At 43.3% G+C, this 72,089-nt stretch overlaps 1 protein-coding gene across 1 annotated transcript; it reads right to left on the reverse strand.

Moving 5' to 3' along the window:
• Positions 1–21,428: 21,428 nt before the first annotated feature.
• Positions 21,429–49,442, reverse strand: LOC142774328 (uncharacterized). Its single transcript, XM_075874721.1, has 6 exons — positions 49,395–49,442; positions 47,585–47,704; positions 33,497–33,589; positions 32,021–32,200; positions 23,944–24,178; positions 21,429–21,686 (listed from the first exon to the last, which is right to left on the reverse strand). The coding sequence occupies exons 1-5, from the start codon at positions 49,440–49,442 to the stop codon at positions 23,972–23,974; spliced, it is 648 nt and encodes a 215-aa protein (XP_075730836.1). The 3' UTR covers positions 21,429–21,686; positions 23,944–23,971.
• Positions 49,443–72,089: the final 22,647 nt, after the last annotated feature.

Raw genomic sequence — 72,089 nt, forward strand, 5'->3', positions numbered from 1 at the left:
TATGAATATTTTCGCAGGTCTTTGTTTTGTTTTTGTTCTAGTAGACACTGTTTTGTTCTAGCAGACTCCTACTGCTTCTACGACAGACGTAGTGCGGTTTCGCGTTCGGTGCGTGTAGCCGACGCAAAGCTCTACAGTAGTGATATCAGAGTTATCAATTCTCAATGAATCATAGGATGGCTACAAAGCAGTAACATTTTGACATAGTGGAGTACGCAATCCTTCAAGGTATGACATTTCTTTGCTCTGAAGCAAGTCGAAGCAAGCCGGTCGGCGCAATCAGCTGATGTCGCCACTACGCGAGGCATGGTCGTGCGTAATAGTGTCGCGCCTCGCGCTCGATTTGTCATCAAGCGATAGAGCTACTAAGTGGAATACAGCTAGACGCAGGAATTAATGGCGTATCACTCTAATTCCCTGTGGTGGCCGACTCAATCGCAAGAGAGCCCCGGGAAACAACCTTCAACTGCTCAAGCTTGTGTGTGGGTGTAAAAATACTCGTTTTCATCCGCGGCGGGGCAGCAATCTATAGTTGAAAGACATGCGAAAAGCATGTGACGTATATACAATCCCAAAACATATGCACACAACAATAGATACGATCGCATATTGTACATAAATACGCCAACACATAGCGTGTAAAAAGCAAATTTATATACATAACTTAAAGACACGTGCTACCTTCAGCGCGAATAGCTTAGCAAGCTAACGCACTCAGTTCACGTACGCGAGCTGAACTGAGTGGCGCAGGTTCGAGTTCCGCCAAGTTTAATTTTTTTTGTTTTTTTTTCAACGTTTTTATTGTACTGCTATCTTTTCTAATGCCTTAGGTTCTAAAACAATATAAAAGCAATATTGCGTTCAAGTACGTATGTGGGACTGTGTTTTTTGCGCAACAGTTGTTAGTATTTTTATTTTCATTATTAATTTTTTTATTTATTTCATATTATAACAAAATTAAGGACTAAGGGGAACATTGGGTCTGCTTGATTGTGAAGGGACTCGAGAAGTGAGAAAACTCAAACCAAAAAGTTTATTTGAGAAAAAACTAAGCATTTCAGAGCCGGACCAGTTTCTTCAAGGGTAGGCCCAAGGTATGCGCGAGACTTGCTATATGACTAATCTCAAGCTGTGGCAGTTGAGGGAAGGCAATATCACCGAGACGCAGCTCCAAAATATATTTTGGTTGATGTTTTTTGATTCCTCCAAAATAAGGGCTGCACAATTGTGATCGAGCCAAACCAAGAATTGCGGGCACGAAGTCATGAGACAGAAAATGAATAATGTGGATTGTTTGAAAAATTGCCCTTAATAAAAGGAAGAGTTATGGAGTGCTACGTAGCTTAACGCGCAGTAGGAATTTTATATATACATATAGATAGTTTAAAATGGACAATGTTGCACACACAGACATTGGTGAAATTTCTTGGCAGCACAGTTGAAGCATCTATGTAGAACTGAAGCATCAAGAGAAGCTCAAGCGTCCTCACTTTATCGCGCTTTACATAGCTTGTATGCCTCCATGCAGCCATGATATGTTATATTTTAAAGCATTTGTTTAACCTCTAATCTTCTTATTCATTAAAGCTGGCCCATAAGTTGTGTCTTATGTAGCACTACAATTGAAGTGTAATCTGCATGGTGGTCTGAAACAATGCTTTTGAAAATCTCAAAACGACCCAGCTTTATACACGACCATCCGTGCATCAATGATAAGCACCATTATGTGTTTGTACATATCACTTGTGCTGTCATCCTTAATTATTTTTCTAACCACTCTCTCTGCCCCTACCCCGTTTCTGTCGTGAAGCTGTGGCAAGTTGTGTATAGCTGTATTTATACTGTAAGAGCACATATTATCAAAAAAAATTATTTTTAGGCTACATGCAATTATTTTTCATAGATTTTCATTTCTTTTGTCGCTGCTCAGGAGAGCTAAGCTTATGGTCGATATCCATAAGCTTAGCTCACCTGTATCACCTGTACATTATCATCATTATTATGTGTTGCTCATGCATCCACATCGTTGTCACTTACCATCATTATCTTGGTTTGTTCATCGTAGCTATCGGCTGCCGGTTCCTCGGGCCTAGTAAACGTCTTCCAAACCAAGACTTTGCACCTGGTGGAGCATGCTGTTAGATTCTCCATCGTCCTCTCGACCCCTCTACCCCCTGAAGCTACGTTCAGGTCGCCGCATGGCCTAGTGTCCGGAAATATGTCACACCGAGGTGAGGTTGGTGCTGCAGCCATTCCCACTCCACCACCGCGTACTGCGCCATCTCACGTCATTAACAGCCTCCAGCGTGAGCCCCATCCCTTCGCTGGTATGCGCGGGGAAGATGTGGAGAAATGGCTGGACAATTTCGAACGTGTCGGCGCTGTAAACCAGTGGGATGACATCTACGAACTCGCTCACATCCCATTCTACCTCACGGGTGTTGCGAAGACGTGGTTCCTGCCCCGCCGGGGTGGTCTAGTGGCTAAGGTACTCGGCTGCTGACCCGCAGGTCGCGGGTTCGATTCCTGGCTTCGGCGGCTGCATTTCCGATGGAGGCGGAATTGTTGTAGGCCCGTGTGCTCAGATTTGGGTGCACGTTAAAGAACCCTAGGTGGTCGAAATTTCCGGAGCCCTCCACTACGGCGTCTCTCATAATCATATGGTGGTTTTATGACGTTAAACCTCAGAAATCAATCAAGACGTGGTTCCTCAACCACTTCATCAACAATCCTGACTGGGCAGCCTTCAAAGATCAGCTTCGCCTTGTTTTTGGCACACCAGCTCTCACAAAGAAAGCTCTTGCGACTCAGAAACAGCACATTGGCGAGTTATATACATCCTACATCGAGGATGTTCTTTCCCTTTGCCACCGCGTTGACACACCAATGACAGAGGTAGTCAAGGTACGCCAGTTTATTAGGGGATTGCACCCGTCGCGTTCAATACCCTTGTAATGCAGAATCCGGCTACCGTTGCTGGCGTTGCGACAACCTGTCAGTGCCTCGAGGAACTTGAGTCTATGCGCTTACAACCTGACAGTGACGCGGCCCGTACTATGGTGGATCCAAACCTACGAGACACAGTAAGGGTGATTATACGCGAAGAATTACAATAAAGGGGATTCACAATACCTTCAATGGGTCCCATTCAGTCTTCTTCAACGTCATTGTGCGATGTCATCAGGAAGGAGCTCACGTCCTTGATCCACATGGCCCACCTGCAGCCCACTGTCGCTCGTACTCCACCAGCGTTCTCGAATGCCGCCGCCGCACCATCAGGCACCATCAGCTCGACGTCGCCGCCACGAACGTATACGTGTCGGTTGCTGCCGCACCTCCTACAAGCTTTCCCACAAGCTTTCCATCACTATCGCCTGAGCCGTCTTTGGTCCCTCTCACTTCTCCCTCTCCCGGTGCAGTTAACGTATGCTACTACCTTCCTTATCGATAGACTCACTCTATGTGCTATTATTGCGGATATTGTGGTCACATTTCACGCTTTTGCCGCAAGGGCCAGCAAGACGAGCGTCGAAGGTACGACATACGCGAACGGGATTATACTGCAGGAGCCTTGTACCAGGGCCGCCGTTATTCGTTACCGCCACGTCGGTCTCCATCTCCGCCAGCATCGGGTGAACTGCGCGGTAGTTATCGATCAACCCGACGCCGTTCACCGTCACCCTACTGTCGCTTCTCTTCTTCTCTTCAGCTTGCTTCCATCGCTTCTGGTCAGCGTCCGGAAAACTAAGCGATGCAGTTTTCGGAGAACAAACTGCATTTCAACACACGATTCTAATTCTTCCAGCGTGGCCTTACAAAATGATTTCAGTCGCAGCTGAGGGAGAGGACGTTGATGCTTTGGTGGACACTGGGGCTGCGTTTTCTATTATTCCCGCTGATTTGTGTACCCGTTTTCCGAATGTCACGACGCTTTATGATGGACCAAAAATGGTTGGAGCCCAGGGAACAATGATTCGCCCTTCTGCTCTCTGTACTGTCGGTGTGCTAATCGAGGACATTCTTCATCATAGAGAATTCGCTGTTGCATTCCCATGCTGCCACGAACTCATTTTAAGCTGGGACTTTCTTTTCTCTGCTTCCGCGGCTATTTATTGTGCACAACATGCCGTCCTTCTTACTGACGCAGACCACTTGCTCAGTGACGAAACCTACAGGCCACTTCGACTCATCGCTGCTGTAGAGATCAAGTTACCACTGCAAGAACATCAGTTTGCCAAAGTTTTATCGAACGACGTCGACTCTGGTGACATTTTGGTTACTTCGCTGGACGCGCTGAAACGCGCATGCGTCAAAGTAACGCAGCGTGGTGCCCACCAGCAAGTATAAGGCAGGACCGGTGCCTGATGTGGAAACACCGGCGTGACACGACGAAATGAACACTGGCGAGCACGCGCACCGCGTCACGTCGAAATTCATTGGCGCCTTGACTGTGGTTTTTAGCCATGTTCTCACATGACACGCATCTCATGATTACCATGGTTGCACCAGTCACATAACTTCGTCATCAATTGTAATCAAGTAATACCACATTTAGTATACGCGAAGCTAGCGAAATGGCCACGAGCGCATCATGAGTGTGGCATGTAGTCTTGTTGTTACACGACACGCATGCTGTGGTTATTATTTTGGGATGTGCCATTTACCTATGTCGTCCATTCGTATTGCGTAATACCGAGGTTTTACATCGAAAGCTGGCGAAACGGCCGCGAGCGCATGATGGTCATGGCATGTGGTCATGTTGTTACATGACACACATCGCACGATTATTATGTTTGCACCAGTCAGATACGTTCGTCAACAATTCACGTACCGTAATACCAAATTTGGTATATGTGACGCCAGTGAAACAGCCGCGCAGTTCACCTGTGCTTTGCGACCACCTGGAAATCGGCCGCTATTGCCGTCGGCCTCCCGTACGCTCGCTCGTCGAGTGCTCGCCTGTCTTCACCGCCGCGATGATCTCCGGGCTGACGATATTGGTCTGAGACCTCGTTGCTGTGTGGGAGTCGTCGAAAACACGTTGCGGCTTCTCGTAAAGAGCTTGGTTGTAGTATGTTGCGTGCTGTAAGTGCACCAGCACGGGCAGGCGGGGCTTTCGCTAGCGTCGGAACTCCCCGAAAATTGGTCGCCATTACAGTTGGCTTTCCCGTCAGTCGGTCGCAAGCTGCTCGGCGCCATCCATCGGCCGCGGCGGCGGACTCGCGTTTCCGCGCTGAACTCGCTCGAGTTTATGGAAAAGGGCCGCATCACCGTCAATTTTTTCGGCGCTAGCTCCAAACCAGCTCGGCGCTGTTTGTGGCGGCAGCCAAGCGTACGCTCGTTCTCCTGTTCGAAGTTCGCTAGCGGCAAACACTCCGCATGCAGTGCCGTGTTTGGTCTCGCGTTCGCTTGCTCGAGCTGAACGACGTCGCTCGCTTAGGAATCGCCGACTTGTTACCGGCAGGATGGTGCGCGGAGTTTTGGCTGCGGCCGCCGCTCCTAAACTCCCTACTGAAAAGTTCCGGATGAAATCTTACGGAAAATGTATGGACTCCGTAACATTTCCTAATGCTACATACGGAAAATATATGGAGTTTTATAGAAATATACGGAAGTTGTATGGCGTATACGGAGAGCTTTTTATGGAGTATACAGAAAGGTAAGGAAAATGTGTGGCATATATGGAAAGCTTTTTACGGAGTATATGGAAGGATAAGGAAGTTTTGTGGCGTGGATGGAGTGAGTTTTATGGAAAATATGGAAAGATAAGGAAACTTATGGAGCATACGCAGAGTTCATTATGGAAGATATGGGAGAATAAGGAAAGTGTATGGAGTGTACAGAAGCTTTCATAAGGAAAATACAGAATGTAAGGTCTTACGGAAATATACAGATTTTGTAAGGTGCTTACGAAAATGTGCAATAGTGTATGAAAGGAATGTGGATTGTTGCAAAAATGTGGAAACTCAACAGTTGTTGTCACATTTTCAGCAGGAAATCCGAGCTCTATAAAGTTATAAATGAATGCACAGTGACATATATAGTACAAAAGAATAACACAGGCTAGTCTGTGTTGTCAGTCACCACTGTTCGCCCTTTTCCAGAATGAATACAACTTCTGCAGATGACCAGGTGCTAAAGTCTGTCACACGGAAAATGTGTCATTCACAAAGAATGACAATAACTGTCATTTTACTTGCATGCTGTCACACGAAAACAAATCAAGCAAGAAAAGCATAACTTCAAGGGCTCGTTTTTTGGTAGAAACAATAATAATGAGAGCTAAATTCAATGTGAATGAACTTGTCAATATTAATGAAACTGTTCTCATTAACATTGGCAAAAAGGACAGTCGTTTTAAAATATCGACCATGAGCTTAGCTCTCCTGAGCACTGACAAAAGAAATGAAAATCTATGAAAACTAATTGCATGTAGCCTAAAAATAATTTTTTATTCATAGTATATGTGCTCCTACAATATAAATACAGCTATACACAACTTGCCACAGCTTCACGACAGAAACGAGGTAGGGGCAGAGGGAGTGGTCAGAAAAATAATTATGAGAGCACAACTGATATGTACGGACACATAATGGTGCTTATCTTTGATGCACGGATGGTCGTGTATAGAGCTGGGTCGTTTTGAGATCTTCAAAAGCATTGTTTCAGACCACCATGCAGATTACGCTTCAATTGTAGTGCTACATACGACACAACTTATGGGCCAGCTTTAATGAATAAGAAGATTATAGGTTAAACAAATGCTTTAAAATATACCATATCATGGCTGCATGGACGCATACAAGCTATGTAAAGCGCAATAAAGTCAGGACGCATGAGCTTTTCTTGATGCTTCAGTTCTACATAGATGCTTCAACTGTGCTGCAAAGAAATTTAACCAATGTCTGTGCGTGCAACAGTGTCCATTTTAAACTATCTATATGTATATATAAAATTCCTACTGCGGGTTAAGCTTCGTAGCACTCCATAACTCTTCCTTTTATTAAGGGCAACTTTTCAAACAATCAACATAATTCATTTTCTGTCTCATGACTTCGTGCCCGCAATTCTTGGTTTGGCTCGATCACAATTGTGCAGCCCTTATTTTGAAGGAATCAAAAAACATCAACCAAAATATATTTTGGAACTGCTTCTCGGTGATATTGCCTTCCCTCAACTGCCACAGCTTGAGATGAGTGATATAGCAAGTCTCGCGCATACCTAGGGCCTATTCTTGAAGAAACTGGTCCGGCTGTGAAATGCTCAGTTTTTTCTCAAGTAAACTTTTTAGTTTGAGTTTTCTCAGTTCTCGAGTCTCTTCACAATCAAGCAGACCCAATGTTCCCCTTAGTCCTTAATTTTGTTATATTATGAAATAAATAAAAAAATTAATAATGAAATTGAAAATACTAATAACTGTTGCGCAAAAAACACAGTCTCACATACGTACTCGAACGCAATATTGCTTTTATTTTGTTTTAGAACCTAAGGCATTAGAAAAGATAGCAGTACAATAAAAACGTTGAAAAAAAACAAAAAAAAAACTTAAATTTGGCGGGACTCGAACCTGCGCCACTTAGTTGTGCTCGCGTGCGCAAACTGAGTGCGTTAGCCTGCTAAGCTATTCGCGCTGAAGAGTGCACGGCCGTTTAAGTTATGTATATAAATTTGCTTTTTACACGCTATGTGCTGGCACTTGAATTGAGTGCGTCATCTTGCTGAGCTATTCGCGCTAAAACGTGCGCTTGAGTTTAAGTTGTGTATATAAATTTGCTTCTCACACGCTATGTGTTGGCATATTTATGTAGGATATGCGATTGTATCTATTGTTATGTGCATATGCTTTGTGATTGTATATACGTCACATGCTTTTCGCATGTCTTTCAACTATTGATTGCTGCCCCGCCGCGGATGAAAACAAGTATTTTTACACCCACACAGAAGCTTGAGCAATGGAAGGTTGTTCCCTCGGGCTCTCTTGCGATTGAGTCGGCCACCACAGGGAATTAGAGTGATACGCCATTAATCCCTGCATCTAGCTGTATTCTACTTAGTAGCTCTATCGCTTGATGACAAATCGAGCGTGGGACGCGACGCTATTGCGCACGACCATGCCTCGCGTAGTGGCGTCATCAGCTGATTGCGCCGGCCGGCTTGCTTCGATTTGCTTCCGAGCAAAGAAATGTCATACCTTGAAAGATTGCGTACTGCGCTATGTCAAATTGTTACTGCTTTGTAGCCATCCTATGATTAATTGAGAATTGATAACTCTGATATCACTACTGTAGAGCTTTGCGTCGGCGACACGCACCGAACGTGAAACCGCACTACGTCTGTCGTAGAAGCAGTAGGAGGCTGTCGTCTGCTAGAACAAAAACAAAACAAAGACCTGCGAAAATATTCATCAGTTGTAACTTGTTTTTTGAATACCCGTTTATCACTTTTAAAGTTATTTTGCCAGATAACATACATTTTTCTTTCAGTTTATAGCAGCAACAGATGTTTTTTTTTATTTTACTCACACAGATATCCAAGCCAAATCCATTCACAGCTAAAGCCACATGTTGTTTCTCTTTGTCTCCGTAGGCATGCTCTCTCATGTGTTCGCGCTGCTACGCACGAGAGCACGAAATGTTAAGTTTACGCAAGGAAGCGCCGTTCCTCGTTCGTGTGATGTGCTAAGATCGCGCCCTTTTCCCGCGGTTGTTCGAGTGCGGATCAAGTGCGAGTCGTCCAAGGAATCGGCGGGTTGGGCGGGCGCTCGAAGGACTCCGAGGTCACGGCTGACGCCTGTGGTTGCTTCCCTCAGGACAGTGTGAAAGAAACTAAAGGTAAGGGGGACACTTTTTTATGTAGACCAAAGTATGCCACTCAGTGCAAGTGTGTGTTGCTGCACTCGAACCAGGCGTCGTGAAACGGCAACATTACGCGCCTTTGCGAGCGCGGTTGCCGATTCGCTTTGACAACGCTAACGCTAGCAGAGCCATGGCGCATCGGCGCGGCCTTACTGGAGCTAATTCGAGACGACTGCGGCAACATGCATGTGTATGGTGATCGATTTTTTCATATGTGCAATGTAGTGAGGAAGACGCACACGGCGCTTGCTACGTTGTTGATTAAACGAAGCCTGCAGTGCCATTTGATCGAAAGCAGCATTTTGTTTACGTTCGCGGGCGATACAATTTGTAACTTGGCTCGATTCACCTAGCCAACCGCCTAAGTGGGTTGATTAGCATACGTTCACGGTAGAGCGTTATTACGCCCCTAAACAGTGGCGTGTGCTTGTTAAAAGATATAATGTGTTTGCCTAGTGTAGAGAGAGAGGTGTTCGTGCAATCTGCATATGTACCTGCAAGACGCTTTTCCTTGTAACTAATAATGTACCGGCCAGCACCTACATTGTACGCCTGACTTTGAAGAAAACTTGCATGCACAATGTGAGATTTTGTAATCTGCCAGAGTTGCTTTTTATAAAATAATACACTGCCAGCATGTTCAAAATGTGTTTCGCTGCTGTGTGGCAGGGGTGCGGTTATCACGCTGTTGTGTAGTTGCTGATGCAAGCACTTATAGTTTTGATGCGTTAATATTTCTCATCTAACTCATCAGGTGTTTGGCTGTTTCAGCACAAACAAGGCAAAGAGAGAAAGAAGACGGGTAATGACAGGACCAGTGCCGACTTTTGTTTGCAGGAGAATACCCATGTTGGTGTATTTATTGTGACAGCCTTTCTGTGTTGCTTTTTTGCCAAATTTATGCAACAACACAGTTGTCAGCAATATGAGAGAGAACACTGAAATTAGCTTTTAAAGATCATGGTGACTAAATGCCTAGTAATTCACAGCACAAAGTAACAACAAAAGACATCAGTATGATCAATGTGGACGAGTACAGTCTTGCATCTAAAAATATATTGTGCAAAATGTTGCCTAAGTAAGAAACCTCTCAATGTTTGCAAATAATGTGATGTCACTTTGAGCGCCGTGCCAGCCTTTCCCTCCCTCTGTGCAAGGGCTGGTTGGCAAGGAAGTTGTTTCTGACGTTCCTGATAGACCACTGAGATGTATGCGATTCTAAACCTGTAGCCTAATATATACATAATCTTTTGCGCAGTTACATCGCTGCATCTGACACCTACAACTTATTTGCATATTTACATTGCTCCCTTAGGACCTAACACACAAACTTGTTGTTTGCATTGTCACTTCATGAATATCGAGAGGTAAAGGTACTGAGTATATGTGAAACAAGAATCTCTGCTTATTACATGAAGACATATGAGGCCTTCGATAAAACGAGTTATACTTTTATTGGGCTTGCGTACTCGTCGGGGCGATTCGTACATACAGCTTCAGCAAATGGTATCTTCCGGCCCGGTAACCGTGCAATTTTTTTCTGCACACAGTGCAAACACCGTGATGTACCCACTCGCAGATGGTCGCGTCAAGTGCACATTTACCTTGACTAAATGTCGAATCAAGTTTTTTCATCGACCGGTCCCTGCCATGAGTGCTAACGTCTTCGCAAACAAGACACATTGTTATTGACACTGCACACACCACACACAATATTCTCAGTACAACCAATATTCTCGATACCTTTCAATGCACACTACATGCCGAAATCAACAGTGCACATTTTTGAAGACTATGCCACTGTTCTTCGCACAGGCGACCACGTGTGTTCACTTCTTCAAGATAAACAGACAGCGTGGCAAATATTTCACCACACAGCTAGATGTTTGCTGACACATACTACAGCTAACGTCGACATTGTAACGTGAAGTGTAAGCTTTGAAAAATTAAAACTTGCCCCAAACACCGCACGACTGTACCGGGCTGAGCCACCTGCGGGAGTGTTTTTCCAGCCACACCTTTTACATGTGCCAGTGACATCATGCTGTGACGTACCTCGGCAGGGGCCTATCGCTGCATACTTTATGTGAATAAGGGTCCTGTTAGTGAAAGCAGGCATTGTTGATTTCGTAACTTGTTCATTTCCAACTGGACCTTCATTTGCACGAGTTGTCTGACTGATATTCAGGCGAACTTTTGTGCAATAAATTATACAGTTGGCAGTCTGTGCTTGCTCCATACTGTTGTTACTGGTGTTTCTTGTTGTTACTTTGCACTGCTCATTACTGCTCACCTACAGAAACTAGCCTATCTTGCTGCTGTTTTGGACAAGATGCAGCTGGCAAGTGCGATAGTGTTCATAACTCTAAATTCTCAAGCAAAAATTATCGTTTCATATTCAGTTATTTGCATTCATATCAGTACATTATAAGAAATCATTGATTAAACATTAATCCGTGTTCCTTCACATAATGCTCACAACTTTTATATCAAATTGAATGGTGTTTATAAAAAACATGGGTTTTAGCTAAACTTCATGCTCTTTTCTTGAACAGCTGACAAAACGCTATTGAATGCTTACTTGCCATGAATTGGACTGTGTTTGAAATACATTGCAATTCTTCACCGGACTGCCAGTACACTTCACATTGGGGGAACATTTATTAACCATAGATTGATTAATTAAGAACGAAAAGAAAGAAGCGGCAGGCCGGGATACTTGATATTGGCATCCGTTTTGCTACCCAGCGCATTATCATGCAAACTTCCTATAGAGTGGTTATGCGTCTTTCATGTGTGTCTGTAAATTAGGAACTTTAGGTAGAACTATATTTATCTTACAAATGGTTGCAGGACTGTGGAGGCTGTAGGGCTGCTTAGAAATGGCGGAATCCTTGGACATGTGTTCAACCTGGCTGCATCAGCTCCTTGGTGTTTTCACGGCATCTTTACAGATGTGTAGGGTGAGTAAAGCAAGCAGGTTTCAACACAAGAAAAAGTATAATATGGCAGCACCTCTTGTGCGTGCCTTACATCCCAAATATATCAAATATTTATCTTGCCTTGTGGCCTGTATTTTTAAAGAGGCACTTTTTTGCTTTATATTTGAGTCTTGATGCTTCGACAGCAATGTATTTGTGTTTGGCAGCAAGTGTTCTTGAACAAATAACTGATCTCAATAATGACAAAACACCCTTCATACTTGGTCCTTAGCATAAGCTAGCACATACCTGTAGCAGATTCAATTATTCATTTTTTGCTGAGATAATAATGGGCAAGTAGCAAAGGCAAGTTCAGATTGGAGTGGTCGGTGACGTCTGTTTAGGCTCTGCCATATTGCTATGCAACCAGAGTTACTTGTGGCCACATATACAATAAAGCCACATGACGTGCATTCTAAATGAGATTACCATATCACATTTTGCTGCATCTCAATGTGTGCCAAACAAATTCAAATATCATTAGCTTGCCACTATAAGGGGATACTAAACCAACACAAGGTTGAAATTTTGCCGTGGTTTTGCAGCTGTGTATGACTCTACAATGGATGCATAGCCGTGGTAATTTGTCTATATGTTGTCGCAATAGTAATGTTACACACATTGTACTATACAAAAGAGGTCCTCGCTTATTTCGCTTTTTTTCGCAATGCTTCTTTCTTGTATCTTCTTGCCATGTGCTCCTCCTCACTGTACAAGGAGCAAGCGTAGTTAGTACACAAACACGTATTTAAAAAAATGTTGTAAGGTGAGCACTGAGAAGCTGAACACTTCCGAAAGGCTCAAAGTGGTGAAGGTATTGTTTCTAGCTACTTTTTGGGCACCCACAGCTAGTTGTGCTGCTGCAGTTAAAAAATGAGTTAAACGTTAAAAATTCATTGGAGGTGGTTTGGCACCCATAATTGCAGTTACATAAAGAACTACGTTTTAATGCGTAAGCAAAATCTGTTCACTCTAAATCAATCCTAATGATATCTGAAATTCAGGAAATATTCACAGAAAAGCTCAAAAAAAGGCTAAGTGGTTGCCCCTTGAATGTGAAGGAGATACCCTTCTTCTAAAAGGTCAATAGACAGTCTGGTAGTCTCGATATTACATGCACTATAAAATATTCTGGTGTGGTGCTTTTCATGCATGTTATAATGAGAGGGGTTTTTAATAGAACTGTTGTCAGTTTGCCCTGCGTTGGTGAAATTGTTCACATAGTTATAATACATGAATCACTTTATGCCTCTTGATTTTTTGCAAATGGTTTGCTCACCCAGTCGGTTTAACTTGATTTGGATAAAAACATAAATGTTCTAAACTTTTTTATATTATACAGCAGGTTCATTTTTAAATTACGCGACCATTGATGTGAACACAGTTGGTGGCGTGCTTGATTAATCCTTCACTATCACCACTCTAACTACACCTGCTAGAGTGCATAGTGTGACAAAAGTAATGGTACTTAACATTACTGGCAGCATACACTTTTATGTCCCAAAATGTGTTAAAAAGCCTGGTAAAAATGTGTGTACGTTTTTTTTCGCTCCAACTAAATATTCTGGTCTACTCAAAGTAGCTTCCGCTCTTTTAAGGTCCTCAAACTATTAGGTGTTCAAAAGAAGTATCAATGCCATATATGCTTTCTTTGTCAGCCTACTCACCACTCTAATAATGAGAATTACCCGACAACATTACCCAGTAAAATATAGGAATGTTATAAAAAGTAATGTCAATTCAATTGTCAAAAAACGTTGCCAAGTTACGTTTTTGTTCACTTTTCTTTTCACAATTTTGTTAAAGTTACTTTCGATAACATCCCCTATAGTTTGTTTGGCATAATTTTCTGCTAGTTCTCATTATAATGTGTTCAACAAAGACAACAAACCCTTAAATTTATAGTTCTTTCCTTTACTCATGAATCTGAAACAGTGAATCTCAGTAATCTTAGCGGTGTGTGACTTGTTTTTTTTTTGATCAGTTGTGCATGTGTTCAAGTACATGCATTTAGGTGGGAGGGTGAACCATTGCCACCTCCTGTGGCTAGCAGATTTTCTGAGAACTGACAGATGCATAATGCTGCCAAAAAAACTATAGGGATATTAGAAGTAATCGTAACGTAATTGCAATCGTAATGTAATTGCCAGTAGGCAAAAAAAAAGCTGTCCCAGACTTGCCATGATGGTAACAAGCAACGCTGACTGACTCTTCTATGTATAAATGCACATATATACCGTACAAAATGGAAGAGGGATAGCCGCCATGGTAGCTCAGTTGATAGAGCATCGGACATGTTATTCAAAGTTCGCAGGCTCGGTCCCTGTACAAAGCAGGTTATGTTTTTTTCCTTCTACTTTTCTTTCTTCACAATTACAACACTTCTATTCTTCTTGAAGACTTTCTGGCGTAAAAAAGGTACCTTATATTCTGAAGAGGCAAACTGAATATGCCAGTGCACGAGTTAGCTCTTGTAGTGGTTACAAGTAAGATATGTTTTGAAGAATAAATCATTCTGCCACTTGCCTAAAGAATGGCTACAGGACATGGCATTGGATGCACTCTGTTATTTTTGAATCAAGCTATCTTGTATTCTATTTTTATAAATTACATGGGATACACATGACGGTATCACACACTTTAATGCCACAAAGATTATGCAGCGAACAATGTTATAAATGCGAAATTGCATAAGGATAAGATGAAAACTGCACCCTCAACGAGAATGTACAGGGAGCACAGGGTGCAGGCGTCATTCTTTCTGCCCGTGCTTTTCAAGTGCGAGCTGTTTTCACCTCGTTCTGACCAACTAACTAAATTGAGATGTGTTGTTATAGTGCAAGAGGATGCTCTACGGGAAACTAGGTTTGTCTCAAACTCTGTGTGTGTCTTTCAACCTATATGGTGCCCGGTTCAAGAGTTCATGCAGACCAGATCATGTAAAACGGGACCGTGTAAAATGGACCGTGTAAATAAAATAAAATGGACCATGTAAATAAACAGAATCGTGTAAAATGTCGTTTTCGTGTGCAACTGTAGTTCTGGTTGTGCTGAATGGCCTTTCTTTATATACACTACATAACAAACTTGTTTCTTTAGAGTCGAGTGCATCTTCGGATCGATTGTAAATGTTTGCATATGCGAGGCCTTAAGTTTTATAAGAAATTCCTCAGTGTGCCACGAGGAAATGTGTGTTCAGCGAAAATTTGCATATCATTATATACAACTCTTAAAGCCTCGTCCACAACTTTGTGCAGGTTGACCTTGAGCAGAAAACGAGGAGCGGCAGAAGCCCCCAGAAAAGAGCAAGCACCCTCCAAGCTCCCGAAGCTCTCTTCGACAGGAACATCATGGTCACTGTGTGGCATTGAAAACCATTGCAAGGAGTGCCTTATCAGTACACTGTGCTGTTCTTTCATCGCAGAAGACGAAGTTGACCACTCCAGAGGAACTTCACGCTGTGTATTGTGAGTGCTTCAGTGGTTTTGTTTTTGTCCAGCCAGCAGTTAAGAAATCATGTGTGAGATTCAGCCGGGATGCCTAGAGGGAGTCGGGCAGGCATGTTTGGACATTTGTCTAGCCAAGTAGTGCCAATTTTTGCACTGGTCCTGTTGGAGTTACTGCCACAATCACAGAAGCTACGTCACCTCTCTAAATGTACAGATGTGTCGGGGAAGATTAGCTCCATTAGGGTTTTCTATAACTGATAGCTGCCAACATTCTTCATTATACAGGAGTTTTGTTCCTCACTTATGGGTGTAAAGCCCTCCACAGAAAAAATGCAACACGTCTACTTCCAGAAGGCTCCAAGGCCCTACTTGTAGGTTTTTTCGGCTTGTATCATAAGCACCTCGTTTGGGTGTACATGAACATTTTATGAACATGTACAGCGAAAAATTTGGGTGGCTGGTATGTTTGTCATTATCATGTTCCTCGCAGTATTCTTAAGCATGTTGTGCATTACGTTGTCAATCTAGTTCATGAGCATAGAAGACATTACGAAGTTTCAGGCTACAGTATAAAAAGCCTGGAAGCAAGCTATCAATAATTTTTCAACAGAGTCGCTTAATCTCATACATGATACATCACTAAACTTTCGTGCGTATTCATCAATGTAAGATCGTTTAGTGTTATCCAAAATGAAGATGTAAGTCGACAGATGGAAACATCTAGTGGGGTAATCAGGGTGAACAGTGGAAGTGCCTCAGACAGGCTGGCCGATGTTGCGATAGGAGGACCTATTTTTTAGAAGTCACCTTGTCATCCTTGGCGTGTTAGTTTAAATGGGGTCAGTAATGACATCATCTTTTGGTGTAGGCGTGTGTGTCTGTTGGAAATGTTTGTCTGAAAAAAAACCTATAACGCAGAAGAGTGCAGCCCTTGGTTCTTTTCAAGTTTGGTTGCGCTGATACAAAGTGTTCTCCTGTCGGAGGTTGGGGGTAAGGGAAGCAAAAAAAAGATAAATGATAGAAAAGAAGAAAAAAGAAGAAAGAAAAGGGAGATGCAAAGTAAAAGTAGTGCTACACTGCTCCTACTTTGCATCCCCCTTTTCTTCTTTTTTCCCTTGTTTTCTTTTTTCACATTTTTTGTTACATTTGCATTGTCCCATCTAGTGCATGAATCAATGACACATGGCTTTGCTATAGCAAAGATGCCTATGTGGTGTTGGATTGAACAGTGCATTGTACTTCATTTAGGTAATTACAGACTGATCAGTCTTGCAATAAGTGCTTCCTGTCTATCACCACACATGTTCAAATGAAAAGTTTGTGCTTGGCTCTTAGTATGGTGGTATATAGCTTGTGTCTTGGACTACTCAAAATAAACGTTATTTTGCTGCTGTTTATGGTAATGAATTTATCCAACATGAAAATAGCTTGCCTTGCGAACTTTGTCGGACCTGCGTTTCTTTTTCTTTCCTATGCAGGCATTGTATGTGAGGGAGGCAGTAACAGAGAGGTGATAGCTTGAGCTTCGGAAGAATAAAAGCTGGCAGTGAAGCAATTACACATCAAACATCCCAGCCATTTTACCAACCGTACTAAATGTGTTTTGAAAAAAAAATATTGAGCTCGGTTACAGTATTGAAAACAGCAAATAGCTAAAATATATTGCAGAGAACAAAATATTAGGCCACGTTGGTGCCTTCTGGACTTCCCAGGATGTCGTCTGGGTGTTGTTTGTAAAAAGTAAAAAGTGTTTCAAAAATACTGCCTGTTCTACACCAAATTCGGTCTAGGTATTAAGTAAAGGTGATTGTGTGTAGTGCATGAAGCTCAGTAATATTAGTGCAATTTTTTTGCCACATCAAAAGCAAGGAAGCAGTTCTCTTTATATGGCAAGTTATATAATTACACTTTGTCTTAAATTAGAAATGAATTTTCGAAGTTTTCTTATGATGGCTGTTTTCTGCATTTGATATACGACAGCTTCCGTTCCGAAGTTCTCCATGGCCCTCAATAGGAGACTTCAAAGATCATTTTCCTCATTTAAACAAAAATTGTAATAACACTTGCCATATAACAAGAACTGTTTATTTGCTTTCAACTTACACATAAAAGTAATTTTCAATTAGACAAACACACAGCTCAAGTTGCATCTCAATGTGGACAAAAACGATTATATAGTGATATTTGTAATCTGGACCTAACATTATTTTTTTTCGTGAAATATAACTTCTGTGCAGTGAGTATTTGTGGCTCAAATATTCATACAAAGTGCAGTATTGCCATACAAGAAATGCAAACGATAAACAGTTTGGCTGAATTCTTCAAAGCCTATGTAGCGGAAAAATTGCACTAATGTTACTCGGCTTCAAATACCTTAAGAAGCACCTTTACTTTTATATGTAGATCAAATTTGATATGGCAAGAAAAAGCGGTCCTTTAAACTTTTTCTCACAAATAACACCCGCACGACATTCTGCGAAATTCTGAAGGTACCCACGTGACCACTACTTTTTTTCTCTTCAAAACCTTTCTGCAAATAGCTATTTTCAGAAGAGTAAATTACCATCATTTTTTAAACTATACATCTGTGATGGTCGCCAGGCAGTATGGTTTGTATGTTTGGTGTAGAATAGCCCAGTGCGAAAAACAACAAATATCTGAGCATCCTTTGACGCTCGGGCAATTTCGAAAGCATTTGTTTGTTAGCAGCAATTCAGTTAAGCCCTTGTCTTTATGCTTAGGCCCAGAAAGAAAACACAAGTAACCAAAGTGGTCCAAAGAGTCATGCAGCCTCACTGTTCCAAGGCTTGTGGAGCCTAATTTAGTGCAAGCTTCACCATTTTTTAAAAATTCAGATTCAACCAACAGGTTTTGGAGGCACAGTGCATTTCCAGCTAACTTGTTTCACACCAGTTACTTTGATAAAAAGCGGGAAGTAGAGGTAAAAATACCATTTTAAAGGCATTGTAGGTAATAACAAAAACAACTGCTTACTTTTTTGTGTGGTGCTTTACCTGAACGCTGTGCTTTTTGTGGTATAGTTCATTGTCTAGTGAACATAGGCCTTAAAAACTAACATTAGCCATGTTGAGGTCGATTTCTTGGTTATAGTCATAGTAGCCATATTAAAAATATATGACTTCAAACTTGATTGTTCTTTTGAAGATGTTTTCTTGCATAATGATATTTCAGAGTCTTAGTCAATTTTGTTATAAGAAAACGTGATGTCATAATAGGGTCACTTTTTGTAGAGTCGTTCAGTTCTACCTTACCTTTTACATTCCTAATAGAGCAGGTATTTTCAATATCGGTATTTAAAATGGAATGAGCATGCTGTATGTAGTAAGGTGTAAGCACTTACAGATAGCACATGCACCCAACTTTTCTGTTGGCAGTTTATTTCTGTTATTTTTGATTTATATGTGGGGTTTCACGTCCGAAAATCACGATATGATTATGAGAGACGCCGTAGTGGAGGGCACTGGAAACTTCGACCACTTGGGGTTCTTTAACGTACACCCAAATCTGAGCACACGTGCCTACAGCATTTCTGCCTCCATCGGAAATGGAGCCGGGATTTGATACCGCGACCTGTGGGTCAGCAGCCGAATTTCTGGTACTTTTGCTCCCCTATATATGTGCAGTTCGGTTATAGTTATCTGGCTTGCACAGATTTTTAATGGCACCTGCCTTGTCCTGCTTGCTTTCATGGTGATTTTAACCTTCATAAGTTGCATAGGTTTAACTCTCAAAATTGTTCAAGATGCCAATTTTGTGCACAAACTGTATAGTATAAAGGCAGCAGATGTACATGCACATACTATTAATTGTACATTGAGAGCTTTCACTTGCAGTTCCTAAAGTTTTACTGTGCTGGAAGCATTTAAATCATAATTTCATAAGGACATATTAATCGATGATCTCTACCATTGAAAATCGTGACAACCTAGTTATTTTCACTGTGATAGGCATGCTGTTTTTTTTGATGTGGCAAAACCAATTTATACACTCATTCCTTCTATTATTCACATATGCATAACATGAAGGATTGTGTGCCTTACATTTTCAGTTTCATTCTGTGTGTTATATTTCTTGTGCTTGTGGACTCATGTGCTAACATGTGTCTCTGACATTATTTGTGCCAATTATTTTCATTTCCAGGTGCCTATGAAGGACACATAAGTTCTATGGCAGTGACCTTCCAACTTTACAGTGGTGCAGGAGCCTCAAGCAGCATTTCGCCGATCTCCACAAGGTGGTCATGAGACAAACACAGCGCCACACTTTCACAGTGCTATGAATATTATTTATGTTTAAACATTTCGTTCTACAATTGCTGTTACATTGTGTTTTGTGCCACCATCCTGTGGCTTAGGTGGAGCTCGTGAAATTACGATGTAGTCACCTCATTTGTGTACCATCAACACTGCAATGTCACCATTCACAGCTGGAGCATACAGACAAATAAAAAAATATATTGATTGTAGCAGGGCTGGTGTGTATAATAATGCTTCTCTATTGATAATAATAACTTTATAAGTTCTTTAGATCTTGCATAGAACACTGCATTATAGTGTTGCAATGTAACCACCATTTATGATCCCTAGCATGTTAATTTAGTAGTTTGTAATGTATTTTCTTTGAAAGGTAATTTCGCTTCTGCATCACGACAATTAGAAAACTGCCGATGATTCAATCCCTCATTAAGTAGCTTCTTAACACATTTGTTTCTTTCAAGCCTTTGTTTACTCAACAAGGCTGTTTCAGATAGCAAACATATTTCACCTTCATGCAACATATTAAGAATGAAATATTGATATGTATTTCTACACAGTACTTGCTTTTGCAAACAACGTGAATGGCCAATTGCTTTTACTCGAGATCTAGGATGTCCATTTGATCTTTGCAAGATGCAGCAGATAGGTGCATGGTTTCTGCATTATGCTGATTTCCGTAAGCTGCTTATCGGGTAATTTAGCATGCTAGGGCGCTTTCCGTAAGCTGCGGATGTTCGCATATTTTCGCATGATATGGCGCTTTCCGTAAGCTGCGGATGTTCGCATCTTTCCGCATGATGCGGCTTTCCGTAGTCCAATAATTGCGTATGTACGGATCCGTATATGCGGAACGTTTCAGTAGGGCTCTTGCGCTACGGGGGTCGAAATGTGTCTTTGACGATGCGTGACATCACGGTAATATTATTAGCATGTAATATCTCACGTATGCTTTCATTTCACCTTGCGCGTATTTCTCTTATGCATTTGTATTCATCCTCTGTCACGTGTGAATCACTAGTTTACATATGCATCCCTACTGAAACGTTCCGCATATACGGATCCGTACATACGCAATTATTGGACTACGGAAAGCCGCATCATGCGGAAAGATGCGAACATCCGCAGCTTACGGAAAGCGCCTTATCATGCGAAAAGATGCGGACATCCGCAGCTTACGGAAAGCGCCATATTATGCAGAAAGATGCGGACATCCGCAGTTTACGGAAAGTGCCATATCATGCTAAATTACCCGATAAGCAGCTTACGGAAATCAGCATAATGCAGAAACCATGCAGCTATCTGCTGCATCTTGCAAAGATCAAATGGACATCCTAGATCTCGAGTAAACGCAAATAGCCATTCACGTTGTTTGCAAAAGCAAGTACTGTGTAGAAATATATATGAATATTTCATTCCTAATAAGTTGCATGAAGGTGAAATATGTTTGCTATCTGAAACAGCCTTGATGAGTAAACAAAGGCTTAAAAGAAACAAATGTGTTAAGAAGCTTCCTAATTAATATGCTGGACATCACAAGCTGCCTTCATACTCCAACAAAATAATGCAGAGTTTTATGTAATAGAAAAAATGCCAGCTAAATCTTCCTATAGCTGCTTAGGACGGCATAATAAATGTAGCTTCTGTTAGAATTAAATGAAATCAGTCCTTGCACAAGAAAAGCGTTTATATGCACTTCACTAACAGCCTTGCTGCAAGGACTAAATCTTTTTATTTTCTGTGTATCCTTGCTGTAATATCAGTTTGCATGCATACCCCAATGTTGACTTCAAATACCATGACCATGCACCACCACTTCACGAGTGATAGCTCACCCACAAAAAGATGGGGCAAAATAATGTGCAACAATAATTTAAAAATGAATAATTTATAAAAAAAACAGTTTTCTTGCTGGTACGGTCGCTGCTTTGATGTGACCCGTAGTGTCAGGTGTTGACCGCTCCGACTGGCTTGCCAGGAAAAGCAGAAGATACCCCCCCCCCCCGCATGCTTCTTCCAGCTCATTCAGAACTTTCAATAAATCTGCCAGATGCCGGTTCATGTTCCGGCGACGCTGAGCAACTGGTAGCTGGCTTTCATGCACCTTCAGGTGTTCCTCGTATGCATCTGAATACATAAATCATAAACAGATATGAGTCAGAAGCACATTTAGACAGCTCAATAATGCAGAAAAATAAAACATACAGAATGACACTGAAAAAAATGCCCATATTATTTTTTGTATATACATCAATAACAATGAAAAGTGCGTGAATGAGCACCATTGTAAGCAAGAACATGTAATTGACGTGCTTATCTCATGCAATATAACTAAGTACGTCTTTCTCACTAAATTGAACGGCATGATAAATCTATAGTGAAATCACATTATGTGAAATCTTGAATTAAATATTCAAATTTTTCTTGGATACTAACTAAAATTAAAGTATTGCCATTAAACGCCCGCACTCAGAATGTATATATATATATATATATATATATATATATATATATATATATATATATATATATATATAGGCACATTTGCTTCCCTTAAACTTTGGTTTGTCTGCAATATTGCTACTTGAACAGCTTTTCAGCACAAAACACTGCAAGTTAAATATCTGAGAGATATACACACACGTAGACAGGATCGTGCATTCGCCATTAAAATACGTGCCACCTAGACCGCAACAGCCCACCAAATAGAATACGCCTGAGCAAACAGCAAGTTTTAAACCTAATAAAATCATGTTATAAAAAAATTGAATAACACTTTGCACTGTGCAGCATTCTTTGCAAAAGCATGACACTAGTATTCATTGGCATATTGAAGATATAATGAAAAGTAAATTGTAATTCAGCTAGATGAGTATGATAACCTATGTGATTTCCCCTACACAAAATAAATTTTACTATTTGAACTCTGGCAAAAGAAAATTGAAATCATCGCACTGTTTGAGACTCGAAAAACCAAAAAGTACTAGCACTCATCAACGTTGATGATGTATATTCATTCAAAAAGCAGACTGAGGAAATATTCAATCACTTATCCACTAAATCAAACACTCTTCGACTGGGAAATTGCTTGGGCATGTTAGTTGTTCATCGTTCTTCACAAAACAGGGTGCAAGTAAGAACACAGGCAGGAGAAGAGACCAGGGTGAGCGTTCGTATTGGTTTCTTTCTTGTCCCCTGTTCTTATTTGTGCTGTTTTATGAAGGTCCTAACACACTCTAGAAACTATGTAATCGAGGCTGATATGACACCGTAGTGACTACCTTGATGAACTTCAAGCAAGGAATATTTAATATTATTTTGATATTATTACTTCAACAGCACATTGAGTGAATATACAGAAGCCAACACTTTATTGACAGTGAAAAATTCGAAGAAGCTTGTTTAGTTCAACTCATGGGCAGCAACAGTACTTATTCATCCTGTTTATATAATCTAGAACCATGACCAAAGGTCATTAGTCAAGGTGCCCATGAGTTCCTTTTGATTTTGCCCTCAATGGCTGCCAGATCAAATGTGATATAAGTAATATAGGTGTAATATATAGTGATCTGAGTCAGTGATGTCTGCATTTTACCAGTCTTCCAAAACTGCAAGGTTGTACTAGCAAGACCTGACAAGCTGGTGTCACAATCCATGCATAGCAATATTTTAAAGGTGAACATATTCAACAGAGTCTGGCTGATTGAAAATCAATAAAAATAAAATATACTTTCCAGCCGCTTGTAGCCCAATGTATTTAAACTTGAAATTTGAAAACTATAAACTGATCCATTGTTTCAGGACCATTTCGTCTCCTTCTTGTGGGGTGACTCCTTGGCAGGCTCATAAACGAGAATGGACAATAGCAAATGCCATGCTTTTGTTGGCTCCACATAATGTTTTGTATTATATTGGAATTAGCCATATCAGACTGCAATGCGAAATCCAAAGGCCAAGCCTAGTTAATTGAGTGCTTTTTCTTAGCAGATTTGTTCATACGCTAGGTATGATCAATTGCAACATATTTCAGTTTTTGACTACATATACTTCTTCAAAATTGAATTAAAACCCCAAGTCATTTTTATGACTAATGCATAACCACAAATGAGTCCTCACCGACCAACGAGATTTTCCACATTAATATTTCCCTGCTACCCAAGCATTTTTTCAGGGAAACTACTGAAAATTATGTTGATGGTTTCAAGTGCGAAGTGCAAGGTTGGTACATTTCTCATTTTAACGCTTGTAAGGATTACCTCAAACTGTACAAACTTGACGATACTCTTACAAAAAAGAGATAATAAATTTAGCTCAGGTACTTGTAATGTACTGGCTACCATAGGCAGTGCAAACAGTTACCATAAATACAAAATAAAAGGCTTACTCTTCAGGGCATCCAGCTTCCTAGGCGTCTACGCTTGTTTTTCTACGCTTGGTGGCCCACCATCCTCCTTGTGAAGAAAGCGGCGACATGGGGTGCCCGTGATGCTCCTATTGTAGAGATTTTGGATCCCCCATATCGCCTTGGCTGTGTCCCTCACAAAAAGGGCATCTTTTGACTGCGCCATGAAGAAGAGATACTTTTCTTGGGAGATTTTGACTCCATTCCTAAGATCTTTCTGCATAAAAGAATACATAATGAATTAATGTAGATCATTCATGGATAATGAAAGCAATTTTTAACAAATGTCTTAATGCAAGTTTATATGAATTTTTGTTTATAAACCTTGACTTCTCAATTGTTAAAAAACAATTTTTGACAAAGGAACATAAAAAATTTAAGTTGAATGTAATTTCGATGACAACCAGGAAATTCCTCAGTTGAAAACTTTACCGTAAATACACATGTACGCTGAATGTTAATGTAGTGTCATCATCACTCAGCGTGAGGCACACATCCAGACCTTATCTGAAGCAATCTTCAGACCTTGAGTACTTTCCCAATTCAACGTTTGCACCTATTGTCCCACTACACATGTGCAACTGAATAATATTTTTTTCTTTTCATATAATTTTCCCAGCTGCTTCTTAGTTCAGATGAATGCTTTTTTACTGTATCGAGAGATAGCATATGTGATGCAATGCAGGCCAGTACACATCAGTACATGCAGTTCGTAGCTGAACATAGCTGCAGGTGACTGTTTTTCTGGCTTGCGTTTTTCTATTTCTTCTATCATGCTTCACCATGTACCATCATTTTTGTTTGTTCATCAGACTGGATGTAAGTTGAACTTTTTCATCCTCAACATCTCTCTGGCTTTCACCACCCATGCATTGCTTTCTGTCAGGCAGAATATACATTTCTACGCAATTTGTGTTTTTCCAAGCCTTTGTTTTCACTTAGACTTGGTTATTCATTTTAAAAGAAAACGCCTTGAATTTGTCATTGAACTCTTGGCCTCATAAATAAAAAACTCTTTTAAGATTTTGAGATGCTCCTCAAGTTCTTTTGCTGTAAAAAACAAAAAAACTTCATCATACTGAACCGCAGCACATTTGAGAACACAGGGAGAAGCTGGACTTCCTAGTCCCGAGTGCCACAAATATGTATGCAAGCCTGAGTTGCACAGAAGGTTGTCAATAATTAATGGCACAAAAATATTACCAACTGGTATTGTTAAGTAGACTACACAAAAAGGAATAGAGGTATTGTTATTATAACAAGATATTACACATAAAAGAGAACCATGACAAGGCTAAGTAAACATCGTCTTTGGTGGCTGCACGTGATCTTCATTTCTACAATGAAAGCAGCACTCAAGTGCTGTTCCAATGGTGCCACCAACCAAGTGAGCCTCAGTAAAACCTGGGACTTTCACCTTTGTGATAGCTAGGGATCAAGAGTGCCTGAGTGAAATTTCGGGGTAGAAAAAAATTGAAACAAAACTGCCATCAACATGGCACATGGGATACAAAGGGTCAAACATATTACTGTAAAAACTGACATATAGTCCGAAGTTTTTCTCAAATTTCATGTTGCAACCTTTCTGCTCCATACTATATATGCTGATTTCAAAATTTTTTTGCCAGAATTCAGTTTCGGTTTTGACACTGTGCAGTGCTATCATCATCACCAAGCTTATGCAACAGGTACTGTTGCAATCACATCATGATGCCCAAGATTTTAAACCATATAAAAAAGATTTGCAAAAAGCAGCATTCAGCTGCATTTAAAGCATTTTTTATGCTGAGTGGGTACTGGCAGACTTGAATCAGAAGCATGGAGCACTGCCGGGATTCTCATCTACATTTGTGCTCGACGTCTATTGGTGTCACTACCAAGAAGGGACTGCTGTGTGACTACTGCTGCGGGTCATCACCAAGGGGAGTTTGCATCTCAGCTGCGCCCAGTGTGCAGCTGAGCAGAGGAGTGCAGTCCTCGCATCATTTCAAGTTAGATGGCAGTGATTCTATATGCACTCAGAAATGGGGGAAAAAATGAAGGGTAAGAACACACAAAGTAGGAACAGTGTGCTGCAAAGCGATGTCCACTACAGACATGAAAAAAGCAAAAAGCAGGAAAGTTCGAAGCCTGCAGACGGTTGCCATGTCCTGCCAACATAAAAAGTTGCCGGTGATAGCAGCGTACCTACTTTGCGCGTTTCTCTTCTTGTTTTTTTTCGTCCTCGCCCCTTTTCCCCACCCTCCGAGAACATTTTGAACCACTACCGTCTAACTTCAAATGAAGCAAGGACTGCAGTTTTTTCCTTTATAGTTTTTTTTTTATTTTGAGACGGCGATAATATACATGGACATGCGCCTCAACAAGATGACGTCACTACAAACCTCCTTAAAATTAACACTCCAAGATGACGAAGATAGGTCCTCTTATCGAAATGCCGGCCAGACTGTCTGAGACACTTCCACTGTTCACTTCGATTATCCCACTACATGTTTTCATCTGTTGGCTCCTATCTTGACTTTGAAAACTGCAGCAAACGAAAGAAACAATGGCAGAGATGGCACCTAGACAGCCAGGTCGGATGCGCGTGGAGACGGCCAGTTTTGAAATGCTAATGGCAATGCAACAAGCAGGCTTTTTCCTGTTCTGCTCAATTTTAGCGCGGATGCAAGTTTTAGACTCAGTTTACCATAAAAAGAAGGTGCACATTAGATTTTAGTAAATATGATAAGTGCATAAATCAGTGCATTCAGTTTCTGCTTTCCTTGGCTTATACACAGGTAAAATGTTTTTGCGTTAGGTGTCCCCAAAATGCACCTCAGACTTTATGCGCATCCGACCTGTGGGTTTTACAGCAATATGTACCCTTGGCCCCCAGGGGACCCGGGTTGGTTGAGCAGTTTCACAACAGCTCAGCATTCGGACCTCAAGTCTTCGTCAAAACTGTGAGTAATAATCTAAATTTCCTCGCATGGTTTTATGAGGCTTCGGAGCACTTCGAGGAGCACGGTTTAGCCACCCAAATCAGTTACAACTTGAGAAATTAACAACTCATACTTCGGGTAGGCCTAACAACAGCAGCCACTGGCTCCACTTCGGTCAAATCAGGAATTCCGCAAGAAAAGCTACTACGCACCTGGAAAACCACCCTCGATTCTTCTTGGGATGTTCCGGAGCCTCGCCGCTACCATCTTATCTTGAATGTGCGGGAAAAACAGTTTTTCTTCACCGAAAATCAATTGTGAGTAACACGTGTATCCGCCCTTTGGGGGCTGCCATGTTGACAGAGGACTTTAGCACCTGCCCCCTCGTGCTCAAAGATTGAATGAAAAGGCAAAAGATCACAACAAATATTGGTAACATTATTAGATCACGCAGAAGGAAGATTTCGGGCTCTGAGCTCAATCTTACCAGTTTCTGACCAGCGAAAACAAACCCACAAGCAATTTTTCCCCCCCTTTGACCATATGGGGGCCACCATCTTGTGTGGGACTAAGCAACTTTGACGACAACGAGTCATATCTCGGCATTTACGCACCCCAGGACGACAAATCAGGTCTCAATTGAGTCGTTAAAATCCGCAGATAGCCGTAGAAAAAAACCGCGAGCGCCCAATTCAACTGAGAGCGTCAAAAGAGACTTATTCAGAAGACACACTCAGTGTTGCCAGACTGCTGCCACTGCTTGAGCTGGGTTTGGAGAAACAACTTCCACAGCGAATTAAGCCCACCGGACATGCTCCTCCACTTCTTAGCCAATAAGCACAGATTATTCCAATTGCGGGAGTGCGAGCGGCCGCGTCAGCAGCACGGGTAAGTGTGCTCTGCACATATCTACCTATACCATATCTACCTATAACTTTAACAATTTCGGTCCTAGGAGGGTCAGAGTGGTTTCTATTTGTTCGTGAAGACACAAGGAGTTTAACCGCTACAAATACTGCTATTACAAACGAAAGTTTTAAACTTTAGGAAGAGAAAACAGCGTCAATCTGTGAAAACAACAACAGTCGGATCACGTGCCAGGTGCCGCGTAGTTCCCAACCAGAAAAAAACGCGTTTTGATGGAACTACAATAAGAGGCCTGAGGTGCCGCCTCACCGGTAACCACCGCCGGGAACGCACTCCCTCACCAGAGAAGGATTGGCCACCCTGGTGCAGTATCTAGCCACTACCTCCCACATGGATACGCCAAATAACTCACGGCCCTCAGTCCTCAGCAGCTGCGAAGCAACTGACTACGGCGGCGGTGAGATCTGCAACGCAGCAGAGGGTGCTAAGAATCTCTGGACTACAGGCCGCCATTGGAACCTGAACTTGGCAACGTTTAACGCTAGAACCTTATCTAGTGAGGGAAGTCTAGCTGTACTATTCGAAGAGCTAGAGAGTGTTAAATGGGATATAATAGGGCTCAGTGAGGTTAGGAGGACAGATGAGGCCTATACGATGCTACAGAATGGACACGTCCTTTGCTATCGGGGCTTGGCAGACAGACGAGAACTGGGAGTGGGGTTCCTAATTCACAGAAACATAGCTGGCAACATAGAGGAATATTATAGCTTTAATGAAAGGGTGGTAGGTATTGTAATTAAACTGAATTAAAAATACAAGATGAAGGTAGTACAGGTTTACGCGCCTACATCCAGCCATGATGACGCTTCAGTTTAAAGCTTCTATGAAGTCGTGGAATCGGCAATGAGTAAGGTAAAAACACAGTATACTATCAGCGACTTTAATGCAAAGGTAGGGAAGAAGCAGGCTGGAGACCAAGCAGTAGTAGATTATGGCATCGGCACTAGAAACGCCAGAGGAGAGCTGCTAGTAGAATTCGCAGAACGCAATAATTTGCGGATTTTGAATACCTTCTACCGAAAACGAGAAAACCGCAAGTGGACATGGAGGAGCCCTAATGGCGAAAATAAGAACGAAATAGACTTTATAATGACCGCACACCCAGGAATCGTGCAGGATGTGGAAGTGGTTGGCAAGGTACGATGCAGTGACCATAGAATGGTACGGTCTCGAATTCGCCTAGACTTGAAAAAGGAACGACAGAAACTGATACGCAAGAAGCCAATCAATGAGCTAGCACTGAGAGGGAAACTACAGGAATTCAGAGTGTCGCTGCAGAACAGGTACTCGGCTCTTAGTGAGGAAACCAACCTTAGCGTAGATACAATGAATGATAATCTGACGAGTGTCATTACGGAGTGTGCAGTGGAAGTTGGAGGCAGGGTAGTTAGATACAACACTGGCAAGCTTTCCCAGAAAACGAAGAACCTAATTAAGAAGCTTCAAACCATGAAAGTATCAAGTACAACAGACGAAATAGAACTGGCAGAGCTTTCGAAGTTGATTAATAGACGCAAAGTATGCGATGTAAGAAGATATAACATGGAGAGAATTGAACACGCTCTGAAAAACGGAGGAAGCTTCAAAGCAGTGAAGAGGAAACTTGGAATAGGCAAAAGTAGGATGTATGCACTAAGGGACAAAGAAGGCAAAATAACTACCAATATGGATAGAATAGTTAAAATAGCGGAGGAGTTTTACAGAGATCTGTACAGTAGCCGAAACAATCACGACCTTAATACTATAAGAACTAGCAGTAACCCAGACGACACCCCACCAGTAATGATAGAAGAAGTCAGAAAAGCTTTGGAGAGCATGCAAAGAGGCAAAGCTGCTGGTGAGGATCAGGTAACATCAGATCTGCTGAAAGATGGAGGACAGATTGTGTTAGAAAAACTAGCCACCCTGTTTACGAGGCGTCTCCTGACGAGAAGGGTACCAGAGTCTTGGAAGAACGCTAACATCATTTTAATACATAAGAAAGGAGATGACAAGGACTTGAAGAATTACAAGCCGATCAGCTTGCTCTCTGCAGTGTACAAGCTATTTACAAAGGTAATTGCTAACAGAGTAAAGAAAACATTAGAATTCAATCAACCAGAGGAACAAGCAGAATTTCGAACAGGCTACTCAACAATTGACCACACCCATACTATCAATCAGGTAATTGAGAAATGCTCTGAGTATAACCAACCACTATACATAGCCTTCATAGATTACGAGAAGGCGTTTGATTCAGTAGAAGTATGAGCCGTCATGCAGACACTACGGAATCAGGGTATAGATGAAGTATATATAAACATTCTGGAAGAAATCTACAGGGGATCAACTGTTACCATTGTGCTTCATAAAGAAGGCAACAGAATACCAATCAAGAAGGGTGTAAGGCAGGGGGACACAATCTCCCCATTGCTATTTACCGCGTGCTTACAGGAGGTTTTCAGAAGCCTAGAATGGGAACAGTTAGAGATAAGAGTTAATGGAGAATACCTTAGTAACCTGCGCTTCGCCGATGACATTGCATTGCTGAGTAACTCAGGAGACGAATTGCAACTCATGATTACGGAGTTACCCAGGGAGAGCAGAAAGGTGGGTCTTAAAATTATTCTGCAGAAAACGAAAGTAATGTACAACAACCTCGGAAAGGAACAGCGCTTCGAGATAGGTAATAGTGCACTTGAAGTTGTAAAAGACTATGTCTACTTAGGGCAGTTAATAACCGCAGAGCCTAACCACGTGATTGAAGTAACTAGGAGAATAAGAATGGGGTGGAGCACATTCTGCAAGCACTCTCAAATTTCGACAGGTACATTTCCATTATCCCTTAAGAGGAAGGTATAAAACAGCTGTATCTTGCCGGTACTTAGCTACGGAGCAGAAACCTGGAGACTCACAAAGAGGGTTCAGCTTAAATTGAGGACGACGCAGCGAGCAATGGAAAGAAAAATGGTAGGTGTAACCTTGAGAGACAAGAAGAGAGAGGAGTGGATTAGGGGACAAACGGGGGTTAAGGATATCGTAGTTGAAATAAAGAAGAGGAAATGGACATGGGCCGGGCATGTAGCACGTAGGCAGGATAACCGCTGGTCAATAAAAGTAATTAACTGGATTGCCAGAGAAGGAAAGTGGGTTAGGGGGAGACAGAAGGTTAGGTGGGCAGATGAAATTAAGAAGTTTGCGGGTATAAATTGGCAGCAGCAAGCACAGGACCGGGCTAACGGGCGGAACATAGGAGAGGCCTTTGTCCTGCAGTGGGCGTAGCCAGGCTGATGATGATGATGATGATGTACCCTTGTAACACCAAGTCATGTGTCCCTATAAAGGGACACATGACTGTGTCCCCCTTCATAAAAAATGGCTTGATGTCCCGACCGCTTTTACGTTTGTGCACACAGGGCCAGCAAGTGGCACATGGGAAACAAAGTTACTTGTAATAAGTTGCTGTGTCATTACAATGCTTGTATACAGGGACATGACCAAATGTATTGTTAGTATTGCTTCTGTTCCTAACGCAGGAAGACACTGGAGGGTTAAAAATGTAGAGGTGAAAAACTCTAGAATATATTGTTGGGCTAGCTGGTTCATTCTGAAGATAGGAGATGAAGGACGCAACCCACACAGATGACAAAAAAAGGCTGCAAAAACAACATCCTGTCCAGCCCCCCACCCCCCTTCCTTTTTTTGATATACATGGGTTGCACCCTTCACCTTTCTTCAGAAGGTCGATGCAGAATGCCATGTGATGACCATTTTCACCTTAGCCAGAGCACCAGTTAGGGGAACACGCTGCTAATTTGCTTGGGAAATTCTACAACAGCTATGCAGTTTCAAACCGTTCATTCGGCCAAACACCTGTTGAAATACATGCAGACTTGGTGGTGGATAGGCATGCATCTACAGACTAGTATTGATTAGTTTTTTCAGCTACAAGGCCAATAAAGGTGTTGTTTTTGTAGGAAACCCGCCCCCCTGTTTTTTTTATACTCAAGTATTCAAACTTCACACCCATGCACACCGAGTCCATATAGACGGTCAGCAACTGTAGTACCGGTGCACCTGCACAGTACTCGGCATTTGTACAAACAAGATTTCTGTCCAAAGGAAACAGGAGCAAAAAAGATGACAGTAAGTCCACCTTCATAAGTGATCATGGTATTAGTGGTGTGGCGTATACCAGGCAATTATGAATGTTTTACAGGGAACCTTACCTGGGTTGTCTCAGCTTCGGAACAGTGCTGAGCTCCTTGTGGCATCACTGGCATCAGAGCTGGTGGTGGTGGTGTCTGCTGCGCATCTACTAACAGCTCTGCTGGTGGTGGTGGCGGTGGTGTTGCTGCTGCTACTGCTGGTGCTACTGGAGGTGGCACTGGTGTTACAGCATGTGGTGCCTTTATTTGAAGTAAATATTCGAGATGTTAGCACTTTCAGTGATTCAACTAACACACAAAAATCTCAACATTTAAGAACAAAGTAACTCTACGTGTCGAAAATGCCTTCATTTCATTGCAAAACTTTGCTGTACAAGATTTCCACATTTCAGTACTGCTAATTAAGTGTGAATTTATAAGAGCATGGATGTGTATTGAAATCTTTGCAATATGTATTTCATGGGGAAACAGAAATTTAAGTAAGACGTATTATTGCGAAAATCACATTAACCAAAGAGGCTAACAACAGGAGAAAATTATGCATACTGAGTCAGAACTGATGCTTATTGAGCAGTACTAAACAAAAAGCACCAGCTCATGCCAGCAGTATGATACAATTCCTTTTGCTCCTGGCCGTCATTTTAAAATAAACGTAACAACAGTAACAGTTTACGATGCAGCACGTCATTCGTCCCATTTTACACCAGTAGTATTTCACCATAACTACCGGCGAAAAGATTATAATTAAGTAAACTATTCAACAAGGATGGTGAATAAAACTAATTCTCAGCAATTTATCTTATATTTTTATGGAAGTTAGAGAGTTGCGCAAGTTGGTACTTGCATGATGCATAAAAAGAACATGGAACAAGATAAACAAGTAGACAGAACATAAGTACCAAACACATGAAGAAAAATCTCGTGATAGGTACTATAAAGAATTGCCATTTCTTTTCATCAAAGTGCTCGCAAATTTTTTTCCTTATGTGCGTTTGGGGTGTATATTATTGGCAGACTACTAGCGCCTGCACGAGGTGCACGTGCCCTGTTATGAGTAAAGGAAGATGGCACTTTGTAGAAAGAGGGATACACGCGATTTGCTTATGTGCCGTTTGAGTATAAGCCTGTGCGGCATGTGAATTCTTCTGTGAGAGTAAATACATTTTTTATTGCGAGGTCTCACGTGAATTAAGGACACCACAATGACAACAATATGTATTGCATATTTTCTGTTGTTAAGTTTAGTTGAGTCAGTACTTATCTCATTTTTCTTTTGTTAAGCTTAACAATGCCCTGACAGGATGCCTGTTCAACGGGCCATATTCCTGCACAACTTGTCGTGCAAATAACACTGAATTTTGGAGTGCCTGCAGCAATGACATATTAGCACAATGGCAGGAAAACTATCGCTCAAAACCCTAGAGCAAAGTTATAGTCTCATGAAATCTTATAAATATAAGTACTCCTACTATGGACATAATTATCCACTAACACTGCTCCAGAGTGAGTTCACTTCTAACTTCCATTGATGCATACCGTATATTGAAGGCTGTCAACCACGTCATCTCCAGCAGCATGGCAGTCCTCCTCTCTTGGCCCACAAAACCCCTGTGCACCTGGCTCTGGCACCTAAAATAAGACATTGCAAGTTTAAAGCAACACTAAAGGGCAAGATGACTTTTTTCACCCCATAAGTAAAGTAGACTTAGACGATACCAAAAGACCACACTTGCAGAGAGATTACACTTAATAAGTGAGAAAACCCGCAAGAAAAATACAGGTGACAACGCTACCTTAAAGTTTCCAGACCATTTGCTGTGACGTCCCAAATTTTTAGGGCTCCTACTAAGGTTTACGTGGTTTCTAATTGAAAAAAATTCAGTAAATTGTCATCAGAGGATGGCACAGACCTCACACATTAAGATTGAGGAAATCACATTTAGACAGTGGAACCTAAATACAATAAATACACTTTAAAATCTTTGACATCACACACGCAGACTTCGGCACAAAATTTAAACATGAAAATGTGAACTTGTTTTTTTTTCTTTAGTAACAAACCAATGGTAGTGAAATAATTGACAATAAAGTTTTCAGAGTACAATTTATCAATCTAAATCAATTCACTGTTTTTCTCGTACGTCCTATCAAAGGAGTACAGCAAAATTTTACATATTGTTAATTTCAATAAAATAAGCAGCTATCGACCCAATCATTAGGTTACAAATGTTACTTTACAGCAAGATAATTGGCCCGTTATTTTCGGAGACAATTTTATTGCATGAAGTTGTAGTAGAGATACAGAAAGAACATGTAGAGGTGCGGGACTGGAGTGGTTTCTTTGTAAACCCAGATGGCTAAACTGAAGGGATCCTGAGACCCAAATCAAGCATGCAGTTTTCACCCCTTTTTCTCCAACTGTGGAATGCACTGTCGTTACATAAGTGGCAACCACAGAAACAATGCTATTATGATTTATTTTAATAATAAACTTTGTTTTTGGAACACAGTGGCACAGAGCAGCTATTTTTATGATTAGAAGCAATGCTTCATTATGTGGGAGTGAGGAAATTGACTGTGCAGTTTGAATTATTTGACAGGGTAAGTCTAATGTGTTAAGAAGAAAGAGCGTCGTTGGCAAGCAACATCGCCACCGCTTGGGTACTGGGTGCTGGGCTTCGCTCGCTCGGCTGGTGCTGATCATCGCCGGCATCTGCTTGACCGTTGCTCTTGCACGATCGTGTTTCTTCGTAGGACCACCGTCGCAACAGTCGTCAATAAACCCTTTTTCAATTGGCGGAGGTGCTGACATTCCCCGTCGCTTGAACCTGGGTGTTGCCATTCGCCGTCGCCTGAATCTGGAGCTGCACAACCGAACGCTACCTCCCATCATGGCTACCAACAACGCGCAACCTGGCTCTTCCACTCCATCCCCCAGCAACTCCGGCGTTCTTCGTTTGCGAGAGCCCAAGGTTTTTAGCGGAGCTGATGAGACCGACGTGGAAGACTGGTTCGCTAACTTTGAACTGGTGAGCGCAAACAACAAGTGGGATGACGCGGACAAATTGACTTACGTCATCTTTTACCTCACTGACGTGGCCGAAATGTGGTATGACAACCACAAAAACGACATCACGACGTGGTCCATCTTTAAAACCTTGTTTGCTGATGTTTTTGGCCGACCCGCAGTCCGCAAGTCCAGAGCCGAACAACGCTTGGGGACTCGCGCACAAAAGCCAACGGAATCTTTCACCAGCTACATCGAAGACTATATTGGTCTTTGCAACCGTGTGAACACCACCATGCCCGAGTCGGAGAAGATTCAACATATCCTCAAAGGGAGAAATGACGGTGCATATCAGCTGCTCCTGGCCCGTAATCCTGCCACCGTTGCGGAACTTGTCACTTTGTGTCAAAGTTTCGACAAGTTGAGCAAGCAGCACGCCCTGACTCGGCCATTTTCCTCACACGCCGACTCGCTCTCCAGTCTCACTTCTGTTCCCGACCATTCACCAACCCTGCAAGAGATTAAAGACTTTGTGCGTGAAGAAGTAGCTCGGCAACTGTCGTTGATTCCCTTCACGCAGCAGCCGCCGTCCTCTCGTCTGCCCTCACCACTCCGCGACGTTATTGCCGAAGAGGTAGCTCAGGCTGTTCCCGTCGCTGCCCACCAGCAGCCTGTGGCCATGCCTGTTGCCCATGCGCCGGCTATGCAGCCCGTGGCCGCGCCTCTTACGTATGCCCAGGTGGTACGTAGCAGACCGCGCCAGCAGCATTTGCCACCCATGTCTTCAGTCGCTCCCCACTCCGCCCCATTTTCGACACCTTGGGCCGCACCACGAGTCAGCAATTCCTGGCGCACTCCTGACAATCGACCGATCTGCTACGCCTGCGGTACTCCAGGACACGTGGCACGATATTGTCGCCGTCGCTTCCAACCACTCCATGACTCTACTCGGCCGTTACCGTATGACCCACAGCCCATGCACATACCTGCTCCCTATCCCTCACCGCAGTATGGATACACTAACTTTCCTGAGTCTCGGTCACACCAGCCTCAAACTCACTCTCCCCGCTCCCCATCTCCTCGCAGGCGATCACTGTCCCCAATGCGTCCTAGACCCGCTTCCTCCAACCAGGAAAACTGAACGCCGCAGTTCCAGAGGCAAGAACTGCGCCGTCGTCGAAATGCTCAAGTCCTCGCACTTCACCAGCTAACGTCGTCGCTATATCTGTCGATGGTGTTTCTACCTTTGCCCTCGTCGACACAGGTGCTGCCGTTTCTGTTATAGCCGCCCAGCTCTGCCGCTCCCTACGCAAAGTGACCACGCCGCTCTCTGGACTATCGCTTCGTACAGCTAGCGCACAACAAGTTCGACCTCTTGGCACCTGTACGGCCCGCATATTCATCCAAGGCTCTATATACGTTGTCGAGTTTATCGTCCTTTCGGTGTGCTCGCATGACGTTATCCTCGGGTGGGACTTTCTGTCAAATCATCATGCCATCATCGACTGCGCACGCGCTGAAGTTCAATTTTCGCACCTGTGTCACGAACCTTTGCAGGAAACCCTTGAGCGGTCGCCAAAACTTGTCGTGCGTGAGGACACTGAAATTCCGCCAGCCTCTCTTGCCGTTGTCCCGGTTTGCTGCGATGACTATAACGATGCTACAGTAATGTTTACACCTTCCGACATTTTCATGAGCCGCAGAGCCGTTTCCTTGCCTTTGGCTACACTCGACGTCACTGCGGGCCGAAGCAATATTTTCGTCCACAACCCCTTTTCTGCACCGCTTACGCTACTTGCCGGCGAATGTCTCGGTCGAGTGGAGTACCTCGATTCCTCTTTATTCCTTAACATGCCAGACGAATCGTGCAGTAGCGCCTCGACCGAACTTCATGCCCTTTCCCCACTGGAGTGCTCATCGAGTGACACCTTCTAGAGTTCCATCGCCGACACCTTAAGTGCCCATGAACGCGCCGAGCTTCTTAATCTCCTCCAGCACTTCGCGAATTCATTCGACGTTTCTCAGCCGCAATTGGGTCGGACTTCCGCAGTGCACCACTACATTGACACCGGTTCGCACCAGCCATTGCGTCAAAAAACGTACCGTGTCTCTGCTGCAGAACGTCACGTCATCAACGACCAGGTCGAAGAGATGCTACGCCGTCGCGTTATTCGACCATCGCACAGTCCTTGGGCATCTCCTGTCGTTCTAGTTCGAAAAAAAGATGGATCGATTCGATTTTGCGTCGACTACCGGCGAATAAACAAGGTGACGCGGAAAGACGTCTATCCATTACCGCGCATAGACGACGCCCTTGACAGCCTACAAGGAGCCAAATTCTTCTCCTCCTTAGACTTACGATCTGGATACTGGCAGGTTCCTATGGCAGAAGCTGATCGCCAGAAAACTGCGTTCATTACACCAGATGGCCTGTACGAATTTAACGTAATGCCATTTGGTCTTTGTAATGCTCCTGCCACGTTTGAACGGCTCATGGACAACACACTGCGTGGACTGATGTGGTCTGTGTGTCTACGCTACCTCGACGACATTGTCGTTTTCTCTCCCGATTTTCCTACGCATCTGCTTCGGCTTTAACTGGTTCTGATGTGTTTAAGCAACGCTGGGCTCCAACTGAACCTTAAAAAGTGCCGCTTCGCCGCGCGAGAGCTGTCCATCTTAGGGCACATCGTCTCCAAGCATGGTGTTCGACCCGACCCTGCAAAACTGCGAGCAGTCGCTGAGTTCCCGAAACCTACTACACTGAAACAATTACGCAGTTTTGTCGGACTATGTTCGTACTTCCGGCGCTTCGTGCGAAATTTTGCATCGATCATGTCACCACTGACCAACCTCCTACGCGGTGACGCAGACCTTTCATCCTGGTCTTCTGACTGCGACGTCGCGTTTGCCACGCTCCGTAGTCTGCTAACATCTCCTCCAATTCTTCGGCATTTCGACCCAACAGCTGCAACGGAAGTTCACACAGACGCTAGTGTGGTTGGTCTAGGCGCCGTCCTCGCCCAACGCAAGCCGGGCTACTCCGAATACGTCGTCGCTTATGCGAGTCGCACACTTACTAAAGCTGAGGCCAATTACAGCGTCACTGAAAAAGAGTGCTTGGCGCTAGTGTGGGCGCTTCGCAAGTTCCGCCCTTATTTGTGCGGTCGCCCATTCGACCTGGTAACGGACCACCATGCACTTTGTTGGCTCGCCACATTGAATGACCCTTCTGGCCGCCTAGCTCGGTGGGCACTGCAAATCCAGGAGTACGACATTCGTGTCATCTATCGCAGCGGACGCAAGCATTCTGACGCCGACGCCCTGTCGCGTTCACCTTTACCTCCCGACTCGGCCTGCGGAACCACTGGTATCTCCATCGCATCTCTCGACCTCGACTCCTTTACCAGTGAACAACACAAGGACCCGTGGATCGCTTCTCTTTTTAACTGTCTTTCTGGATCGTCAACCACTGCGGTACCACGATCTCTCCGACGTCAAGCTGCTCATTTCGCCATTCGTGATCGGCTACTACACCGACGCAACTACGCTCCCGAAGGTCGTAAGTGGCTCTTGGTTGTCCCGCGCAGCTTGCGATCACAAATCTGCGCCTCCTTTCACGACGATCCCCAATGTGGTCATGCCGGAGTTTTCAAAACTTACGAACGCATTCGCCATCGCTTCTACTGGCGCGGAATGTATAATTTTGTTCGAAAATTCGTTATGGGCTGTCCTGACTGTCAACGTCGCAAATCACCGCCTTTCCACTCGTCCGGTGCGCTTCAACTGCTTCCGTGCCCTGCCAAACCTTTCGATCGGATCGGAATTGATCTCTATGGCCCTCTACCGACAACATCAGATGAAAATCGGTGGATTATAGTCGCTGTGGACCATTTAACACGCTACGCTGAGACCGCCGCGCTTCCAAGTGCCACTGCGCGGAACGTAGCTTCCTTCATCCTTCATCGCTTCATATTACGACATGGTGCACCTCGAGAACTACTAAGCGATCGAGGTCGAGCCTTCCTATCAGAAGTCGTCACGTCTCTGCTTTCTGAATGCCATGTTGTTCATCGCAAGACCACGGCATACCACCCGCAGGCTAACGGGCTCACGGAAAGATTTAACCGCACCCTTGGCGATATGCTCGCCATGTATGTGACATCCGATCATACTAACTGGGATCGCATTCTTCCATTCATTACGTTCGCATATAACACCGCGGCACAGTCTACCACTGGATTTTCACCTTTCTTTCTTCTTTATGGACGCGAACCATCCCACACCATCGATACTCTCCTTCCATACCGTCCTGACGCATCCGAATGCCCATCTGTGTCCGAAGCTGCCCGAAATGCGGAAGAGTGCCGTGAACTCGCACGCACCTTTACGTCTCGAGAACAACAGCGCCGGAAAGAAAACAACGTCGACTCTTCACAAAGCCCCAGCTATTCCCCGGGATCACTTGTATGGCTGGCTGTTCCTTACCAAACCCCCGGCATTTCCTCAAAACTCGTTCCAAAGTACGAGGGCCCATACCGCGTTTTGGAGCAAACCTCGCCGGTGAATTTTCTCATCGAGCCACTTTCCCCATCTGACGACATGCGCCGGCGTGGACGTGACATTGTCCACGTCGCCCGCCTTAAGCCATATTATAGCCCTCTGCCTCCAGACTCTTAGGTCGCCAGGATGGCTCTTTTTCGGCGGGGGCAAATTGTGAAGAAGAAAGAGCGTCATTGGCAAGCAACATCGCCACCGCTTGGGTACTGGGTGCTGGGCTTCGCTCGCTCGGCTGGTGCTGATCATCGCCGGCATCTGCTTGACCGTTGCTCTTGCACGATCGTGTTTCTTCGTAGGACCACCGTCGCAACAGTCGTCAATAAACCCTTTTTCAAATGTAATATTTTAATACCACCAATAGGCCACACACTTGTGCATTAAAAATAAAAAAAATATGCTTTATCTTTCCTCAAAAACACAAAAACCTATTGTAATGAATTAATGAATCTGAATAACGGACGCCCACATGTTTTGACGGGATTTGAATGGCGTAGGCTGCCTTTTCCAGACGTTTCACCCCTGAAGAAGCCGAGTGTCGGGCCGGGGGACGCCTGTGCCCATTTGGAAAACCGGTGGGTGACCGGCGGCAACGCGGGTTTGAACCCACGACCTCCCGCAGCCAAAGCGGACACTCAACCACGAGGCCACGGCTGCGGTGACAAGAGGGAGTTTTTCGTCTCTGGCACGTCGAGCAGGCCCGAACGTATTGTCGTATAAAACGGTACATGCCACGCCAGTAATATCGGAGACGTATGCGAGAATAAGTCTTCAAGAAACCTGCGTGGCCACATTGGGGGTCGTCATGAAACGTGGAACAAATTTCGGAACGCAGATGACGTGGAATCACGAGTAGCCACTGACGTCCACCGGGTGCGTAGTTGCGTCGGTACAGCACGTCGTTGCGAGTGGCGAAGTGCTCGACTTCCCGACGCAATGTGCGAGAAGGGGGGGAAGCCGTGTGCCCTGCCAGGATGTCTAGAATCGAAGCAACCCAAGGGTCCTTGCGTTGCTCAGATGGCATCTCGGCGATGGTGACGGCAGTGGCATCACAGGTTAGACTTTCGCAGCAGTCCGGGTCAGGGGGTAGCGGCGAACGGGATAGGGCGTCTGCGTCTGAATGTTTCCGGCCGGAGCGATAGACCACGCGAATATTATATTCTTGGAGGCATAATGCCCATCGGGCGAGGCGACCGCTTGGATCCTTCAGTGACGACAACCAGCAAAGGGCGTGGTGGTCAGTCACGACGTCAAAAGGGCGCCCGTACACGTAAGGTCGCAATTTCTCTATCGCCCAAATAATGGCGAGACATTCCTTTTCAGTGACTGAATAGTTGGTTTCGGCTTTGCTAAGAGTTCGGCTTGCGTAGGCAACCACGTACTCTTGGAAGCCGTCTTTCTTCTGTGCAAGAATAGCGCCTAGCCCGACACCACTAGCGTCGGTGTGGATCTCTGTGGGTGCCGATGGGTCGTAGTGTTGCAGAATAGGCGGCGACGTGAGGAGGCGGCGCAGTTCATTGAAAGAATCGTCACAGGTGGCAGACCAGGCGGAAAGGTCTCTAGAGCCAGCGAGGAGCTTGGTCAAAGAAGCGATGATCGTCGCGAAATTGCGGACGAAGCGCCGGAAGTAAGAGCGAAGGCCTATGAAGCTTCGGAGCTCTTTCATGGTGGTCGGTTCGGGAAACGCTGAAACGGCTGTAAGTTTGGCAGGGTCAGGAAGAATGCCGTCTTTTGAAACCACGTGGCCAAGGATCGTAAGCTTTCGAGCAGCGAAATGGCACTTCTTCAGATTCAGTTGCAGCCCCGTGGCAGAAATACACGCGAGGACTTTCTCGAGGCGGGTTAAATGGGTTGCGAAATCGGTTGAAAAGACGACATTGTCATCTAAATAACAAAGGCAAACGTTTCATTTGAGGCCTCGAAGGATAGAGTCTATCATCCGCTCGAAAGTAGCTGGTGCGTTGCAGAGGCCGAAGGGCATGACTGTGAATTCGTAAAGCCCGTCGGGCGTGATGAAAGCAGTTTTTTCACGATCGGCCTCTGCCATGGGTACCTGCCAGTATCCAGAGCGCAGATCTAAAGAAGAGAAAAATTCGGCTCCCTGTAGGCAGTCCAAGGCATCGTCAATGCGTGGCAGCGGATAGACATCCTTGCGCGTGATTCGGTTGAGACGCCGGTAGTCCACGCAAAACCTGATGGATACGTCCTTCTTCTTCACCAACACAACTGGAGAGGCCCAGGGACTGCTTGACGGTTCGATTATGCCACGTGTCAGCATGTCGTCAACCTGTTCATTGATGGCACGGCGTTCGGTAGTCGACACACGATATGGACACTGCCGTATTGGCGTCTCTTGACCGGTATCTATACGGTGAACAACAGATGACGCTCGACCTAAGGAAGGCTGATTGTCGTCAAACGAGGCTCGAAAACGCTGTAGGAGCTTGATCAGCTGTTCCTGCTGCCCAGGGGTGAGGTTAAAATCAATGGACTTGCGGAATACATCTATAGGTTCATTAGCGTCCGTTGCGGGTGTAATGGCACAAGTCGGTAAAAATGGCTTGTCTGGATAGATCGGGTCTTCGAAAATACAAATTAAGGTCTCGAGGCTTCCCAGACACTCGCCGCGTAGCAGGATGTACGGACATGCAGAAACGTTGCTCACATAAAGTACCGCCAAACCATTGGAAAAGTTGATGACGGCAAACGGGAGGACGATGGTTCGGTGTTGCACACTAGCTATAGTTGGCTGGAACAGGAGCGTCGAGTTAGTGGCAGCAGGGGAAAACACAGGCACTAGGACGGCGGACAACGGCGCGATGCGGACGTCAGCTGCGGCAAACACTTTGGAGGGACTGTGGTGGTCGATATCAAGGCACGGATTCGTCAACGTGAGTTCAGCACGAGCGCAGTCGACGAGGGCCTGATGGGTAGAAAGGAAATCCCATCCTAGTATGACGTCGTAAGATGAACGTGGGAGAACAACAAAGTTGACGGCGTACCAAACATGTTGAATAAAAACGCGCGCTGTGCACTGAGCTGTCGGCGCGATGAAATGGGAGGTGGCTGTACGCAGAGCAAGATTCGTAAGCGGCATTGTAACTTTTCTCAAATCGCGACACAGTTTTTCACTAATTACAGAAACGACGGCGCCTGTGTCGACAAGTGTACGTACAGCAACACCTTCTACTAGCACATCAATTTCGTTGGTCGGACAAAGAGGAGGTCTTAGAAAGTTCGACGACGACGCAGTTCTTGCCTCCGGAACTGCGGCTGTCAGTTTTCCTCTCGAGCGGGGCTCGTGCGCCGAAGCATCGGGGAGACCGATCGGCGACGGGGCGGTAATGACCGGCGAGAATCGACAGGGCGTCGTGGGGACAATGAGTCGGTGATAGGAGAAGATGGTCGCCGGGGATTCTGGGCAGCCTGGTAATTTGCAGAATTCCCGTGGTCTGGAGGCTGGAAGTTACGACGGCGACAATAGCGTGCTATATGTCCCACGAAACCGCATGCGAAACATATGGGCCGATTATCCAAGGTGCGCCATGGGTTAACGACAGAAGGTGCAGGGGGCGAAACGGGATGGGTTGCCGTGTATGTAGGCAGCGTCGTAGGGTAGGAGGACCCGGTGCCCCTGTATGCGCCAGAGACAGGTGGGGCTTGGGGTCTAGCAACGACGGCAGCGTAGGTCAGCGGCGTAGGGACAGATGGCGATGGAGGCAGTGCCTGCGTGACCTGTGTCTCAATGACCTGGCGTAGACGTGGGTCTAACGATGTCACTGGCGCGGATGCTTCGGCCACAAGAGAAAGCTGACGCGCAACTTCTTCACGAATGAATTGTTTGATTTGGGGCAGTAAGACGGTGTGATCAGCAGCGACATCGTGCACGAGGGCGGAAACTTCAGCCGTATCTTCAGCGGCCCTGCGCGTCGAGACACGCTGCTTACGCAACTCGTCGTACTCCTGGCATAGCTGGACAACATCGGTGATGGTCTGTGGATTCCGAGCGACGAGCATCTGGAAGGTATCGTCGTCAACTCCTTTAATGATTTGCTTGATTTTGTCGCGTTCGGTTAGAGATTCATCGAGGCGCTTGCAAAGAGACAAGACATCTTCAATGTAACTTGTAAAGGTCTCGTCCCTGCGCTGGATTCGACTACGGAGACGCTGTTCCGCGCGAAGCCGGCGCACGGCGGGACGACCGAAGACCGCGGTGATGGTGGTCTTGAAGGCGGACCAGTTGGTGATTTCGCCTTCGTGGTTCTTGAACCAGAGGCTGGCCACATCATCGAGGTAAAAGCGCACGTTTGTGAGCTGGTCGCAGGCGTTCCACTTGTTGGAAGCGCTTACGATTTCGTACTCGACGAGCCAGTCCTCGACGTCTTGTTCGTCGTTGCCGCGAAAAATTGGTGGGTCGCGTTGCCGAGGCACGCCAGTACAGTAGACTGTCGTTGGTAAGGCAGCTTAAGAAGGGCCAGGAGCAGTCATGGTGAACGGTGAGGGTAGCGTCCGATTGCGAAGTTCCAGGTTGATGGGAACCCCGGCTCCTCCACCACTTAAAATAGAGGTGTTGTACGTCGAGAAAAGTTCAGACGCAGCTTGGCAAAATGAGCTTTAACAGGCAGGTCTGGCTAATGGCGAACGGCGTGCGCGAGCTACTACTGCAGCCACCGATCATCGTCGTCTTCTTCATTGCCAGCAGAGCGTCCGTTATTCAGATTCATTAATTCATTACACTATATAATTTTTTTATTATGACAACTTTAAAACAATTACACACTGACACTAGGAGCGCTGCACAAGGGCCACCATGCGGCTGTTCTTATAGTAACTCACTAAAAAACACACGGTGCTTGTAACCAGTTGACGTTAATAGGAGAGTGAAATGTAACAGAGTACATCTTTTCTTATCATCAGTTGGGGTTTTAGAGTTTAAAGGCTAATAATTTCTGTTACCGGGCCTCTATATAAATAATTATTTTTGCATTCATCTCAGTATTCAGCATTACATGCACTTCAGCACAGCTGATGGAAAAGCATTGCAGGGCCTTTTAACATGCAAGATTGTAATGCACTGTTTACGTTTAGTCTCACGTGCACATGTGCACGCAGTTGACAACAGAAGGGGAAAACAAACGTGAAGCAAGGCAGGTATCATACTAGTGATGTCATAGTTGGTTAGTTGTACACATTCCTATATATTTGATGGCAATGTCACAAGTTTCTTCATTGTACTTCAGCATAGCTGTGTGCAATTGCACATCACACACTTTAAAATTATGTTCAAGTTTGTTCCTGGCTGTATTACCCATTGATGTTTCATGGAAATAGCATGAGTTCACATAAATCTAGTCCCTAGTTATCTCGTCTTGAATATTTTCAGTCAGTACTCCTGTAAGTGTCAAGGATATTATGAGGACAGGGCCTGCATGAATTTAGTGCAATATCTTTCTTGCGAATAAATGAAAATCAGTGGGTGAAGAAGCACACTTTAAAAACATTTTTATGAACATCTACTTTCCTATAGGTCGAAGCTGCTTTCCCACACAATGAATGCCCTGTCCAACCAGCTCAACACAGAAATCATGCACTTTTCAATGACCTTGAACACCATTTTGAAATAACTAATGTGCACATACATTCTGCTGCTGACTGGTACAGTTGCAGCATGCTTTCTTCAGCAATTTTTCTGCATCGATAGGGGGTAAATGGAAACACGATATATAGCAGGGTTAGCACAGATTTGAAAGCAGAGAATCCAAACATAGTCTAGAAATTTCAAGGCAGTTTCAACCTGTGAAACACTGCATACAACGAGAAATTTTTGTATGAATATGACGTTTCAAACTCTGACTAAATTTATCGTACTTCTACACAACCAGTTGAAACTGAATATCACAATTAAATCACTTTGCTAAATGAAACGGTTTGTAAAATTGACACCCGGAATTGTGAAATGGAGGTACTTTAAGTCTTCTATGACTGTTTTTTTTTGCTAACACATGAGTGCTTGTGTGAATAGCCAGTTTTTGTGCACAAAAACTTAAACCTCATATATTTAGCCCAGGTAATTACAGACCAGGTAGGCAGTAACATTGAATGTGATGCAGCCAAAATGCAACCATGAACAGAATGAATGCAGCGATTTTGCAACCAAGGATAACAAAAACGTTGCGTGGAGACAACTCCCATCGCATAAAAAACAAAAGCAGATGGCCATGCTCATGCGAAAGCATTGACAAGAACAATAAATCGCTGCCACCTGCATACTACCTGCTACGTGAAAACAACAGGTTGATTTAGCTGTTTCATGCTTGTTGAAAGAATGTAGCCTTGTGAAAACAAGACCAAGCTAGTGTTTACGGGTGACAAATGTTTTAACACAATAGCATTAGTGCCAGCGTCTCTCATAATCATATGGTGGTTTTAGGACGTTAAACGCCACATATCTATCAGCACTAGTACCAACACTTCAAGAAAAAAGCATCTTGAAAAAAAATTGAAATGTTCAGTGCCTCATTAATTATTTCCTTCATAAAAACTTCTTTTAATCTATTTTGGTTCCAAGTCAACTTGAACCTTCTGAGTACCTACCAGAGGATGTTAGATTTTACCTTAGATTGAAAACAACAAAAACTTTTGCTGTGTTTGAACAAGCTTTAACTATCACTACACCATAGAAAAGTCCAATGCTGATGTCATTAGAAGCAGTGCCCCAACACACAACAGTTCAGGACAGGTACTAAGAATTTTCCTAGTATTAGCAAGTCTTGGCATTTTAAAAGCATATTAACTACATGAACTACTCACTTCACCGAGAAAAAAGCGAGAAAAAGCAACCTAAATGCACGAAGCAAAAGTGAATTCATGAAAAGATGATAGTAAAAGATAGAAAGCGAGATGAGGTGGCATGAGGGTTGAGGATTGAATGGACATTAGGACAGAGCTTGAACAAGCAGAAAATATGCAAACTTGCACTGTGTATTATTTTCGAAATGTACAGTTTGCTGCACTAATGCAAATGTATAACAGAAAGAAGAGAAGGTTGTACTGTCAATTTAATAATAAATAGCCATGGCCCCGAGGTTCAAGGTGTTTTCAAAGAGAGCATTCTATGCCAACACGTCCAAAGAGCTTGAAAGTTCTTGATGAATGAATGGATGGATGGATGGATGGAAGAATGAAGTTATTCATTTATCTATCTATCGAAACAAGGGTACTGAAAGTTCACTTTTCAAAGTCAAGCATTTTCCAGGTTTTCAAGGACCTCTATGAACCAAACATGCAGTGCTCACCCATTCCTTTGACCACAACGTCTTGCAAATCTTGAATTCTTTTTCCTTCTTCCACTAACTTCTTTCTAAGGGAAATAATCTCCTGCTCTAATCAAGCATACTTCCCATTTTTTTCTGGCTCATGCCCAGCTTAATCATCTGCAGGCCAATCCATTGACATAGTCTCCGTTTCTTTCCGCTTTGCCACCTCCTTCCTTTTCTTTCTTTCTTTTTTGGCTCAATTCTTCCTGCGAACAACACTGCATGAATACTTTGCATGGCTGCAGAGTACTGCCTTGACATGCACAGATTCTTTGATTACCACTGATAATGAATTTGCTGAAAAAAATTTCATTCTTCAACAGATATTAAGCAATAATTGCAATATTACATATATATAAACTTTTTTAGCATTTGCCAGAGAGTGAGCAAGCATGTCTTCAAATCCCACAGTCGCAGCTGTCCCTATATGCCATTATTGAGTCTAAAATTGGCCAATGATCAAAAACCTTGGGCGTGGTCATTATGGTTTACGGCATCACTATGAGAGAACAGTAAGCAAGTTCAAGCTGACTTGGATGAATAATTGCAAGATTCAGGTGACATGCTGAGCTAAAAATGAATAACTCACATGTTCTCAGGAGCTTCAGCAACAGATTCGCAGCATTTTCTCGCCACGCTCAAAAATTGTTGTGCTACCATTTCAATAGACTTAGAAAGAACGGATTATTGAGACATTTGTCAGGATAAATTATCAGAGATGCTTCACAGGTAAAGTTTAGTTACCTCACTAGGGGAAACCCCAAGAACGTCGTCAAATACGTGATCTGGCCATCGTAGACGACGCTTCTGCACTTTTCGTGCAAGTTCCTGCTTGGATTCTGTAACAACAACACCACAGCAAGGCTACTCAGAGAAAGTGATATTAGGTGCAGTAGGCAAAGCAATGCACCATATTGCAATATTGCTGATGCACAAGTGATAAAAAGTCTGCATATATGTATATATAATTAAGACATGCAAAGTTTTATTGACAAAGAAACATGAGCACTTTTAAAATAAATGGTGACTGCCAGCTATGCAGCTAAGTAGTAAATTATGGACTTGTTATTGGACAAGAATAATTTCATATTGGCAGCTAGCTGCTAGACAGACATCGTAACTTTTAAGAATCTACAGACACTAAAAGTGGACGACGTGATACAATAAAGAAGCCAAAGGGCTATTACTGTACCAAGTATATTATCACCTACGCCTCATTAGTTGTGACCTAGTTGCCAAGGTAACAATTGTGAATCATGACCAAGGCAAGGGGGTGATTGCCCGCAGAATAGTGACGTAAAGTTTTGCGCATGTTGTACTTAATGCATACCTTTTTGTCAAGACATCTGTGCTTTATTTGCAATGATACAGGTTCATAAGCGCAGTGTAAGAAGATTTGCACTGCACTGGTTAATAAGCAATGCACTTAGATCACAGTGAACTTGTTGCTGTAGCCTGTTTCAAGAGGGTATCTGAATAATATTGCTAAAAGCAGTCCTCTCTTCAGTGAAGATATCACAATTTTTCTTTCTTGTCCGTATTTGTTACAGAAGTTCTACTCAATCCAAGACCTATGTAGCATAAAAATGTAAAAGACTGAAGTTCTTTCTGATGTGCTGCTTCAGCTGATTCAATGCCACTGCTCTCACTGGCTAAACAGGCATAGCATTGTCGAGTGAGAGAACTCTTTGGTTTAGAATGCAGCCTGGCTTCAACACCCGTTCATAAATGCACTTATGTTTGATGCATTTAATTAAATTGATGTTGCAGCGACTCAAAGTGATTGCTCACTGCAACACAATTTACAAACACAGCACCATTCAAGGCATCAAAGGGAGCATTATAATGATGTTACGGAAACTTTCTTGAAGCAACAAGGCACACTTGGAGCTGAGCTGCACTCTAGGAATGCGAGATACGATGGCTCAATGGGTGAAACAATGCTTCTATACAGAAATCTAAAATTGAATAGAAAGGCGAGAGCACCCACGACAACAGGATAAAAATGTAGTGACGCTTCGGCATCCAGAAAGGGCGCCTTTGCATTGGAAAGAAGGCTCCCTTTCTGGGTGCCGAAACGTCGTTACATTTTTGTTTTGTTGTGGTCGGCGCCCTAGCCTTTTTATTCAATTATTCTCGAATAGACGGCCATTTATCGTACACTTAAGTTCCAAAATCTAAAGCTCATCAACACATCTGAGAAAAAGGTAACGAAATAATCTTAGTGCTTTCTTCAGCGAGCACAGTGGCACAACAATATATGTACGTGATATTTGCCTACTTCTACAGTGCACAGATATACGCAAGCTTTCAGTGTTAGTGAACCGCCTTAACTTTTTTCTGGCACAGTCAAACGTTTGCATATGCGTAAGGTATTAGCGTAACGACAAAAAAAATCAGCGAGATCAACTGGCGCCATACAAATTTACTTATAATCGGTTACTGTCTGCCGATGGTACCAAAAAAGGCGCGGAGATAGCAAACAAAAAAAAAGATAAAAATGTACAAGGCGTAATGATCACACACACTTTACAGCATACTGTACGCCACTCACCCGCCAGTTCGATGACGTCCCCGGGAAGGAAATCCTCAAGATCGCCATCTCCATTGTCTTTCTTCTGGCGCCAATATATCATTTTATTTTTGCCGCTTGCGATGTCTTTCTCGGACGACGGAGAGAAATCCCTCACCAGTCGGTGCGACACAATAGCTCTGGCGCCATTCTTGTATATAACGTACGCATACATTATTATAAAGATCAAGGTAGAGAAGAAAAACAAATGTAAATGATACAAAAAGAGAAGACAGCGCGACAGCGAGGAAGCGTACAAGCAGATGGCCCTTAGAGGCTAGGCTACAGATGGATTCATCTGCGTTGGGCTTTCATGGCTTTTGGCTGTCGTGGTGGGCTCTAAACGTCGTCTGTCCCCCTAGAAGAATTGAAACCATGCAAGTAGAAATGAAAAACAGAGGCGTAGCCAGGGGAGGACATTAAATTTCTGCCAGAATTTTTCAATTTACATCGTTATATTTACAGGCGTACATACAAACGCGTATGCATAAACATGCATAACTGATGACTGACCCCCCCCCCTCACGATAAAAATTCTGGCTATGCTTCTGGAGGTAAACATATGAAACAGCACCAATTTTTAAACTACCCACACTAACTATCTGTCAAAAACAAAATATTTCATTTGGTGAGTGAATGAACAAGGTAATTATTTCTTTTATTCAAGAGCCATCAGAGCGACATATATGTAAGGAATATTCCTTCCTCCATGATATGAAAGGTCATCGCGCACATCTTACATGGTGGATGCGGCCTTACGGAAAGGGCACTTCAATTAATGATTTACATAGGCGTGCGCATTTTGCAAGTACAATTTCAACATATTCTTGTAATTATTCACTCCGACAGCTGGCTTGAAGGTCACACGATTGAATAACACCAGTTGCAGTGGCTGCATTTCGATAGAAGCGAAATGCTGGAGAACCGTGTGCTTAAAATTTAAAAAATGCTAGCTCCGTAAAAGAACTCTGGTTCGTTGAAATTTCCGATCAGGCTTGCTAGGGCGTCCCTCGTAAGACCCCAACAATATTTATGTTATAAATAACTAGACGCTAAATTAAGCAGCTCTTTGAAACAGGAGTTGACCGTCCTTAACTGCTTAGTGTAACTTGACAATATTACATCAGGCAAATGGGACGATGCGAAAACGAGCATCTTAAGGAACATGCGTAAAAAAAGCTGACAAAGCAGACAAATGGGCATACCTTATTGCCCGTTTGAGCTCCGGCATTTCACTACTGTTCACCTCGGTTTTACGACGAGCTGATTCTAGGTAGAAGCGGGTATATGGGGATGCGTGGCTTCCTTTAGAAGCAATATCATATTGAGAAAAGCGGAGCTGTTTGCGTCAGCGATACCGCTGTTGAATTTTTTTGCACGCCACTGAATTGAATTTTCGCGTGCACATCTTGGTCAGGATATCATGTTTTATGGGTGTAAAACAGTCGGGGTTCAGCCCCATGTTTTTGACTAAGGACAAAACATAACTCGTTGTGAACGAATTCCCCCCAGCTTGTCTCAACATGTCCTGAAAATGTCTGGAGTAACATGCTTACCTGTAGCTAAATATATGCTACATGATGGGCGCAGGTTATAAGGGCTACTTGTCGTTAGTTAGTGAGAACCTTTTTATGGAATTCAAGAGACATTGGTTTCGTACAATGCAGAAGGGTTGATAGGTGGGCTGGCTGGTATAGATTTATGATGAAAACTTGGCAGAACAAGAAAGCAAGGCACAATGTGTACCTGCTTTTTTCTTTTGTCTTGTTTGTTTATACAGCCTAATTTTCATCATAAGTTCAATAGTTTCTGCAGTGCAAGTTTAAATAGGTTTCCATGCCTAATTCGCATTGTCAGTTTACTGTAAATCAATAAGCTTTCACGAAATTCACACAGCTTGATTCCTCGACATATACAATATATTATGTTGTGTGTGGCAGTTTGTCATGTGTTTGAAAAAAAAAATATTCAGGTGATGTGCCTTAGAAGGCAGCCCAGTGTCACAAAAGTTCATTATTACATGCATGAACATTTGGACTGAAACAGTTTTAACATATGTTGTACATGAAATGTGTCGTTAAATATAAATGGTATGATTGTAAGAGAAACGTTCAGTACATACGCTTCCAAAATATCTAAATTATGCTGATCTGACATGTGAGTGTCCATTTCATGTAATTATGCAAATCTGGCATGCTTGTGTTCATTGTGTCTAGGTAATGAGATTACGTCACTTCTGCAAAAGCTGAAGTCGTGTATCTTAGTATTTCACTTTACAACATAGTTTTATATATATATATATATATATATATATATATATATATATATATATACACACACATGGTAAAAGATCAAAAATGCTAGCTAATGCTGCTAACAGGTGTAAATGCTGAAGCAGCAAGGCAGAAGTAGACTACATCAGGGATGACAGGTTGCATTAAAAATATCATATTGTGACAACAACTTCAGAATAAAAGCCTGTTGGATTTTTACAACGACGAAGGCTTTGAGATATAATATATATCTATGTTTTGCTTTCGTAGTTTTCTTGCAGCAATATTTTGTTAAAGAGCAATATGGACCGGCTTATCCACTCGAACGTGGCTTAGTGTGGCGATGCTGTGCGCAGTGCCACTAAATGCGGTGCGACTGCACACTGGAGCGGTGTAGTGCAGCCACAGAGGGTGCTTTGCAACATCTACTTCAACAATGGAGCATGTTTTACTCGCACAGCTGTGCTATACAGTTAGAGTGACACATCCCATTACATGTGCGCCGCTATGGTCAAGTTCCCTGCCACAACCTGATGCACTTGGTGAAGCACAGCCATGCAGTGCTGTGTTCCCCATTAGAGTTCATACAATATTTTCTAACCTTAGTAAGCAGTGAGTGGAAACAAAATACAAAAGAGAAAAGAATTTGTTTCGGAAGGAAGGCAATGTAGGGGTTATGTTCTTTTAAATGCTACAGACCACTTCTGACCAGCAGCAAATGGCCTTTGAAGCTGAAAGTAAACAATTCCCAATCATCTACCTTTATTCAGATAAACAATTTGGTAAATGTCATTTGCAATAAGGTAAATACAATTTCTCAAATATAATTGCATTGCATGAAAGAATCACTGGCAAGTGTAAACACTCTTGATAAGAAAGAGCACAGGATAAAGTCATGGGAGGCTAACAGCAAACAATACTGAAGCTGAAGTTAAAGGCTAGAGGGCTGTTTTTTTTACATGTTGATAGCTGCCATCTCCAGTTGGTGGTTCAAACCGAATGACATTAGTAAGTAATATACTAGAGCCTGTACTCACGAGTTGCACTTAACTACTAACATTACCAACTGTTATCTACCCAGGCCTGTAATTTTTTTTTCAAGTACTTGAAAAATGATTCTTATTATATAATTATAGATGAACAGTATATTTTGGATAAAAATGTTGGCCATGGCATCAAGATATATGGCCCAATTACGATTTTTCTGGTTTATTCTCTTACCAAGCACAAGCAATGGTACATGAGTTCTGCAACTCATTTGATGTGGAGCTGCCACATAAACATGCTGGGAAGTAGAAAAAAAAAGCAACTTGTTAATCACACAGTTCAGTATTTCAGCACTCCAGAGGCGTATATCTGGTGCCTGCAATAGATGCTTATGCTTCAATATGGCAGTGTCTCTTTTATGGTTTTTTTTTTGTAAAATTATGTCCCTCTTATAAAATGGTGGAATGGGTTACTTATATCACATTATACGGCAGGGCGTCCATCAACTGTCGCACAGGTGGACAAGAGGCTGCTTCTCATCAAGCCTCCTCACTGCTTCACTAGGCTCCCACGCTCGATCAGAGAACGTTGCCATTGGAAGGCGAGTGAATGGCGCAACTGGCTCTTCTTTTATGCCGTGCCATGCTGCTCAGAGATCCTGCCACAGTGCCACCGGAACCACTTTGTGCTTCTTGTTGAAGCTGTGTACAAACTACTTTTAGAAGAGTTGACTTCGCCACAAGTTCAGCGTGCTGGTAAGTTGCTCAGATTCACTGTAGAGAGTAAAGGGTTATCCGTTAAGAGACGAAAATGTATGCTTGATAATTTTCTTAGATGCAAAGTCAATCCGAAAGGTAAAACTCATGCTCAAATACAGGTGAGGGTAACACAGCTCTCATAGCAAATGCTTTTGTTCTAATGTGAAATCTTGTGTGTGTGGGTTTCTTGTTGCTTCTAAAAAGTGTGGTTGTTTAAAAGTATGGTTGTTTAAGAGTCCCTTTATAGACTTGGGCCTTTTAAAAAACAAACACATTCCGTAGTTAAGTTGGTGATGATCATGTCTGAAAAGTATAAAGTGCCCAAGTGGCACATAAATGGTGGAAAATTAAAACAATGCTGTGTTTTTTTCGTTCTTCATGGAAGTTAGATTTGAGAGAGGCAAAGGCAGCACACACGCATTTCACCATATGGTGCACTGCTTGGAAGTTCCACAGCTGGTTGTTCGCTTGATTCTATCTAGCCTTATGAAGGTGTATCGCTTACTACAGCGTGTGTTTGCAGTTCTTTGTTATACAATGGGTAGTGCCAAGCGCTTAGTGTAAAGGCGCTGAGAAGAAATGCAGAAAAAAAATAAAATATTTTGTGGGACAAAGGCGCAAGCAAGTGCAGCTTGCAAGACCGAAATAAAGTCATTGGGGCCTTGTAACTTCACATTATGTGGCTTGATCTTACATCACAATTTCAGAGGACGTAAGGGAGATACACCACTTGCGTGTGCTAAACTTAGAAAAAGGGGGTGTGTGCATTGGCTGAATCTGTTAGTTTCCTGTAGAAGGCATCATAACAAAACAGTTCACTATCTTTGAACCAGCTCTATAATGAACCAATCTCAAATACAGTTCAGAAGAGATACCCCTCATACAGTGCTTTGCAACTTGTTACCAACCACGATTCTCAATAAGGTATGTGAAGGGCCTTTGTAGTAGCCATATGTTTCTTTGTGACTTTGTGACAGGTTTGGTAAATAAAATCAGTCGGGCTAGCTGTGAAACCTTATTCTTTGGAGAGAAAAACAGGTGAGCGTTTCATTTGCCTGAAAAAAATGTTCTCACAAAAACAAAAAAACAGAAAATGGGGAGTTCTAAGATCAGCGAAAGGTAGTCTAACAAACACTGGCAGTTCTCGTTAACGAGGGGAAACCCCTACGAGTCTAAGGTCTCTCCAGTTCTTGAGTTGCAGTCCAGACACGCAAGGAGATAGATACGGCTCACTAGTGGTTCGCGTTCGTTAACAGTCGAGCGGTGAAGCTGCCGTGGTGGGAGTGCGTAAGCTCAGACCCATAGCTTGACGGCTTGCTCCCGCTCCCGGTAGACGACGTCATCTGCGGCACTGTCTTCAGATCTAACACCAGAACCAGACCGTGCCGGGAACTAGCCAATAGCCTTGGTGGTGGTTAAATCGTCCCCAGGACCCCGTAATTGTCGTCGCCGGCTAGGTGCATGCCTTGACGTCTCGGTACCTGCACCTGATCAGCTCACATTCCGCACCCTAGCCGCGTTCTTGCTTGCTTGCTTGTTCCTTTCTTTTGTGGCTCTCACCCACTAAGGGGGATTGGCCAAGAAGCCGGTGGTTAATGGAAGTCAATACCTTTAGATTTTCTAGACTAGGGGAATATGGTTACTGTGTTTTGACTGTGAAATTAATTTGGCGCAATGTAAAAAAAAAGCACCCACACGATTCTTCTTCTTCCTCTTTCTTTGATGCCGGGGCTCTGGATTCCTTTCTGCGATTTTCTTGTGGGTTTTCTCCTTTTTCAATTACCAGTGTTTCACGCACTTGCACAGGTAACGCATTGTCAGTAGTCCATCTTGCCGTACCTAATTAAAAAATCACTTCACCCGTGCACTTCGCTCATATAACAAACCTTAATGCTTTAATGAGGAGTTCTCTGCCTGATAATCATACTAGAGAAAGTAATAAAGCTATAAATTTATAGAAATTAACAGCAGCACAATAATTATGATAAATATTGCTCTCACATCAACATGCCCACCAAAAGTATTAGAATCTAGCATCACGTCATGGCAGTTGCCTTTGACCAGGCTTACGACCACATACATGAAAATTTTCATAGTGATGATGAGTGCCTGAACACTCACTGTGGAGATAAATGAAACAATATTGCAGCTGGGATATGAGCTGGTTATGGCACACAGAGGCATGTGCCGATGCCAAAGTTTGTATTGGGCATGAGACAACTAGCATTAACAAACAAATATTACACACTCACCTGTGCAGCCCCCCCCCTCCACTTCACAGTAAAAAGCATTTATCTCCTAAAAATTCATGCTGCATTACTTAAGGTATAATGCAACGTTCTCAGAAATCTTTTTTGATTTTGATGGCTTTGTGTTGGCAATAAAGTGGCTGTTTAAAAACACAATTTGGGCATCTTAGACAAAAAAGTGCAAGTATCAACAATGAATTACGGAAATAGTCCATAATATCCCCCCCTCCTGCCCCTCATTGCGGGAACAATATTAAATACCGATCCTTTAAGACCAAATGAAAATCACCTGGTGGTGATGTAGCTGTACAATCGGGCTATGCAGTGAACTAGAATATTTGCACTGTTTTCAATAATAAGTATAGTACATTAAAAAAAAACAGAAGAGGGTAATTTCAGATGGTTGCAATCCCGTCAAAACCTTACACCAAAAGCTATTGGTGGTTTTCAATTATTCAAATGCATTGTATAGATTATTGTTCTATAATTACGCATGGAATGTTCATTGAGAAATGGTAAATCATTCAAAATTTATGACTTTTGGCGCAAGAATAATCTAAAAATGAAGCATTATATGGGCAATAACCGCGCACAAACTCACGGGGCGAAGAGAATAGACACAAACAAGCGCTGTTTGTGTCTCTTCGTCTTGTGAGTTTGGGTGCTGTTCCTGCCCATAATATATCAACAACTAAGCCAACTATCAGTCCTGCTTCAAAAATGAAGTTTGAAAAAAAAAGAAATAAAAGGAGTTTTCCTCTAGCCACTAGGCTCATAGCTGGGACCTTCCTCAGCTGCCACGATCCTCGTTTGGTGGTTCAGCTGCTCCTAGTTTTATAAATGTTTTTCTCGTCAGCCATTGACTGGCGGTTCACAATCTTCGAGTGATTGCGGTGCTTGCAGATACAAGCTACTGAGCTGTTGTAACTAGGATTGATGTCAGCTTGCCTTAAATATCTATTGTGCCACCATTTTGATTACAGAACTGACATGTTCAATCTAACAGTCCAAAGAAAGCGGTGTGCGAGCCTACGTGGACATTTTTGGGAACATGCTGCCAAAGTGCCCGACTGAAGCATTCATTCATGTTTTGGGATTATGCGCAGGCATAATTCATAAAAACATATTTAAACAGATGTGTGCCTACACTGTCTTCTTTTCATATAGAATGTCTTTTAAAAAACATCACTTGTGCTTGTATTGACTTGTGCCCAGAGGTTTCACTCAATTGTTTGCAGGTGCATCGACTTTTTACACTTTGCATTTCAGCCTTTTATTTAACTTAGAACTTAGCCAGATTTTGTTTTTATTTGTAAGATGACAATCTTGGTGAACTGATGAAAAATAGCTTTCACAATGGTAGTACAGCACATTGGTGCAATGTAAACATTGTGTCACATTCTGAGCCTCGATACGAGCAAATAATGCAATTAGCAATACAAAAGGCCACAATAACCATTACTCCATCTCAATAGGCTGTACAATACTTCATCACAAAGCAATTTAAATGTATCCTGCGAGTTTGGGCACAAGTATAACTTTGTGTTATTGATCAAAATGTTAGTTTAATTTTCACAAAGCATCACTTCCAGATTTAAGGAAGTCTACTGGTAATTGAAAAAGCGGAGATAACTGTCGAACAGAAATATATAGAGAAGTCGTTTGTGCTGCAGAGCAATCCTGAATGCCTGTACATTTGAATATGTTGAAAAGAGGAGTTAGTTTTTTCTGAAGTATTGTTTTCAAAGGTGGCGACGTACCTTAAAGGGGTGCTATTAAGAAAAATGATTTCTCTTATATGAATAAACTAGCAATAGAAAGATGCCCGAAGAAAAAGCTCAAAGTAAACACTATTGCATAGCTCACGTCAACTTAAAAGGCATTTTGTAACACAGGTAAATAAAGCTCACGTACCACCAGAAATTCATTGAGACTGAAATTCATTGAGTGGTCATAGCCAGTCAGATCAGTCGCCGGTGCTATGTAATGTGAAAAAAAGTTACGTAAGGTTATGCAAGAAGCTGAAAACTCGTTCAACTAAGCCATTCCAGTCAATATTGATGTATATGTCTAAAGCCTTGAAACTAATACACAGTTATTTAAAGAGTTCAAATTTGTTTGAAAATGATTCTTGGGACTTTCTTTAGCGTTTCAGTGTTTACGCTAACTTATCAAATCCGTTTCGGGGTCCTTTAAAATCAGCACATGATGTGATGTGCAGCATGCTTTTTTGGCATCATCTGCATTGTCCCTGTCACTGTTGGTGCTTTCTCGACCATTTCATTCTTGTGAAAGATTGTTGTCATAAACATGGTCACTTTCATAATTGCTCTAAAAAATTAAGAATCGTCTCCTTTGATATGCCGAAACTACTCCACGCCTCAATGTTTACAATAAGAGAAAGTGGCGTGGCTCAGAGAACATTTTATTTACAGTAAATTTCTTCAATAAATATGGCGTTGTAATCAGACGTCAACACAACACAAATATAAAACAAGATGTATGTTGCCACCACAAACAAAAACTAGTGCTTTTTAGATGGCCAGTGTAATGCCGGTTACTGACACAGTGCCTTCGGAAGAAGTTGTGCTGAAGTTGCATGTTACAGTTCTAGGTGTTTCTGTGCAGCTTTTGTTTTCAGTTCCCGTATGGACGAAGTCTTTACGACACTGCTTCTAAAATTAATAGGACTTGATACATATAATCACTGCCTTATGAAAACTTGATGTTTTGTGCGTGACGTGTATTCTGCCCCTGTTCTCATTTACCGCATTGTTTTACCATGCAGAGGTACAAATGTCAAAGTGGCATTACTGAAATGCACGACCTAAATTAGTTTAATATCTAATTCATGTAATTTTTTGGTTTTAGCATTGCCCATTGCGTCATACTAGGCCTTTTGAAGTGTTCAATTCCATTCAGAACTACAGCGTTCATTTAGTACTGAATATTTATTATCTAGGTCTTCTGCTACAAGAGTTCGTCTCCCGGACGAAGACACTCTATAGTCCACGCATGATGACATTCAACCTGCATCAACTGCTGCACCTTGCGTCTTCTGTGGAAAGGTTCGGGCTACTAAGGGCACACTCATCCTTTGTGTTTGAGAGTGGCAATGGAAGACTGCTGAAGACAATCACGGGAGCAAAAGGGGTGCCAAACCAGGTTGTAGAGAGGCTCGTGATGTTCCAGCAGCTGCATCTCGTCACTAAACTACGGTCCTTTGAAAACAAGGTCAAAGATTTCACCTGTTCTTTTTTTGGCTATTCGAAAACTTTGGCAGTGACATCTATTGACTCAGTATCATTGTTTGGAAATCCTGATCCTTCGCCTGAGTTGACAGAAGAGGAAATTAGTGCTTTGCACTCAGTGTTTATGTCTGCAAGTGCTTTCAAGAACATTTTCGTTTTGCCTTCAAGGGAACAATGTTGCATAGCAGGCATTATAGGAGGGCAAAAAAGAGTGACAGCAGCATTGTGCGCACTGCCGAAGAAGAATATTTCGTCATCGACAGGATTGTTGTTGTGCAGAATTTCTCACACAACCCTGAAGAAATGTTTCTTTTGTGCAAGAAAATAGTATGCAGTGAAAGTAATGTCAAGCTGCCTGGCCACATTAAGGAGTGTTTTTTTCACATGTGTCTAATCCATCTGTGTTGAAGGTTTCGGATATTGTTGCACCTTGTTTGTTACTTGCATTTCCAGCTGATGAGAAAATGTATGTGTGTGATTTGCTGAACTCAATCGAACGAGACTGATGCCTTATGGAATATGTTATAGCAATTTCTAGTGCAAAAATGCTGAAGGGACACTAAAGAACAATACAGTTGACTCCCGCAATTAGCAAATCGGCGAGGAAAGCGAAAAAATTTGCTCTTGCGGGAACTTATGTGGCATGAGAAAGTGACAGGGAAGAGGAAATTGACTAAAATACATTTTATTGCAAAAAGTGTATTCGCACACTGTATCAACCCTTCCTGCTGTTCACAAAACTACGCGGACACCACTTTGTTTACGTCCGGGAACACTGCAACCATCCAGGTTTTGCTTCTAGCTCCCACGCCATTTTCAAGCATACCAATAATGGGGGCCTTCTTCTTGCCCTCTATTAATGGTGCACTTGATGATTGTGGACAGCGAGCTAGACGAGATGCTGCATTCTTAGTAACGTACATTCTTTCTTTGCCCTTTTCTACCTGAATGACAATTTCAGCCTTATTTACTAGGGTGATGAACTTCCGCTTTTTCATTGAAGCGGGCATTTTTGTGGGCAGACAAATCGGCTTTCACAATCGCTTCATGCAATTTACGTTGAACTAAGCATACACAGTCACTGCTACCACTCCATACACGCGACGACGTGCGGCAGCAATGGGTACGCAAAGCCAACAAAGCTAGTGAACCACAACTTACTGCAGCGCAAGAAGCTCCATGTGGATGCCAATTTCGCTACCTAGTCTATGATCACCAGTCAGCATAATAAGCGGGTGTTTTCGTGCAAGTCTGTTAAAATATTACCACATGACCACTGTAAAGTTGTCACAGATTCTTGCGGTTTGCATTTAAAGGTGTAAAGGTGTAGTTACTGCTAGTTAAATGAATTTTTGGCTTGGGTACTCTGCAGTGGCCCGTAGCGATGAACGAATGATCATCATCATGAACGCCAGCTTCTCTTTTTCGTAAACAGTCATGGTGGTGGCTACCCAAGTGCACTGTGGTCATAGTTTTTTTGCAATTCAAGTGTATCACTCATGCATTTGAGCAATTTATTATTGCAGGTAATGTCACGATTGTGAATTATTTACACACTTTTTTCTAAGAATTTTGGTATTCAAGAACTGCTGTTGAAATATGTTTCGTATTCGTGAGTCATCAAATGTAGTGACTCTCTTGTGCATTTACAGATTCTTCGAAAATATTTCGTCGCAGTAAGAATTGGGTTCCCTCAAAATTCAGTTATTGCATGTTTCGACGGTACATAAACTTTGCCTGCACTTCTAAAATGCCCTTACAGAAACCTCAAGATGCTTGTTTCATAAAAAAACGTTAGTTTGGAGGGAAACCAAGGTTCGGTAGTTTGCATGCTATTAGCAAGCTCAGAAGTAGGCTTTTCAGTTCATTGCAATGACAAAGTGCAACACTCAGTTACTTTGAGTATAGAGGTTCCTTCCAAGGCACCCATTGGTAAATCAAGTCTTGCCCTACAGCTGCTCTTGATCAAGTTGTACGCGAAATTTGAGCAACCTATGACATCGCAAGGGTAGGGCAAAACTTCTAGGTTGCTATTAGGTGGAATTTTATGAGCCAGCATTGCACACTTAGCAGCAATGAATAATAAAATTATGTTTAGACTATGGCGCATCAGCGTGCAGAGCTTGGCAAAAATGAAACCTTTTTTTTCACCTATGTGTTGAGAGGCAACGGCACTAGAAATTGTTTTCTTTCAATTTAAGAAAAGAATGCACGCGTAATATTTTGTACCATTTTGGAACCTTTTTTTCTAATATTTCCTTTTGCAATCTTTGTTTTTTTAAGGCAGTCTTACTATTTTTCTAAATTATATTGAGGGTCTGCTACGTCACAAGTTTTGTACTATTGCGTTCCACTGGGGGTGCATGTTGTGTGCTACATTTGCTTAATTTCTCAATTACTAATATACAAATCTTTAAAATGCTTTAGATGTTCTTGGACATCAACTTTTCACTTTATCATGAATAGTTGTTTGCTTCAAGTGTCTTTCTAACGGTACTGACACAAAAACTTTGGCCTCGCGTTTTTCTGCTGCAATGTATTGCTGGGGGCCTGTTAGTCATAACATGACGCATCCTTTGCTGCAGCACATGACAGATAAATTATTACAGGCCCCTCATTTTTGACGACTTTCGGTTTCGATTTGAGAGAGAGCTTCAAACACGAGAAGCAACCGGGTGCAACTATCAACAGCTAGTGTGTGCAGCTCTCGACCACACTGGCACACAGAACTGTGACACACTTTTGCACGGTAACAAACCTATGCACATGGATATTTGTATATCACTTATTTTGAATTGAATCGTTAGCAGCTATTACCATGTACCTGAAGAAATTATGGAAACTACCTTGGCATACTCAATCATAAGTGCACACATTCAATCATTTGAAAGGCATCAGTATGAATATGAGTGAGTGACAAGTGTCCTGAGAAAGCCTAAGTATAAACATGAGTGATTACTTACATGAGCGCAAGTTCGCATGTAGCATCATTGCGAGGTAATGAGTGCGAGCCAGTCTGAGTTTGAATGCAAGTGACTACTCATGATTTGAGTGAGTGTGAGTATGAGTGAGTGACGAGTGATGTGATCATGAACATGAGTGAACACTCATTTATGAGAGTAGACGTGCGGGGGCGAATGGGTGAGCACTGAAGGGGGAGTACAGGGAATATTCCTCATTGAAGTTATGTGTGGATGTGAGTAAAGTGTGTGTGCAAGTAAAATGAATACTTATCAATGCAAGTACCAAAAGATTTGAAGCAAGCCCCCCCCCACTCCCCCTACAGCGAATTACCAGATTTGGTAGGGGGCACTTTCTCGTTGCTCGACTAGTCCCTGGTACTTATTTAAGACCACCCGCAAAAGAGAGAAGGGCACTTGCTTGGGTGGAGGTGCTTGCTTCGCATTTTACAGTACCTACGAGTCTGATTATGGGTAATTGTCAAGGGGCGTGAGCAAGTGTAGTATGACAATTATATTGAACAGGCAACTATGGATTGGAATTTGTACTCATGCTTATAAGTAACATTTTTCCACGAAATCTTCTGTATCTGTTTTATTACTTTTCAATATGCATCACTGTTATTCCTGTGATACTACAAGCTTTTTGTTTACTCAAGCCTGTTTTTGATGCAATCTATACATCATCCCCAATAATCATGATCCTGTAAGACTGCAGTATATAGAAATAATTAAATAAATATTCGGGATATCTCGGTCTACCCACAGTTCTCCATCACGGGGGGGGGGGGAAGGTTCATTGCAACTCTCTTGCCCTACTTTAGAGTGAAAGTATGAGGCATATTTTGCACACTCCCTTCTTGGGGGAAACCTGTAGTTTAGGTGAAACCTGTTTCACCTCTTAGGTGAAACCTGTGACTGTATGTTCATGCACTTTCCAAGCACTTAAAGCCATTTATTGTGTGCGCCTTACAAAATCCATTCGTTTCCAAACCGTTTGTGTATTAGATACCCCTGTCACAGTAGACATTTCAGTGTAATTCGAATGGAATGAGATTTGTATCTAATGAGATTATGTGGCTGCTACACAGAGATATATGCCATTAGAATTCAATGAATTAGGCAGTTCGAGAAACACATTTGCCGTCGCAGTCAAACAAAATGTCTACCTTACCTTCTTAAGAGGTCGCATTATTCAGCATTACCGATTTGACCTGCACGCATACGTACATGCTAATAATGTAGCTTTTGTATGGCATCTATAATTTGAACTAGAATGCCGTCACTGATGCCTTTACTTTTCACCTGAGTGGCACTTGGATGCTGGTGCTGTCGGCGATGATGTAAACATGCGGATGCCTCTGGGCATGTATATACATGCATCTGTAGTGATGGCTCAGCTGCATGAGAGCAATGAACCCAGGCAGAGACTCTTGATTTCATGAAGCTGCGGCAGTTCTGTTGCAAGCTGTTCACGTGCACGTGCAAGACCGTGTTTTAAAGCGAAGAAATGCGAAACACTCTGGGTTTTTGTTATGTATGAGGTTATGTGTGAGTTTATGCACCGCAAGCCAGGTGTGCATATGTTACTTCGCATTCTAGAAAACCTGAATAGACACAATAAGGACGTTCATTTTGACGCTTTCTTTTCTGTCATGCTGCGCATGGCGTGTTGCTTGTGGTTATTCTATCAACTGTTTGTACTGGTTAAGCGGGTCATTCTGGCTCATAGTGGCCATAAATTATGTGATATATAAAAATTCTGTGCACATTTATTTAGCAAATTCTTTCCACTTGTCTGTTCAGAAGAATAATAAAGTAATTGACAGTTACAAGAGAGCACCAACCGTGTCTGTGTTTTTTTCAATTGTGTCGTAGTTATTTTTGTGCAAAACTGACTATTCATTTCAGCATACCTTCACATTTTTATCACTCTACATTTCTTTTCATCAACCTTTCCAGCAATTTCTTTCTGAATGGTCAACATTGATATCATGTATGGTCATAATGGCGTTACTTTTTCCGGGATGTGGTGTAGCGCCATCACGGATTGAATGGCACTCATGGTTGAAAGTGTTATTTGAATCTAGTGACATTAATACTTTCAGTCTTATTATTAGTTCGCTGGAACTCTGTATTTTGCCATAATTTAGTAAAAAAGTTTCCGTATGCTTCGTTTATTTTCCAATTAGGGACGCTTTCGTATACTCCGTAAACCATTCCATACTTCAATATCTTTCTATATTTCCCCTTCCTTAAAGAATCCTCCGTATACTCCGTAAATCTTTCCATACTTCCATATCTTTCCATATTTTCCTTAAATAACATTCCGTATATACGACATGACTTCCATATCATTCCATATATTTCATAAGGAACTTTCCGTATGCCCCACATGACTTCTGTAGGCTTCCGTAATTTTTAAAAAAAATTTAAAAAAAAGGAAAATAGGTGACAAAAATATTAGGCCTCGCGGAAAATAAACAAGATAAAATGTTTGAACTGGAGACAAAAAGTTCATCTGGTTAGAGTATCTGAGTGGATCAACCGTTCTGTTCGTCCGGCAAGGTGCAACTGTGAAGATTCACGGTTGCCCAGCAAGGTGTAAATGTCATAGAATATACTTTTACAGCGCAAACATAAAACGATCCACAAAGAAAGCGACGACACACACCAGCGCTGATTCACGTCACGTAATACCGAACAGCGCTGGTGTGTGTCGTCGCTTTCTTTGTGGATCGTTTTATGTTTGCGCTGTAAAAGTATATTCTATGGCTATGAACCAACTAGGCCCAAAAGAAGTTTTACTTAAGGTGTAAATGTGAGGATTAACACTTGCTCTATAAGGTGCACGTGTGAGGAATGAATGTTAGTCCTTTGAGGTGAATTGTGGAACTAATGGTTACTCACTAAGGTGTATATCTGAGGACTAAATGTTAGTGTCTTGAACTCGTGTATGGAGACTATCCGTTAGAACCAGTGCCGTTAGTCCTTAAATGAATTAATGGTTGAGGCAGCCCCATTAGTCCCCAAAAGAACGAACCACACACCCTTTTAACAACCTTTTGCCTTGGAGTATATATAAATAGATAGATAGATAGATAGATAGATAGATAGATACGCTCGAAGTCGCCGAAACTTGCTAAGAAATGCTTCGCATTAAAAAAAAATTGGCACATCCCACGCACAGTGGGAATCGATGATATGCGAAGCACAAATGATAAAGGTTGATATATCACTTTAATATCAGAACACCCTTATGAAGTTGAGTTAAATTATGCCGTACATGGCTTCCATATTATATATATCATGCTTGGTTGCGTCGTTTACCTTCGCCATCTATTCACGTCACGTGACACCAAATTTAGTATATGGGGAGCTAACGAAATGGCAGCGAGCGCGCAACGACCATTGTATGCCGTCATGTTCTTAACATGTCATGCGTGTCAGTGTTATTATATTTGCACCAGTCATATATTTAATCATTCATTGACATTATGTAGTACCTAATTTGGTATATGCGGAGCTAGCAAAACGGCCACGAGGACGTCATGAAGGGCCCAATATACTCCAATATAGCGTTGACGTGCGTGCGTGGTGGGCACAGTGACGCTATGTTAGCAAAACTCGAGCACTCTATAGTTTGACGCTAGGCGCGACCGACGTGACCAGCGTACGTCAGCGCGGACCAACAGCAACCGGCGTGACCGGCGCCGATGCGCTACTCAGACAACACTGTTTCTGCCTCTTTCCGTGATGGTGGGACGTACTGAAACGCCCATACTTCAAAGCAACGCAGCGCGGCGCGCGCTGAAGAGTATATGCCAGGACCGCTGCCAGGCGTGGCAACGCCAGCGGGACGCGACAAATAGAACGCCGGCGAGCACGCACACCGCGTCACTTTTAAATATATTGGCGTCTTGGCTGTGGCATGTAGTCATGTTCTCACACGTCTCGCATCTCATGATTATCATGTTTGCACCAGTGACATACCTTCGCGATCCATTGAAGCCACGCAATATCAAATTTGGCATCTATGCAACTAGCAAAGCGGCCGCGAGCGCATCATGAGTGTGGCATGTAGTCATTTTGTCACATATCACGCATGCTGTGATTATGATGTTTGGATGTGTGATTTACCTATGTCGTTCGTTCACGTCACGTAATACCGAATTGGGTACATGTGAAGCTACCAAACGGCTGCGAGCACATCATTAGTGTAGCACGTAGTCATGTTGTTACATGAGACGCATCTCATGTTTATCATATTTGCACCAGTCACATACCTTCATCATCCATTCACGCCATGTAATGCCGGATTTGGTACATGTGCAGCTAGCGAAACGGCCGCGAGTGCATCATTAGGTTGGCATATAGTGATGTTTATGACACGCATGTCATGATTTTCATGTTAAGGGTCTGTCGCTTGTGTACGCCATGCAATCATGTCATACCATACCAATTTTTCAACATGCCATGTGAACAAAACCACCGCAGAGCAGGACCATGAAATGTAAATCATGACATCCGTGACAAACATGTCATGATTTTCATGTTATGACAAGTAAAGCATCTTCTTCGTACAGTCGTGTTATGCCATACCAAGTATGGTATTGATACTATTATCCATACAGCCAGGAGAGCTAGAAGTCCTAGGCGGCTAGATAGATAGATAGATAGATAGATAGATAGATAGATAGATAGATAGATAGATAGATAGATAGATAGATAGATAGATAGATAGATAGATACGCTGAAAGTCGCCGAAGTTCGCTAAATATGCTTCGCATTTAAGAAATGCTCCTTAGAGTGGATTTTGCGACTCGGCTGCTTTAGATCTGCCAATGGAAGATATAGGGAGCACCCTCAGTCTACCAATGGAACAGACTTGCTCCGCATGGAGCAGAAGAAAGTATTACCGGAAGTGCTCCGATTATGCCAAAGAATAACACCATCAGCTGCGAGAGAAAGACAGCAAACGAAACCAGCCAGAGGTGCTGGGGAGCGAGCGGCAGGCTAAAAAATGGGCTCCATGAAGAGGCGTAGTCGAAAGCGGCGTCGTAAAGGCACGAGTGTGAAAAAGAGCACAACCCACTTGAAACAAAGCAAGAAGCGTTCAAGAGTAGTAAGCCGAACACGGCGTTTGTCATCCGTACCGAAGCGAGGTTGCATGCGTCCGTGCCACTGGACAAAAAGAAAAAAAATGGCAGCACATCCACGAGGTAAAAGATGAAGAGTGGGGCGAAGCATCCATCCATTCATTCGTTCTTGCTTCCATCTGTTCATGCGTTTGTCTGTGTTCATGCGTTCGCGCGTTCATGCGTTCGCACGTGCGTCTGTTGTTGCGTCCGCACGTCCATCCATGCGTCCATCCGTGCATTCGTCCATGCATCCACCCCTGCGTCCATCTGTGCAGCCATCCATGCATCCGTCCATGCATCTGTCTGTGTGCCCGTTCGTCCATCTAGTCAACACTCCAAGTACCACCATCTCGCATTTTTTCACCATATATGCGTACGTCTGTGCGACCATCCTTGCGTACATCCGCTCGTCCGTGCGTGCGTCTGTTCGTGCGCCCACACGTCCATCCGTGCGTCTTTCCCTGCATTCGTCCATGCATCCACCCCTGTGTCCATCTATGCGTCCATCCGTCCATGCATCTGTCTGTGTGTCCGTTCATCCATCTAGTCAACACTCTAAGTACCACTATCTCGCAGCTTTTCATCATATTGCCCGGATATAGAAGCACCGCCACCCAGCGTACACTCCAAGGACTAAACGAGAGGTGGCACCCGCACACTTTCTTACGGCCTCCGCTTCTTGTCTACTTCCCACCTTTAACCACCTTGAGTTCATGGTACATACTAGTTCACTGTATTCATGGCACTGCGGCCCAACGCTCGCTTAACCTTTCTAAAAGCAAGGAGGTTACGCCCAGCGAGTATAACGTAGCAACCTTTTCTTCAGATAGTGTTCAATGTACATGCCAATGGATGCTAAGGGGGAATGAGAGAAAGGTGAATTCGGCTTTTAGTTAACGCGCCCGCTGCGAATTTTGTATTGTTCAACAACGCACAGAAGAAACCTCCCACCGGCCCCACGTTGGAGGACAAAATGTTAGACTGGTTACACACGACTACTACGACTACGAGGGACGAACGCGTGCCGCTCTAAGGAGCTTCGCCATCAGCGTTCGTGTTTTATTGTGTGTGTGCGGCTCTCACTGACGCGTGCGTCTAGTGTTTCAGCGGCGTCTCTTCGGCGTCTCACCCGCATTCAGGTTCCCCGGGGCTTCGGCCGAGAAGTCGCCGACCCCTGGGGCTCTGGTAAGATGGCGTCGAGGCCAGTATGCAGCCCGCCAAAAGAACATTGTTTCACGTTTACCGTTCCTGAAGGCGCGGTCTTCGTCGATGAGATCAACGAGTGTCTCGAAAAGACGACCGGTAGCGAAGGGGTGTTGTTTCTGCAACACCTCGGCGCTTTGAAGTTCTTGGTAGCAACGAGGACAGCGGTACAAGCCACCAAGCTCATGGTGAATGAAGGTTTTGTCCTTCAGAAGAAAAAAGTTCAAGTGGAAGTCGTCGGCCCACCAAGTGTGTTCGTGAGTGTGTACAGGTTGCCACCGTACGTACTCGATGACGCTGTCGTCTCTGCTTTGCAGCCTTTCGGCAAATTACGTAGTATAACATATGTTACTCTGCAACGACGTCAGTCTACATTTACCAGTACGCAAGTGGTGAAGATGAAAATGGCAAAGCTAGCACCGAACTTCATTTCAATCCATGGACACCGCGTTATGTTGGAGTACCGTTGCATGCGTCACGTCTGCGCACGTTGCAAAACAAAAACCACATGGACGTGGCTTGTGCAAAACCTTTTTGTCATAGGTGCAGCCTGTACGGACACGCAGTGGACAAGTGCACTGAAGCCTGCAGAAGGTGTGGAGGTGATCACTTGACCAAAGAATGTTTCAAGCGCAGAATATACGCAGACGCAGCTCAGAAGACGCCGTCACTGAGTGTCCAAGACTTCCCAGCAATCGAAGATTCCTTTTCAGGCTCATCACGCGTGGCCACGCAATCTAGAACCTCTAAAGTACTGCGTCATCAAAAAAAAAACCACACGATTCAAGACACCCGACCACTGGGAAGAAGAGAGCCTGTAGAATGATTTCGTAGTCACGCAGTCGGAAGACGCTACTTGCGTCAAGGCGGCCAGTACGCCAGACGGGGCAACTTCAGATGAACAGCGCGCTCAGACGCAACATGAACACCCAAATGGGAGTTCCACGGAAACGCCCAGCGATTTTCTTCACTAGTAGGCAGCATTGAAACTCGACATAACTGCAGCGCATAAATGGCGTTCGAGAAGCGCCAAACGCCGGACAACCAAGTACCCATTACAAGAGGCATCGCAGAAAGCACTGCTTTGATTTCCTCTGCCACGACAGCGACAGTGACAGCACACCAAACGTTAACCTTTGAATGTCGACAACCTTGAAGAACATGAACACTACGCCTTCGACATCGATGAAGCAGTTAAGAAGCCGACCACCAACACGGAGCAAACTGGTGGACAGCGAGGTTTCTACCAAACCCACACAATCTGCAGACGCATCGAGTCATTTGAGTTCACAACGCCGATCCAAGCCAGGCAGTTGGAGCAGTGGCAGCGACTCTGCTAAACAGGGAACATTTAAGAAACCCCGCGTGGGATCACCAGCACGACAAACGTCACCAACTGTGAGCGACGACGATATGTACTTTTAGCATTTGGCTCTCCTCTCTCTTACCTTTTCTTTCCTTTAAGCAACTTCCCTGCCTTTATTCCAACAATGGCATCACTTTCTTTTATGTCGTTCAATAATCGTGGCTTTCGAAATCTGGTGAAGCAGCAAGCAGTACTTGACCTCGCGCGGGCGCATCGCGTATACATGCTCTTTTTGCAGGAGACAAACTTTCGTATTAAGCTTGACGTTGCAAAGCTTCAGGAAAGGTTTCATGTAGAGGCCTTCTTCGCACTCACAGATGCGCGTGCGCGTGGCACAGGAGTTGTTTTCATGAACGCAACGCTGAGGAGGGGTGCTCACTGTGCTGTTGACACTGAAGGCTGCATCATAACAGTAGATGTATTACTTAACTGCAAACGAGTCACATTTGTCAACGTTTACGCGCCCGTAACGAGGTCAGAAACGAAAGGGTTCTCTAAAGGTGTCAGAAATTTTTTGATCGAGCCGATATCATATGTGCTTGTCGGAGATTTCTACTGCGTGTTCTTTACTACGCGTGACGTCAGGGGTCCCGGCCAAGGCACCAACAATCATTACGCCAGAGAACTACAGCAATTAGTTGAAGATCTCAAGCTGTCAGACGGGCTGTTAACTCTACATGGAGTCGGGTTCGTCGCAACCCACGCTTGTGGCATTTAACAGAGCCGAATTGATAAAGTTTACGTTCCCGAAGACTTTAAGCGAACCTACAAGCATGTGAGGGGATCCAGCTTGCGCCAAGCCAGCAGAAACTCAGCGATCATGCTCCGTTACTCTAAAAGTTTAACGGAAGCAAAACACTCTAAAAAAATGAGAGCGAGAATGGAGAAACAGGCTCCGTTCCTCCTTCGGCGCAGCGAGGTCCTCCCTTTCGGGCGCTTTACCCGTCGTGCCCTCTCGTGGCAAGGACCAAAGGAGCAACGTTCCTCCTTCAACGTTCAAGCTTCTCCTCAATCACGGAGGTCTTGCTCGCGCGCATGTGCACGCCAAGCCTATAGCCGGCCGCGGCCAGTCACGAGCGATTGCTTTTACCTAAGATTGTTGTAAGCAATGCAGGAGTGGCGTTTTCTTTTGTTTTAATAGGGTAGAGTAAAAGCCTCTCTTTTTTTTTCGTCAGGCACTCGCACGATGCTCCGCACACTTCCATGTGTGTCTCGTGTTGCTTCATACTACCAATTTGTCGTGAATACAAGGAGCTCTGCTTCCCAAGCAGTCTTGCTTTATTGATTACCTTAGAGTGTAAAAAAAATAATGAATATTTTCGCTGTCGACATACTTGGTGAGCCCACGCATTTTTAGTTTCGCATGGCACCAACAGCCCTCATGAATTCAACGAGGCACGTAAAAAAGCATCACACTTAATTTTTCAACATTCCAGGAAACCTGAATACACTCTACAGCCCATGCTAGAAAATAAGATCAATACAATTGATAGAGTTATACGTGCCACTACCGCCGTATGGATGTTTTTTGCAGTTTACCCCCATTTGAATACGGCAGCCATGGCCGGAAGTCGAACCTGGGTCCTCCAGCATAGTCACACGACACCCAATAAGGCTATGCTACCACGGCAGGTGAAAGCACAAAGGGAAACAGGCTGCGAAGTTTCACCGAGCGTTTATTCGCCAGACTAGGTTAGAACCATCAGAAACTTTTTTAAGAATCATCATAACTAAAGTTTTGTGAAAAGTGAACCAATGACTTCTGTAGGTTAAACCGAATTCTCAATCGCATTCGTTTTGAATTGCCCATGCCAGCACTGAGAAGTTGACAGAATTATGCACGCGTGCAGTATGCCTTTCTCGTCCATGATTGTCCTTTGTCGTGAGAAACTCAACACAAAATGCACTTCTAGTAACAGCTGTGCACAGCAAGTAACTACTAACGCCCACTCACCTTTATGAAAAGAGTATTCCGAATCCAGAGTAATAACCACCACAGCCACAGCGCTAACAACAAAATTGTGGCACGCACTATGATTGCAAGTTGACACGCGAGGCGAATCGCGAGAGGCATCTGAAGCAGAAAAGTATGCAGGCACAACGTTCTATAAAGTTATAGTTAACTTGCGCATTGCAGCGATAGTTCCTCAACTCAAGTATTAGAGCTGCCGCGACGCCAACAGCCACTGTCATAGCTCACGAAAAAATACCGTCGGATGCGAGGTGATCCCTTAGTTCTCTCGCAAGACCCGCGTTGTAATGTACGTATACACTGCTAGGACGGTCGTTACCGCATCAAAAACATTGTCGTTGAAGGGCTAGTGGTGTACTGTATCCATGGCTAATAGTCACACTTGTGGTACGCACGTAAAAAATATAAGCAAACGTAAGGACGAAACACGTACGAGGTCGACGTGACCACAGAACACCTACCATGACGCAGACAAAGTTTGGTCTGTATGCTGCGCCCTCTCCAAGTAAAAAAAAGA

Source organism: Rhipicephalus microplus, chromosome 10 (assembly GCF_043290135.1).
Source record: "Rhipicephalus microplus isolate Deutch F79 chromosome 10, USDA_Rmic, whole genome shotgun sequence".
NCBI lineage: Eukaryota > Metazoa > Arthropoda > Arachnida > Ixodida > Ixodidae > Rhipicephalus > Rhipicephalus microplus.

Coding starts and splice junctions, on each gene's coding strand:
- LOC142774328 (XM_075874721.1), bottom strand. CDS start 49,442: ATGGCGATCTTGAGGATTTCCTTCCCGGGGACGTCATCGAACTGGCGG. Junction 33,590..47,584: donor TTGGGGTTTCCCCTAGTGAG/GTAACTAAACTT, acceptor GTCTTATTTTAG/GTGCCAGAGCCAGGTGCACA. Junction 32,201..33,496: donor TTGACAGCCTTCAATATACG/GTATGCATCAAT, acceptor CTTCAAATAAAG/GCACCACATGCTGTAACACC.